Below are 70,957 nucleotides of genomic sequence, written 5' to 3'. Positions count from 1 at the left end.
TCGAGGTAGAAAACCAGAGCCTGAGGAAGAAAACCAGAGCCCGAGGAAGAAAACCAGAGCCCGAGGAACAAATCCAGGGCTCGAGGAACAAAACCAGACCCGATGAACAACACCAGGGCCCGAGGAACAAAACCAGAGCCCATGGAACTAAACTGGAGCCCGAGACATAAAAGCAGAGCCAGAGGAACAAAACCAGAGCTGGAGGAACAAAACCAGAGACCGGGGAACAAAATCAGAGCCCAAGGAACAGAACCAGAGCCCGAGGAATAAAAGGAGGCCCCGAGGAGCAAAACCAGAGGTGGAGGAAAAAAACGACAGCCCGAGGAACAAAACCAGGGCTCGAGGGAAAAAACAAGAGCCCGAGGAACAAAACGAGCGCGAGAGGAACAAAACCAGAGCCCGAGGAACAAAACCAGACCTTGAGGAAGAAAAGCAGAGCCCGAGGAAGAAAATGAGAGCCTGAGGAATAAAAGCAGAGCTGAAGGAACAAAACCAGGGCTCAAGGAACAAACAAGGGCCCTAAGAACAAAACCGGAGCCCGTGGAAAAAAAAAAAAGAGCCCGAGGAAAAAAAACAGGGCCCAAGGAAAAAAAACAGAGACCGAGGAACAAAACCAGAGCCCATGGAACTAAACAAGAGCCCGAGACACAAAAGCAGAGCCAGAGGAACAAAACCAGACCTTGAGGAACAAAACCAGAGACCGGGGAACAAAACCAGAGCCCAAGGAACAAAACCAGAGCCCGAGGAACAAAAGGAGGACCTGAGGAACAAAACCAGGGCCCGAGGAAAAAAAACAGAGCTCGAGGACCAAACGAGGGCCCTAGGAACAAAACCAGAGCCCGAGGAAAAAAAATAGAGCTCGAGGAAAAAAAACAGGGCCCGAGGAACAAAAACAGTGCCTGAGGATCAAAACCAGTGCCTGAGGAACAAAAGGAGGGCCCGAGGAATAAAACCACGGCCTAAGGAACAAAAGCAGGGCCTGAGACACAAAACCAGAGCCCGAGGAACAAAGCCAGAGCCGCAGGAAAAAAACGTAGAGCCGGAGGAACAAAACCAGGGGCCGAGGAGAAAAACCATAGACGGAGGAAAAAACCGAGACCGGAGGAACAAAACCAGGGCCCGAGGAACAAAACCAGAGCCCGAGGAACAAAACCAGAGCCCGAGGAACAAAACCAGACCCTGAGGAACAAAATCAGAGCCCGAGGAAGAATACCTTATCCCGAGGAAGAAAATCAGACCCCAAGGAACAAAACCAGAGCACGAGAAACAAAACCAGCCCTCAAGGAAGAAAAGGAGAGCCGAAGGAAGAAAACGAGAGCTCGAGGAAAAAAAGCAGAACCAGAGGAACAAAACCAGAGCTTGAGGAACAAAACCAGAGACCGGGGAACAAAACCAGAGCCCGAGGAACAAAACCGGAGCCCGAGGAACAAAAGGAGGGCCTGAGGAAAAAAACCAGAGCCTGAGGAAGAAAACCAGGGCCCGAGGAAAAAAAACAGAGCTCGAGAACCAAACGAGCGCAATAGGAACAAAACCAGAGCCCGAGGAAAAAAGCTAGAGATCGAGGAAAAAAAACAGGGCCCGAGGAACAAAAGGAGGGCCCGAGGACTAAAAGCAGAGATGGAGGAACAAAACCAGAGCCCGAGGAACAAAACCAGAACCCGAGGAACAAAACCAGAACCCGAGAAATAAAACCAGAGCAGGTGGAACAAAACCAGGGCTCGAGGAACAAACCAGATCTGGAGGAATAAAACCAGGGCCCGAGGAACAAAACCAGAGCTCGAGGAACAAAATCAGAGCCCAAGGAACAAAACCAGAACCCGAGGAAGAAAAGGAGAGCCCAGGAGAAAAACCAGACCCCGTGGAACTAAACCAGAGCCCGACGAACAAAACCAGAGCCTGAGGAAAAAAGACAGAGCCCTCGGAACAAAACCAGATCCCGAGGAAAAAAAAACAGAGCCCGAGGAAAAAAAACAGAGCCCGAGGGAAAAAACCAGTGCCTGAGGAACAAAACCACTGCCTGAAGAACAAAAGGAAGGCCCGAGGAACAAAACCAGAGCCTGGGGAACAAAACCAGTGTCCGAGGAACAAAACCAGGGCCTCAGGAACAAAACCAGAGCCCGAGGAATAAAACCAGAGCGGGTGGAACAAAACCAGGGCTCAAGGAACAAACCAGATCTGGAGGAATAAAACCGGGGCCCGAGGAACAAAACCAGAGCTCGAGGAACAAAATCAGAGCCCAAGGAACAAAACCAGAGCCCGAGGAAGAAAACCAGAGGCCGTGGAACAAAACCAGACCGGAGGAAAAAAAGGAGGGCCCAAGGAACAAAACCAGAGCCCGAGGAACAAAGCCAGAGCCGCAGGAAAAAACCGAGAGCCGGAGGAACAAAACCAGGGGCCGAGGAGAAAAACCATAGACGGAGGAAAAAACTGAGAGCCGGAGGAACAAAACCAGAGCTCGAGGAACAAAATCAGAGCCCAAGGAACAAAACCAGAGCCCGAGGAAGAAAACCAGAGGCCGTGGAACAAAACCAGACCGGAGGAAAAAAAGGAGGGCCCAAGGAACAAAACCAGAGCCCGAGGAACAAAGCCAGAGCCGCAGGAAAAAACCGAGAGCCGGAGGAACAAAACCAGGGGCCGAGGAGAAAAACCATAGACGGAGGAAAAAACTGAGAGCTGGAGGAACAAAACCAGGGCCCGAGGAACAAAACCAGAGCCCGAGGAACAAAACCAGACCTTGAGGAACAAAATCAGAGCCCGAGGAAGAATACCTTATTCCGAGAAAGAAAATCAGACCCCAAGGAACAAAACCAGAGCCCGAGAAACAAAACCAGCCCTCAAGGAAGGAAAGGAGAGCCCGAGGAAGAAAACGAGAGCTCGAGGGAAAAAAGCAGAACTGGAGGAACAAAACCAGAGCTTGAGGAACAAAACCAGAGACCGGGGAACAAAACCAGAGCCAAAGGAACAAAACCGGAGCCCGAGGAATAAAAGGAGGGCCTGAGGAACAAAACCAGAGCCTGAGGAACAAAACCAGGGCCCGAGGAAAAAAAACAGAGCTCGAGGATCAAACGAGGGCCCTAGGAACAAAACCAGAGCCCGAGGAAAAAAAATAGAGCTCGAGGAAAAAAAACAGGGCCCGAGGAGAAAAGGAGGGCCCGAGGACTAAAACCAGAGCTGGAGGAACAAAACCAGAGCCCGAGGAACAAAACCAGAACCCGAGGAACAAAACCAGAACCCGAGGAATAAAACCAGAGCGGGTGGAACATAACCAGGGCTCGAGGAACAAACCAGATCTGGAGGAAAAAAACTGGAGCCCGAGGAACAAAACCAGAGCTCGAGGAAGAAAACCAGAGGCCGTGGAACAAAACCAGACCGGAGGAAAAAAAGGAGGGCCCGAGGAACAAAACCAGAGCCCGAGGAATAAAACCAGAGCCCGAGGGAAAAAACCAGAGCCCGAGGAACAAAACGAGCGTGAGAGCAACAAAACCAGAGCCCGAGGAACAAAACCAGACCTTGAGGAACAAAACCAGAGCCCGAGGAAGAAAACCTTATCCCGAGGAAGAAAACCAGAGCCCGAGGAACAAAACCAGCCCTCAAGGAAGAAAATCAGAGCCCGAGGAAGAAAATGAGAGCCTGAGGAATAAAAGCAGAGCTAGAGGAACAAAACCAGAGCTGAAGGAAAAAAAAACAGAGCCCGAGGAACAAACGCAGCCCTCGAGGAACAAAAGCAGGGCCTGAGGAAAAAAAAGAGAGCCCGAGGAAGAAAACCAGAGCACAAGGAACAAAAGGAGGGCCCGAGGAACAAATCCAGAGCCCATGGAACAAAACTAGAGCCCGAGGAACAAAACCAGAGCCCGTGGAACAAAACCAGAGCCCGAGGAACAAAAGGAGGGCCCGAGGAATAAAAGCAGCCCTCGAGGTAGAAAACCAGAGCCCGAGGAAGAAAACCAGAGCCCGAGGAAGAAAACCAGAGCCCGAGGAACAAAACCAGAACCCGAGGAACAAAACCAGAACCCGAGGAATAAAACCAGAGCGGGTGGAACAAAACCAGGGCTCGAGGAACAAACCAGATCTGGAGGAATAAAACCGGGGCCCGAGGAACAAAACCAGAGCTCGAGGAACAAAATCAGAGCCCAAGGAACAAAACCAGAGCCCGAGGAAGAAAACCGGAGGCCGTGGAACAAAACCAGACCGGAGGAAAAAAAGGAGGGCCCGAGGAATAAAACCAGAGCCCGAGGAACAAAACCAGAGCCCGAGGGAAAAAACCAGAGTCCGAGGAACAAAACGAGCGTGAGAGGAACAAAACCAGAGACCGAGGAACAAAACCAGACCTTGAGGAACAAAACCAGAGCCCGAGGAAGAAAACCTTATCCCGAGGAAGAAAACCAGAGCCCGAGGAACAAAACCAGCCCTCAAGGAAGAAAAGCAGAGCCCGAGGAAGAAAATGAGAGCCTGAGGAATAAAAGCAGAGCTAGAGGAACAAAACCAGAGCTGGAGGAAAAAAAAACAGAGCTCGAGGACCAAAGGAGGGCCCTAGGAACAAAACCAGAGCCCGAGGAAAAAAAATAGAGCTCGAGGAAAAAAAACAGGGCCCGAGGAACAAAAGGAATGCCCGAGGACTAAAACCAGTGCTGGAGGAACAAAACCAGAACCCGAGGAACAAAACCAGAACCCGAGGAATAAAACCAGAGCGGGTGGAACAAAACCAGGGCTCGAGAAACAAACCAGATCTGGAGGAATAAAACCGGGGCCCGAGGAACAAAACCAGAGCTTGAGGAAGAAAACCAGAGGCCGTGGAACAAAACCAGACCGGAGGAAAAAAAGGAGGGCCCGAGGAACAAAACCAGAGCCCGAGGAACAAAACCGGAGCCCGAGGAACAAAACCAGAGCCCGAGGAATAAAAGCAGCCCTCGAGGAAAAAAACCAGGGCCCGAGGAAGAAAGCTAGGGCCCAGGAAGGAGAGCAGCCCTCAAGGGAGAAAACCAGAGCCCGAGGAAGAAAACCAGAGCCCGAGGAAGAAAACCAGAGCCCGACAAAAAATACTAGGGACGCAGGAAGAAAACCAGAGCCCGAGGAAAAAAAGGAGGGCCCGAAGAAAAAAACTAGACGCCGTGGAACTAAACCAGAGCCCGAGGAACAAAACCAAGGGTAGATGAAAAAAAACAGAGCGCGAGGAAAAAAACCAGATCCCGAGGAACAAAACTAGAGCCTGATGAACAAAACCAGAGCCCGAGGAATAAAACTAGGCCCCGAGGAACAAAAGCAGAGCCCGAGGAAGAAAATCAGAGCCCGAGGAAGAAAACCAGAGCCCGAGGAACTAAACCGGAGCCCGAGACACAAAAGCAGAGCCAGAGGAACAAAACTAGAGCTGGAGGAAAAAAAACAGAGCCCGAGGAACAAAACCAGAGCCCGAGGACGTAAACCAGAGTTCGAGGAAGAAAACCAGGGCCCGAGGAACAAAACCAGAGCTTGAGGAACAAACGAGGACCCTAGGAACAAAACCAGAGCCCGTGGAAAAAAACCAGAGCCCGAGGAAAAAAAACAGGGCCCGAGAAAAAAAAGGAGGGCCCGAGGAGCAAAACCAGAGCTGGAGGAACAAAACCAGAGACCGAGGAAGAAACCCAGAGCTCAAGGGACAAAAGCAGAGCCCTAGGAACAAAACCAGACCTTGAGGAACAAAACCAGACTCCGACGAAGAAAACTTATCCTGAGGAAGTAAATCAGAGCTCGAGGAACAAAACCAGAGCCTGAGGAAAAAAAAATAGAGCCTGTGGAACAAAACCAGATCCCGAGGAAAACAAAAAAACAGAGCCCGAGGAATAAAACCAGGGCCCGAGGAACAAAACCAGTGCCTGAGGAACAAAAGGAGGGCCCAAGGATCAAAACCAGAGCTGGACGAAAAAAACACGGGTCCGAGGAATAAAAAAAGAGCCCGAGGAAGAAAACCAGAGCTGGAGGAAAAAAAACAGGGCCCGAGGAAGAAAACCAGAGCTGGAGGAAGAAAACCGGGGCCCGAGGAACAAAGCCAGAGCTCGAGGAACAAAACCAGAGCTCGAGGAACAAAACGAGCGCAAGAGGAACAAAACCAGAGCCCGAGGAACAAAACCAGAGCCCGAGGAAAAAAACAAAGCCCGAGGAACAAAACCAGCCCTCGAAGAAGAAAAGGAGAGCCCGAGGAAGAAAATGAGATCCTGAGGAAAAAATGCAGAGCTGGAGGGAAAAAACACAGGCCCGAGGAACAAAACCAGAGCCCGAGGAACACACCCAGAGCTCAAGGAACAAAACCAGAGCCCGAGGAATAAAACCAGACCTTGAGGAACAAAACCAGAGCCCAAGGAAGAAAACTTATCCCGAGGAAGAAAACCAGAGCTCGAGGAACAAAACCAGACCCCGAGGAACAAAACCAGCCCTTGAGGAAGAAAAGCAGAACGCGAGGAACAAAATGAGAGCCCGAGGAACAAAAGCAGAGCTAGAGGAACAAAACCAGAGCTGGAGAAAGAAAACCAGAGCCCAAGCTAAAAATGCAGCCCTCGAGGAACAAAAGCAGGGCCCGAGGAAAAAAAACAGAGCCTGAGGAACAAAACTACGGCCCAAGCAACAAAAGCAGCCCTCGAGGAACAAAACCAGGCCCAAGGAACAAAAGGAGGGCTTGAGGAGCAAATCCAGAGCTGGAGGAACAAAACCAAAGCCCGTGGAAGAAAACCAGAGCCCGAAGAACAAAACCAGCCCTCGAAGAAAAAAGGAGAGCCCGAGGAAGAAAATGAGAGCCCGAGGAACAAAAGCAGAGCTAGAAGAACAAAACCAAAGCTGGAAGAACAAAGCCAGAACCCGAGGAACAAAAGCAGCCTTTAGGACCAAAAGCAGGGCCAGAGGAAAAAAAAACAGAGCCCGAAGAAAAAAACTAGGGCCCGAGCAACAAAAGTAGCCCTCGAGGAAGAAAACCAGAGCCCCAGGAAGGAAACCAGAGCCCGAGGAAGAAAACCAGAGGCCCAGGAACAAAAGGAGGGCCCGAGGAGCAAAACCAGACCTGGAGGAACAATACCAGGGCCCTAGGAACAAACCAGATCTGGAGGAACAAAACCAGAGTCCGAAGTACAAAACCAGAGCCCGAGGAACAAAACCAGAGCCCGAGGAACAAAACCAGAGCCTGAGGAAAAAAAACAGAGTCCAAGGAAGAAAACCAGGGCCCGAGGGAAAAAAACAGAGCCCGAGAAACAAAATCAGAGCCCGAGGAACAAAAGGAGGGCCCGAAGAGACAAACCACACCTGGAGGAACAATACCGGGGCCCGAGGAACAAAACTAGGGCCCAGGAAAATAAACTAGAGCCCGAGACACAAAACCAGAGCCCGATGAACAAAAGCAGAGGCCAAGGAACAAAACTAGGGCCTAAGGAACAAAAGGAGCCCTCAAGGAACAAAAACCAGAGCCCGAGGAAGAAAACCAGAGGCCGAGTAAGAAGACCAGAGTCTGAGGAACAAAAGGAGGGCCCGAGGAACAAATCCAGAGCCTGAGAAACCAAACCAGAGCCCGAGGAACAAAACCAGAGCCTGAAGAACAAAACGAGGGCCCGAGGAAAAAAAGCAGAGTCCGAGGAACTAAACCAGAGCTTGAGCAACAAAACCAGAGTCCGAGCAACAAAACCAGAGCTGGAGGAACAAAACAAGGTCCCATGGAACTAAACTAGAGCCCACGGAACAAAACCAGAGTCCGAAGAAGAAAACCAGGGCCCGAGGAACGAAACCAGAGCTGAAGGATCAAAACCAGCCCTCAAGGAGCAATACCAGAGCCCCAGGAACAAAACCAGAGCCCGAGGAAGAAAACCAGAGTTGCAGGAACAAAACCAGACCTTGAGGGACAAATCCAGAGCCCGAGGAAGAAAACCTGATCCTGAGGAAGAAAATCAGAGCCCGAGGAATAAAACCAGAGCCCGAGGAAAAAAAACAGATCTCGAGGAAGAAAATGAGATCCTGAGGAAGAAAATGAGAGCCTAGGGAACAAAACCAGAGTTAAAGGAACAAAACCACAGCTCGAGTAACAAAACCAGAGCCTTTGAACAAAACTAGGGCCTGAGGAAGAAATGCAGCCCACGAGGAAGAAAACCAGAGCCCGAGGAAGAAAACCAGAGGCCGAGGAAGAAAACCAAACCCCGAGGAACAAAAGGAGGGCCCGAGGAACTAAACCAGGGCCCGAGGAACAAACCCAGAGCCCGAGGAACAAACCCAGAGCCCGAGGAACAATAGCAGGGCCCGAGGAAAAAACCAGAGCCCGAGGAACTAATGCAGAGGTTGAGGAAGAAAACCAGAGCCCGAGGAAGAAAACCAAAGCCCATGGAACGAAACTGGAGCCCGAGACACAAAAGCAGAGCCAGAGGAACAAAACCAGAGCTGGAGGAACAAAACCAGAGACCGAGGAAGAAAACCAGATCCCGAGGAACAAAACCAGAGCCTGAGGAATAAAACCAGAGTCCGAGGAACAAAACCGGGGCCCGAGGAACAAAACCAGATCTCGAGGAACAAACGAGGGCCCGAGGAACAAAACCAGAGCCCGAGGAACAAAACCAGAGCCCGAGGAAAAAAAACAGGGCCCCGGGAACAAAAGTTACAAGTTCTCTTTCTACGTCTGTTTTTACCCTAAGCTGGTATCTGTGCTCCGGGTTTTGGTTCTGTATTCCTAAGATTTACGGAGGACAGAGAATCAGGTGTATTGATTAAAATTACAGCTATTCCAATGCAATGCTGACTAGAGGATTACTGCTGTCATTTATGTATTCATACAGTCCAGTTCTATATCAGCTACATTAGCATTGTTTGAACGGTCATGTTTTCCAGCCGCCTTAAAGATAGGTCTCTCCACCACAATTAGTAGGTATTATTAGCTTGTGGTTTTGCCATGTCTTTCTAATGTTGGTTCTCAATAAATCAAGTAGACGGAGGAGTTACACTGTGTCTCGAACAAAGAGTACAGCAGCCTCCCGGTACCTGCGAGGCATCTGCAGGCAAAAAACCCTGAATTTATGTGGCTCTGCATCTCAACTTTGGGCGTATTCCTGCAGTAGTTGTTGCAGTGTTTTCAGGCACCCTCTAGTAATTCTGGACACCGCAGCACTGTGCTTATAAACATGGCCTTGTTTTGGGGGTTAATTTAAACATGTCTGCTTAGCGCTGTCTTGTCAGTGCATCCTCTGTTTCGGGCACCCTCTCCTGGTTTTGTAATGCTGCCCTAAAATGAGAGGATAGATGCGGCTAGCATCAAAGGTCAAATACATACCTGTATGTATAAAGGGATAAGGAAGGAATGGCACTGCTGTTCTAGCGCTGAAAATTAACCAGGCAGATTAGCTTTCTAGTCTTTCAGCTGTGAACATTGCAGAAACAACTGGTAGAGTGGTGAATGTTTGGGAATAATGAATGTATGCTGTAATGGTGGAGAGGCCTTCAAAAATGCGTTACTCTCCTTTTAGTACGCTCTTGAAGGTAAATGTATGAAGAATCCATGCTGTGGTAATCTAAAGGATGTCCTTGTCCTTCCTCAACTTCAGGAGGTACGTGGCTGTCATTGCGAGCCTGGTGGTGTTCTAGCAGTGGCAGGGAGCGTGCGCCTTTCTATTTGTACACCAATTGCACAGCAGCCTTTGAATTGCCTCTGCTCATGGGACGCTTTGGATGATGTGTGAATTGTTTGTTAACGACATCAATGGTTGCATGGCTGATTCATGATGAGTAGCGTGCAGATACAGATCAATGAGTATGTGGAATCTCAGCAAGTTTTCAAATTTAATAAATATTTCCTAAAATATCGTAGCATTTTCAAGATTATCTTGAAGCAAATTCTGGCAACCAAGACCTTTTTTTTTTTTCACAGGTCTCCTAAATCGCACAAAGGCCTAGGACCTGCTTTCAGGTGACATTTCTACTACTGTTTTTAGTCCATATAGCATATGTAACACATTTAGTGTTTTGGCACTTTCATGGCTAAGATATCTGAACACAGTGCTTGGGCTTCCACAGAGAAACACTGTTCTAAAGACGATGCTGCTGGCATTGTTGTTATTTGTCAGATGACTGATTTTTTTCACTTAAGTAAAGGTGCACTTGGAAGTGTCTAGACTATCGCTGTTCTTTCTTAGAAACTAAAGGACTCCATCTGGTACCTATTTGTAATACTAGCGATACACAGATTGGCTAAAGTTACCTTCGTATTTTGATGGTTGATTATTTATGAACACAAAACTGTAGTACAGACTTCCTGGTTTTGATACTTATGTAGCAGAGACAAACTATCTGAGGACTTCCCCTTGCACGGTCGTGTTCTATATCTGTAAGCCTTAGAGTAATTTGTGACAAAGTAGAAATGGGATTCTGGGGGGTTTTTTTAGTTGCACTGAATGTACCAAGAGAGAACGGTTTATGTATATGAATAAATTTCCACATTCACTAGACTATCAGAACATAAAGTTTTGATGTTCAGGTTTTATAATCTGTTTTCAGTGCTTTATGTTTTTGGTACAAGTGCTGTATTTGAAGTTCTGATCACCTTTATTTCTTCTTCTAGAAGTCAAACTGAGCCAGTAAGTGGAACATCAAAAGCAGTATGTAAAAACACAATCTCACACTTTTGCTGCACGCTGCACTTAAGGTAGCCTTGGATTAATTTTCCAAACATTAACTGAATAGATTTTCCAGTAAAACATAGTATATGTTGTAAATACAATGTATTTGATTCAGCATAGTAGAAACGGAGTAATGCCATCATTTGCACAGTTCTATCTAATGTGTTTGTGCCTAGTAATGCATTGTATTTCATACTGGATATGCTAGACTATTTCCTGAACGACTTTGTGTTGTACAGATAATGTACAATCGTTTTTAGATCACGTACGTTCAAGGTTTGCACAACTGAACATGGTTTTTGAAAATGTTATCAAAAACCACTGAGAAACCATTATTGTTAAACTTGGTACTGTTTCTTACTTTTGACTTGGGGGTTCAAACAAATACCAAAACCAACATGTCCCACACGTTTTGAGGACAGTTCTGTGCAGCTAAATGCTTCCTTTTCATGTCCTTAAAGACTTGGGTATTTGTTCCTGAAACTGTATAATTGAAGCGATATTGTTTGAGTGCATAACTGAGTGCATAACTGTCTTTCATAGATTGCTGTGAATTTAAATATCGTTGCTACACAAAGTGGTATTCTAAAGTTCTACATTTGACCTTTCCGCTTTATCAGATGAAGCAGTTTAGTTTAATAATTTGTCTGCAAATGAAAATACGTAAAACCCAGTGTACAAATTTTGGCACAAGGTTAGAGCCTGGTGCATTTGTAAAGGGTAAAATCCCTGTCATTTTTCTTAACCTCCGCCTGCAGTATGTTTTTGGATCTGGGTGACTTCAGGGCTGGATGCTGCTTTAATTTCCCAAAGGCTAAGCTTTTCTTTAGGATACTGCCACTTTGAATTTACATTTGGAAAAGGGGCAGCGTTTTTCTTCAGGTTTGAAGACACTGTCGTTCTGCTGCTAAAACAGAAATAAGTAACACAAGGAAATACTTGGCTGATTAGTTTACAAACCACACTGAAAAGAAGTTTCCTGTAGTGATGCTTCCTTTTCAAATAAATATTTTTTAAAAATCCTTTTTAGCTGAAAATTGATAGCTTCCTTACCCCTTCGACTTTTAAGCAGCTGTGAGCATTTGACAAGGGTCCCTCTCTGAGATATTCTGGAGCAATAAGTTGATCTCCAGCAGGTTTGGTTAGTTTAGCTTCTTCTCCTTAACCACATAGGCACTCTTAAGCTGTCACAGGTTTGGACTTTGTTTTGAACAAATACCAACTACACTAGGTTGGAAATGGCTCTTTCAGTGACACTCGGAGGATATAGTGCAGACTGTCAGACTACAGTAGAGGTTAACTATTGCTCTGTTTTTGATTGTAGAACTTGAATGTGAGTTTAATTTTTTGTGAACAGATTGATGACTCTTCTGCATCTATTTCTCTGGCCCAGCTGACTAAGGTACATATATATTCCTAAAAAAAAGTGTTTGCTTTGTATTTTTAAATCTTATACTGTGATCTATAGCTGGAGAACTGTTGTCATGTGAACAAACCTTTAATTTAATTTTTAATAATTTAAAGTATTTCTTTTAACTTTAAAATGTGTGTATATTTTGATACTATCCTGGTAAAGAGTAGTTGCCAGTTTGGGAAGATAGAAGGGGGAGGACCTTATCAGCCGCAACGTAATGTTGCAGTATTACTCATCTTCAAGACACAAAGAAGAAGCACTTCAGAAGCTGTTTACCGTTTCTCATACTTTTCGTTCATTTTGCATTGGAAACTAACACAATTTTCACAGAAGAATTTAATTGGCTGTAAGTGACGGACATTTCAGGGGGGTTTGCAAGAGCCAAAATAGAAGCGTTTCTGGAACACGGACAACTGCATGGCTATTTTTGAATTTCTAGGCACTTCAGTTATAGATCCATGCTTTGAATGCTGCACAATTTCATACACTGTAGTATATATACAGTGGACAACACAATCTAATTTGTTTGATCGCAGACTGTGTAAATTGTGTAAATGCACCTAATTGTTTACAGGAAAATACTGATGCGTATGTGTGGCATATTAGCAAACGTGACCTTCTGAAACTGTTGTAATGCCATGTTTTGCTATGGAACTGCTTGCATTTTTTGCTCAACAACATGTAACTTTGTCTGGGAAAGCACTAGGGATTGCACTTTGTGAAAAGGCGTAGTGCTAGCCAATTAAATTACTAGTCTTTAAAGTTACAAAGATTAGAGAAGGCAGGGCCTAATGCAGAGGAGCTAGCTCTTTCTTCTGAAAATAAAGGCTGGAGTTCCTTTCCCAGAAAGAAAAATCTCTTCCCACTGGTAACTTCTTCCCTCTCTCACTGCAGAAATTAAATTGTGGACATTTGGTAAGAAAAAAAAAATAGTTTGGAAGGTAGCCACCAGGAGAAATTGGTCTCTGTTAGCGCTGTCCCTAAACATGTCCTTGGTTCTGTAAACTCAGGTGAAGTTTTACTCTAAAATGTGAAAAACTGTCCAAGTGGTGTACACATTTAAGCTTTTGAGAAAATGTAAGTATTTCAGAAAAATAGAGGAACATAAGATAAAGCAGCTCCAAACGGTTCCTTACTCTAACCTCCTCAGTGCAGACTGGCTTAGCATGGAGGCAATGTGTTGTAAAAAGTTTTCTGTTTTATTATGCATTAAATGCCATCTTGAATTTTGGTCTATTCCTAGTAATGTCTTGTGGGTTTTGGATGTGTTTTGTAAACCGCTTGGGTTCAAACAAATTAGTCAAGTATCTGTAAAGTCTTCTGTAAATGTTAATGGAAATGACTTCATAGATGTCGATCTGGATTATGTTACAGTTGAGAAAAAGCTGTGTATATGAAACAGCCCTTTAACAAAATGCTGAAACAAGTTGGTTGCTTTTGTGAATGAATGCATCTAAAACCAAAACCATGAGTGGTTGATCTGAATGATAGGTGCTTGAGGGTCCAAATCATTTACAGTCACTCCCTTAGACCCTGCTTGTATCTGTACTAGTGTGTAATAAAAACATTTGAACAAATACTACTTTAAAAAAATCAGCTGGCTTCAATAATTTGAAGATCCAGTTCTGCATAACATTTATATTACAATTTGTATGTTAAAAGGACACGGTCAACTGGAAAAAAACTGCAGGTTTTGCTTATTGTAGTTAACTTGCTTCCTATGAAGAAGTTAGTGGGGGGGAACATGAAGAGCCTAAGGTTTTGAGTGCCCAGCACTCAAAGTAGTTTAACAGGCACATAAACAGCCTGTGATGATGTAAGGACTCCCCAGAACATCTTTTGGACAACTCTGTTTCATATAAGCAGCTGTTTTCATGCAACCTCAGCTGGCGTTGTGCTGCTCTTTACAGGGTTGGGTGAGTGGTGTTCTCTTTGGCAGTGTGGGCTTAAATGTGTTTCTAATGTATGTGTCAAATAATTACCTGTTAAACAGAGTGCCAATCTGGCTGAAGCCAATGCTTCCGAAGAAGATAAAATAAAAGCTATGATGCTACAGTCTTGCCAGGAATATGATCCAATCAAGTAAGTGTTGATAATGTCAAATCTGTTCTTTGAAGATTATGGAAAGATTGTAGAGAAGTTTGTTTTAACGAGAGAGACACGTGCATACTTTTTTCTTCTTTACCCCAAACCCTTTTAGTTACATGAAGAAACCCTGGGGTCCACCTCCACCATCATCTGCTTGCTTTCGTTGTGGAAAACCTGGCGACTGTATAAAGAACTGCCCAACAAATGGGGTAAGACTGTGGGGGACTTCTGGTGTTACTTAGCTTTTCAGTTTTTTACCTTGGCAGTTACGTAACAAATCCATGAATACTCATATTAAGAATTGTTTCTCTTGGGGTGAAAGACAGAGGTTCATATGGCAATGTTGCAAAGCCCTTCAAAATCCAAGGGAAACCTGGCATTATAAATGTAAACTTTTCTTTTTTGTAGGTCATAGACATTAAGTATGTCCACAGATCTTGCTCTGTGAACTTTCATGCATATTTTTATATATTTCAATATTACTGGAAATGTTTCTGGTTTTAACTCTGTTTAATGACAGTTCACAGTTTTTAGTATTTCATGTAAAACCAAGATGTTTCTGTTGACCGCATCTATTGAATATTTGTGCTCTGAATTGCGCTTTGGAGGAGGAGCGGGTTTGTATCTCTTTTCTGAGGGGATGGTGAGCTAAGGGATATTTCACCCTTAAAGAACCTGAACTTAAGCCAAAGAATGGAATGAGTTCAAAACACTGCTCAAGCCTTTGGAACGTCCTGGCTATATTCATTTAGGAAAATAAGTATTTTAGTCGAGCAACCCTTATGCTAGGTAAAAGGAGAGGATTAAAGGCTTTTGCTGCTTAAAATAATCATTGAAATGTCATTTTAAGTGTGGGTCTTAAAAGGAGATATGTCTGCATTTCTTTTCTTAACAGGACAAAAATGTTGAGCCTGTTCCCAGAATTAAAGAGCACAGGAATTCCAAGGAGTTTCATGATGGAGGTGAAAGACCCCAATACAAATGGTGCTATGCTGACAAACACTGGAAAATACGCAATACCAACTATTAATGCGTAAGTGTGGAATTAATTGGACTGGCCAAAAAGTGAGCGAGAGAAACCGTGCGTGCATGTCTGAGTGGCTATGCAACCAAGTTGGCCAGCATCTGTAATTACGGGGCAGGAAGCACTGTCATTGTGCTTAACCATAGAATCTGGGATACTTTTGAATATTAAAATAGGGTGGTCCTGCTGTTCGTGCCCCTGGAAGTTGGTCAAACGTGTGGTATGCTAAGAATCTGTATTTCTGCAAAACATTTCAGTAGTGTTTGCAGTGGAGTCGTTCTCTCTGAAAGCTCGTTTTGCTTTTGGTTTATGTTTCAAAGGCTTCTTGCAAAATTTAACAAGTAGCTGTTGGGACTGAGATTTCCGCCCCCTCTGACTTTTATCAAATCCCATGTGTGAAACAGACTGAAGTTTTCCTGTTGCTATAAACTAAGAAAATACTGCTGTGTGCTGACAGGAGTGGCTGTTTTAAAATGCACTTGGTAGCACTTCTGTGTTTCTGTCATGGATCTCGTTTTGTAGGAAATAGACTTCTTCCATTTATAAAATGTAGTTACTCGGAGACGAACTTTACCCTGAGCCTGCAATTTACATTTACCCTCTGGCAAAGGAGAGGTGGGATTCATTTCTCTCATAGAAAATGATATAGCCAACTCTGGTGACTTACTGTGGTCTGCAACAAACAGATAGTTAGGCATTTAATCCACATTCTTCTCCACGGGAGAGTTGGTTAAAACCTTCAGAACTCAAGCCTACTAATGGTTTTTTGAGATGTCTATCAGGTTCCCGTACAAAGACAACCAGCATTACCAAGTCTTCTGGGCCCCCAAGGACAAGCAATACCCACAACTGGTAAGTAACTGTAACTTCAGAATTTCTTTAAAAAAATTACCTTCAGAGGAACTGAATGGGATTTCTTTCTTTTTCCTCTCCCCACTCCAAAAGGTCATCCAATGAGAGCCAGTCCAGTTCGCTCAGCAGGCAGACCAGGCTAGGAAGTGTAAGTATTCTACAGAAATTCAATAGATGACTCCTTGTCACCTGTTAAAAGAGGCTGTATAACGCATAACTTATACAACAGCTGATTTATAATGAAGCAAGTATGCACAGATAGTTGTGGAGAATCCAAGTGGTAACTGATTTTTAAATGGCTTCATTTGAATTGGCTTTTACAAAGGGCATCTGTGCTTCCACTAAGGTTATTTAAAATAAAACTCCGGTACATGACTGAAAACAGGACTCTGAGAAATGAACGCTTTTTGAGGAAACCATAATTACCTATAAAAATTAAAGATAATTAAAGGATCAGATGGAAAGCCACCTTTTCCATTACTGGCTGAATAGGGCTGAAGAAATTCCAATAGGAATCAGCCTCCAACATTCTTTTTTTAACAACTTAGTTGATACTGCATGAGCAAATGGTTGGAAAAGTCAACACTGTTCTTTTATGACAATTTTGAATTTCTTCAATTTAGTCATCTCACATAGCCAAGACGCTTTCTCTCAGTTGGAGAGAGAGGAGTCTGTTTTACCTATTACTGCAGCGTCAAGCTAGTCCTTCCTTTCGCTATATGTTTGTTATAGACAGATTGTAAGAGTGCATTGTGTTTATAAAATCTTAAAGGTAAATCAAAAGAAAAACCAGGATCCATCCCACAGGTTGTCTGATATCTCCAATTCAGTCAGCAAGAAAACAACAATTCAGGGACAGGACCAGGCCAAATACCTCATGATGAGGCAACAACATAGGAAGCGTATGTGGAAGAAGTTAAAAGAAGTTCCAGAGAAGATTAGTTAATATCTGTGCAGTACTTGGAAGATCAGAAGTGTGATGTATTAAGTGTATCAAGGAGTGGCAGAGGAGCAGTGGGCACTTGGCCCACGGGAGATGGGAGTCTCTTTCAAGTGTGGGCAGCCTCCATCCACAGGTGCAAAGCTGAGTATAAGGAGAGAAGACTGAATGAACTGTTGGGGGTGAGGATGTGGAAGGCAAGTATGAGGATCAGGAAATGAGCGTAGTCTCTAATGAACAGAAAGCAGGGAGAAAAATGCTTAAGTTGGCAGGATGCCATTGGCCTCCCTTATCTAGGGAGGAGTTTTACAGAGAACAACGGAGACTTAAAGAGGAGGAAGTATTTGGCTCAATGAAGTTGCCTTGTTTTTCACGTTTGTATTTCAACAGCATATCGGACTGCAGTTACACTGAAGTGCATCTGACATAAGGAAAAATGACAGTGTTTTTTCAATAGAATTTTTCGTTGCAGATAGTAAACATGCATAACTAAAACAAGACAAATGGAATTGAAAAATTTTACCAAATTCCTCAATTTGCAGTAGCATTATGTCAGCAGCTGAAAGAAGCTTTGACATAAGCGTATGGAGAGGAGAAAAAACCCAAACCAAATTTGGGAGGAAAAAAATTGGGGAGAATGACTGTTTTGAATTAACTTCATTTCTTTTTTTGTGTGTTGTGGTTTTTTTCAGGTCCGAGTCTCCTTATAGTGCTTCACCTTACTCTACAAGTTCGTCTACCTGCTCCACATCAAGATCAGGTTCTTCCCGCACTCGCTCCTGCTCTCGCTCATTTAGTCCTTCCCATTCTCGTTCCTACTCGTGATTGCTGCCGTATCCAAGAAGAGGCAAAGGGAAGAGGCGTAACTATCGTTCTAGGTCAAGGTCACACGGTTATCAGCGTTCAAGGTCAAGGTCACCCCCATACAGAAGATGCCATTCACGGTCAAGGTCTCCAGTATTTAGAGGCCAGTCTCCCACTAAACAGACTATACCTCAAGGGGAAGGAGAAAGGGAGTATTTTAACAGATACAGAGAAGTTCCACCATATGATCTGAAAGCTTACTATGGCAGATCACTTGACTTTAGAGATCCATTTGAAAAGACAAGGTACCGGGAATGGGAAAGGAACTACAGAGAATGGCATGGAAAGTTTTACAGGGGCTATGCTGTTGGTGCTCAACCTCACCCTCCAGTAAACAGAGAGAACTTTTCTCCAGGTAGGTTTGGTCCACCTGGGACCAGACAGGAGAATTCACCATATGCTCGGGGACGTAGGGAGGATTATCCTGCTTGGCAGAGCCACCAAAATCACAATATAGCTGGAAATTACCCTGAAAAACCTTCTGAAAGAGAGAGCCATGGCATCAAGGATCCTACAAAATCAAAAGAGAAGGAGGTGAAAAATCCACTGGGAGATGGCCAAGGAAATAAGCATAAAAAGAGAAGAAAAAGCGATGAGGATGAAGGATTTCCCAATGCTGAGTTGTTAGCAGGTGCGAGAAAACCAAGAGAGCCAGTTCCAGCAGAAGACGTTAAAATGGACTCCCTGTTCATGGTCCCAAGCAGAGATGATGCCACCCCTGCGAGAGATGAGCCTATGGAAGCAGATTCTATTGCTTTCAAACCGATGTCTGAAAAGGAGAAAAAAGAGAAGGATAAGCCAAAAGTAAAAATTGACAAGACAAAGCGGAAAGTAGAAGTGGCTGTTCCTCCTAAGACAGACAATATAATAAAACTAGCTAAAGCTTCCTCGAATGGAAATCTCCTCGAACGGAAGAGAGAAAGCAAGAAGAGAGAAGGGAAGAGAGAAAGCAAGGATTTAAAGAACCTGACTTGCTGCCCTGATATTGCTCATTTACATCAGTTATAGGTGTTTGTGATTAAGTTTAGGGTTAGGGTTAGGGTTAGGGCTTAGTGTTACGGTGAGGGTTAGGTTTAGGGTTAGGGTTAACATTAGGGTTAGGGCTTATCATTAGGGTTATGGTTAGGGGCAGGGGTTAGGTTTAAGGTTAGGATTAGGGTTAGGTTTAGGGTTAGGCTTAGGGTTATCGTTAGGGTTAGGGATAGGGTTGGGGTTAGGATTATGGTTTGGGTTTAGGGTTAGGGATCGGGTTAGGGTTTCATTTTAGGGTTAGGTTTAGGGTTAGGGTTAGGGCTTAGGCTTACGGTTAGGGTTAGGGTTAGTTTTAGGGTTGGGATAGGGTTTGGGTTAGGGTTTAGGGTTATGTTTAGGGTTAGGGTTTCATTTTAGGGTTAGGGTTAGGGTTAGTGTTAGGGCTTAGGGTTATGGTTAGGGTTAGGGTTAGTTTTAGGGTTAGGATAGGGTTAGCATTAAGTATTAGGATTAGGTTTAGGGTTAGGGTTGCAGTTTAGTTTTAGGGTTAGGTTTCGCGTTAGGGTTAGGGTGAGTTCTTACGGTTATGGTATTAGGTTTGTGGTAGCGTTAGGGTTAGGGCTTAGTGTTATGGTTAGGGGTTACATTGGGTTTACGCTTATGGGTTAGGATTTCAGTTTGGGTTAGGGGTAGCATTTATTTTTAGGGTTAGGGTTTAGGTTTAGAGTTAGGGAGACGGTTTAATTTTAGGATTAAGTTTCGCATTAGGTTTAGGGTGAGGTGTTATGGTTACGGTATTAGGTTTGGGGTAGTGTTAGGGTTAGGGTTAGAGTTAGGGTTAGGGTCATTAGGGTTCAGGTTGGGGTTCAGGGTTAGGGTTAGGGTTCGGGATTACGGTTAGGGGTCGGGGTTAGGATTAGCATCAGGGTTAGGGCTTAAAATTAGGATTAGGGGTTAAGGTTAGGATTATGGTTGGGGTTAAGGTTAGGGTTATGGTTTGGGTTAGGGTTAGGCCTAGGGTTATCGTTGGGGTTAGGATTATGGTTCAGGTTTAGTGTTAGGGATAGGGTTATGTTTTTGTTTTAGGGTTAGGGTTAGCGTTAGGGTTAGGGCGTAGGGTTACAGTTAGGGATAGGCTTAGCGTTAGGGTTAGGGTTTGGGGTAGGGGATAGGGTTAGGGTTTAGTTTTCGGGTTAGGGGTAGGGGTAGGGGTAGGGTTATGGTGATGTCTTAAGATTACGGTTTAAGGTTGAGTTAGCATTAGGGTTATGGTTAGAATTAGGGGTTCGGTGTTATGTGAGGGTTAGTTTTATGGTTCCGTTTAGGTTTAACGTTAGGGTTATGCCAAAGTGTGTTACGGTTTGATGTTAGGGTTAGGGTTTGGGGTTAGGGTTAGCGTTAGGATTTTGTTTTAGGGTGAGGTTTCGCCTTAGGGTTAGGGTTAGGGCTAGGGTTAGCTTTATGATTCAGGTTAGGCTTAAGGTTAGGTTACGGTTAGGGTTAAGTGTTCGGTTTAGGGTTAAGTGTTAGGCTTAGGGTTAGTGTTATGGTTACAGTTAGCGTTAGGATTAGAGTTAAGGGTTAGAGTTAGGATTCAGTGTTAGGGTTAGGGTGAGGTCTTAATGTTACGCTTAGGGTTTACAGGTAGCGTTAGGGTTAGGTTTAGGGTTAGTGTTAGCGTTAAGGTTAGGGTTAGGGTTTAGGATTGGGTTCAGGGTTAGAGATAGGGTTCGGTATTGGGGTTAGCGTTAGTATAAGGGTGAGGTCTTAGTGTTACAGTCAGGGTTTACGGGTAGCATTAGGGTTACGGTTAGAGTTGGGGTTAGGGTCATTACGTTAAGGTTAGGGTTGGGGTTCAGGGTTAGGGTGAGGGTTCGGGATTAAGGCTAGAGTTCGGGGTTAGGGTTAGCATTAGGGTTAGGGGTTAACGTTAGGGTTAGGGGTTAAGGTTAGGGTTATGGTTAGGGGTTAGATATAGGGTTAAGGTTAGGGTTATGTTTAGGGTTAGGGTTAGGCTTAGGGTTAGCATTAGTTTTACGGTTGGGTTTAGGATGGTTCGGGTGTAGGGTTAGGGATAGGGTTAGTGTTAGAGTTAGGGTTAGGTTTACGGTTAGGGTTAGCATTTGGGTTAGGGTTTGGGTTAGGGTTGGGGTTCAGGTTTAGGGTTAGGGTTTAGGGTTAGGATTGGGGTTCAGGGTTAGAGTTAGTGTTCGGTATTGGGGTTAGAGTTAGTATTAGGGTGAGGTCGTAGTGTTATGCGTAGGGTTTACGGGTAGCATTAGGGTTAGGTTTAGGGGTTAGTGTTAGGTTGGGGTTCAGGGTTAGGGTTAGGGTTCGGGATTAGGGCTAGAGTTCGGGGTTAGGGTTAGCATTAGGGTTAGGGGTTAACGTTAGGGTTAGGCGTTAAGGTTAGGGTTATGGTTAGGGGTTAGGTTTAGGGTTATGTTTAGGGTTAGGGTTAGGCTTAGGGTTAGCATTAGTTTTACGGTTGGGTTTAGGATGGTTCGGGTTTAGGGTTAGGGATAGGGTTAGGGTTAGAGTTAGGGTTAGGTTTACAGTTAGGGTTAGCATTTGGGTTAGGGTTCGGGTTAGGGTTGGGGTTCAGGTTTAGGGTTAGGTTTCGGTGTTAGGGTTAGGGTAAGGGTGAGGTCTTAGTGTTATGCATAGGGTTTACGGGTAGTGTTAGGGGTTCGAGTTAGGGTGTGGGTTTGGTGTTAGTGTTAGGATTGGGTTTCTTATTCTTCATCCTCTCTCCCTCTCTTTCTCTCTTTCGTTGTTTTAATTACAAATTATTATTATTATTTTTATTATTATTATTATTATTGTTATTATTAGTATTACTGTTTTTGTATTATTATTATTATATTATTATTATTATTATTATTATCATTACTATTATTGGTGTTATTATTGGTGTTATTATTGGTATTATTATGGTATTATTGGTATTACTATTATTACTGTTACTAGTATTACTATTATTGCTATTATTATTTTATTTCAAGTATTAAACTCTTCTTATCTCTACCCGTGAGTTTTCTTGCTTTTGCTCTTCTGATTCTCTCCCCCATCCCATTGCTGGGGGGAGGGCAAGTGAGCGGCTGTGTGGTGCTTAGTTGCCGACTGGGGTTAAACCATGACAGGGGTCCACCACAAAGATGGTTGCCATTCTGTCACATCCTCTGAGCTAAAACTGGCTCATCCTGGGACATGGTGCCCCCCACGCACGCAACCTGCAGTCCAGAAGTACCCCTGAAAAGACCTCGACGGCCTGCATTAACACACCAGCATGCACTTCAGATGTAAACACTGCCAAGTCATCTCTTATTTGCAACAGATACGGAGGACCAAATTCTGCAAATCTAGCCTTACTTCTACTGAAACTTTCCTTACAGACAGCTCATCTTCTCTTTTTGTAAACTCTAGTGAAGACCTGTTCTAGCGCAAAGGCTTGAACCCCGCCTACGGTGAAGAAGCCCCAGTTTTCTTTCCTCACTGCTGTCTTGCTTCCCAAAAATCAATCAATACCAAAAGCTCTATGTGAACATTGCATAAAAAAGCCAATTGCAAATGCTTTTACTTGCTACTAGTTTTGTCAGGGAAGGAACTAGCTTCTCCCGCTAGTTTTGCTACAGTTTCATGACCTTTAAAGACGCCACTTCTTACCTCTGCTCCGCCAATACAGCCTCACAGCTCAGCAAAATCATACTGCAGGTAGGAAACCTTCACCATACAAAGACAGGCACGCTACAGGAATACGTCACTCTCAAAGAACAGACTCTTGCAACCACTCCTCCCTTTGCTTAGCAAAGTTTAGGGCGTGTTAGAAAACAACAACAACAACAACAAAGCAGGGTTCTCTCTCACATTTTACGGAGCCCATGATATCAGCTGTTCAACATTAAGTCCAACTCCAGCCTGAACCCCAGAATAAGAAATGCCATCTTAAAATTTCTGGAAAAAGGGAGGGCTTTGAAGCGGCAAGACCAGAGAACGTTCACGAAAGCACCGTCATGGAAGTACACATCCCTTATCACAGACCAACTGCACGGTGACCTAAGTGAGTGACGTTGTCTGCTCATTTGCAGCTCAGGGTCTCTTTTTTCATTAGCGCCGAGCACGTAGGTTGGAATTGGAGCTGAGAAGAAAACCATATGCAGTCAGTCTGGTCTCGTTCAAGTTCACATTTACTAGGAATCACAGCAGGTCCCATCTGTCTCGCCAGACCCCACCACCACTTCTGTGCAGCGTCCCGAGGAGCAATAAGCGCAGAACAAGAAACCTTCCTTCAAAATAAGGCCCACAGCCTGCTCTTTCAACAGGACGCACAGAGCACCAGCTGAGAACAACCTCTGCTTTAACTATGCCTAGCTCCGCTGCCTACGTAAGGAGACCAGCTCCTAAATGATCCCTAGCCCTAAAACCACAGATCTTCCCTAGGACAATGCTAAGGAAATACCAGAGCCCAGGGACACCTGGTCACTCAGCTTCAGTTGACGGGGAGAAGGACAGTGGACTAGAAAGAGAAAAATATGATGAGAGAAAAGATAGAGGAGCTGAGAGAGAAAGAAAGGTATGGGGAAAAGGCTAGAGAGCTGGAGAAATCAAGAGAAATAGGGATGAGGAGCCCTGTAGAGAGATGGAGGAAGAAAAAGTAGGGTCAAGGAGCAGGACAGAGAGGCAGAGATGGGCGTGGGGAAGGAGAGGAAGAAGGAAGGGGGGGCTAGGGAAAGACAGGGACAGGGAGCAGGACGTCCAGATGGAGAAAGAGAAGGAAGGGCAGGGAGCAGGACAAAGGGACTGAGAAATAAAGAGAGGGTCAGATCCTGATGGAGACCAAGAAGGGGGGGAAAAGCCAGCAACGGGCTGGAGGACAGAGACAGGGGAAGAGGAAAAGAGGACCGAGAAGCAGAAAAGAGGAAGAGAGAACAAATAAAAGGGAGAGCCAGCTGGACGGGGCAGGGGAGTACAACAAGAAACGATGGGACAGGCAGCGGGACAGAGAAATAAAGAAGAAACGATGGGGACAGGAAGCAGGGCAGAGGGACAGCGAGAGGAAAAAAGGGGCAGGGAGCAGGACAGAGGTAGAAGAAGGAGCTGCAGGAACAGAGGGGGAGAGAGAAGAAAAAGAAAGGTAGGAAGAAGGATGGGGGCAGAGAGGGAAAGACAAGGAAAGGGAGTAGGACACAGATTGTCAGGGAAAGGCAAGGACAGGGAGCAGGACAGGGCGATACAGAGAGAGAAGAAAGGCACAGGGAGGCAGGACAAAGGGAAAGACAGGCAAAACCAAGGGACGGGGAGCAGGACATAGAAGGAGGTAAAAGAGCCTGGGCTGGGCAGCAGGACAGAGAGATGGAAGGAAAAAACAGCACTGGGCTGCAGGACAGAGATGGAGTGAGAAATAGCCGCGGCAGGGAGCAGGACAAAGTGAGGGCGGGGGGAACCTGAAAAGGGAGTAGGACAGAAAAATAGGGTGGGGGAGAGACAGGGAGCGGGACAGAGAAGCAGAGAGAGACTTAGAGGGCCAGGGAGCAGGGCAGAGAGATGGAGCAAGAAGGGGAACAGAGATGGGCGGCAGAACAAAGGGAAGGAGAGACAGGAACGGGGAACAGGGAGCAAGACAAAGGGACAGGAGAGGAGAAAAACAGTGACGGGTGCAGGACCGAGATGGAGGAATTTAAAAGAAGAGGCCAGAATGACAGCGAGAGAAAAAAGGAAGAGGGGGCAGGACACCACTGGAGGACAAAACCAGCTGTGATGGGCAGTGGGACAGAGAGACGAAGAAAGGAGAACTAGAGAGCAAGAGAGAGAGGAAAGAAGGCACAGCCAGCTGGACAGGGGGGTTTAGTGAGAAAGGGTGGGGCAGGGAATGGGACAGAGAGAAAGAGAGAAAAGAGAAAAAGGACAAAAGGACAGCAAGAGAAAAAAGAGGACAGGGATCTGGACAAAGATGGAGAAAGAAGCAGCAGGAAAAGAGGAAGAGACGCAGAAAGAGGGAGCCGGAGGCAGGAAGAGAGAGAGAACTAAGGGCTAGGGGCAGGATAGAGATCGCAAGAAAACCTGCGGTGGGCAGAAGAAAGGAGAGGGAGGAAAAAGGAATAGGGGCAGGGAGAAGGACAGAGTGACAGACCAGAATAACAACGAAGAGAAAGAGAGAAACAGGGACAGTGAGCAGCACAGAGGGATGGGGAAAGAAAGAGAGGTCTCAGGAGCCCTGCAGAGAGATGGAGGAAGCAGGGAGGGGATGGGTCAGGGAGCAGCAGAGAGAGACAGAAGAGAGATGAACAGGAAGACGGACAGGGACAGTGGGATACAGAATGGAAAACCGCAGTGACAGTGAGCAGGGCGGGGGGGGAGGCAGAGAGAGAGAGAAGCAGAAGGAGGGAGAAGGGAAGACAAGGACAGGGAGCGGGACATACAGGCAGAGAGAGACAAAGCAGGACAGGGAACAGGCCAGAGAGACTGTGAAAAACAGAGCGGGATGCAGACCAGGACAAAGAGACAGAGAAGAAACAACAGCAATGTGCTGCAGGGCAGAGACAGAGGAAGGCAAAAAGAGGGACAGGGAGCAGGAGGGAGGGGCAGCAAGAAAAAGACAGGGGCAGGTAGAGCGACAGGGAAAGAGGGACTTGGAGAAGAGAGGACGGGGAGCAGAACACAGCAACAGAAGAAGAGAGGTATGGGGAAGTGAAAAAAATGACACAGAGGGAAATGGGAGGGGGGGGCTGGGAGGGACTGCGATGCAGAAGAGGGGTGACACGGCCCCGAGGGGCTGGGACTCACCGCAGCTCCCGCTCTCTGCACTGCCAGGCAAATGTTACAGTTCAAGCACTTCTTTCTCTGTCCGTCTGTGCTCTCCTCCCTTCCTCTTCGGTAGCTCCACCTGCGTGCCTGTCCTCATCTCAGCTGGGCCGCAGCTGGAGCAGAGCCCGCACCTCCCAAGACCAACATGGCTGCCCAGCAGCCCCGTGCCCCAAGCCTACAGCTCCCGGCATGCCCCGGGAACAACATGGCCGCACGGCAGCCCGTGCCCCGGGCCTACAGCTCCCAGCATGCCATGGGGCGCGGCTTCCTGCTGCCTGGCCTGAGAGGCGGCTCAGGGCCACGCCAGGGCTGGGGCGCTGCTTCCTGGATCCCGTGGCAGCGATGGGCACAGGGACAGGCTGCCAGATCCCGGGGCCAGGTACGTGTGCAGGCTGTCAGGGTCACCCCTGCCTGGTTTTTCCCAGCGAAGCCCCAGGAGGTGCCGAGGCTGCAGCCCTGGGGCCGAGGCTCCAGGAGCCGGGCATTTCTGCGGGCGCTGCTCCCTGCCAGGCCCCACCGCCAGCTGCTGGCTGCCTGGGGCTTCTCCCCGTTGTCTCCAACTCTGCTTTCCGCCAGCGCCGGGGGCTCCGCAGGACATCTTGCCCACTCCCTGCCACCGTGCTGACCCACGTCTGCAGCTCGTCTGTGGTGTCCACGTCAGACAGCTCATTTGGGGGTGGCAGGTCTCTCCTGAAGCACCCTGGGAACGGGGACAGAGCAAACCCCATCCCTCCCTTCCGATCTTTGTCCCCAGGGAGACCCAGTGGAGACGGACCGTGTGCTGGAGAGCGTCCCGCAGGGAGGTGACAGCCGTTGGCAGAGAGGTGCTGAGAGCCACCTGACAGCAAAGGCGCCCGGTGGCCGCAGAGCAGCCCAGGTGAGCTGTGAGTTCCCCCGTGAGAGACCCTGCTCCCAGGGAGCACCTCCCCATAGAGCAAAGGCCGTATCCAGCCAGCTGGTGCTGGGTACGGCTACCCCAAGGGGTCTTCGCAGGGGGGACGGGGTCACCTGCCTGGTGGCTCTGACACAGACATGATGAGCTGAAGCCCTGTGGCCATGGCTGGCCGGTTCAAAGTCTCGAGTGCCTCCGCCTTTCTCCCCAGGAGTGTCCAGCCTGGGCACTTTTTCAGGGCGTGACGGATGATGTGAAGATGGATGCTGGTGCTGTCCTGGTGGATCTTCCACTTGGGCACGGTGGGCACCCCCACTTCAGAGTTGTGGTGTCTGAGATCTGGGGCCACCTGAAGAGAGAGACCTCCAGGGAGTTTGTGTTCAATGTTTTGATATCTTGGGGCTACAATGTGCTAGGGATATGGGGCGCTAGGGTTCCAGCGTGCTAGGGTTATGGGGTTTGAGGGTTATGGGAGTTTACGCGACTTAGGATTAAAGCATGTTATTGTTATGGTCAGGATCTGGGTTTGCAAGCGCTGGGTTCCTGGGGTTAGGTTGGTTTTGCCTTATGTTGTGTTCTGGGTGGTCTTTTTTTTGGAAAGTCCTTTTGTAGCTTGCTTGCGTTTTTAGGGTTTGGATAGGGGTCTTTGGGTTTTGTGTGATGTGTCTTCTGCTTGTTTTTTTGCTGTCCTTGTGGTTTGTGTTGCATTTTCTGTCTTGTAACCACCGTTTGTGGTCTAATCTGTGTGATCGGGCCGGGCAGTGTCACTTCTGCTGTGTTCCAGCTCATTTCCACTGAGTCACTAGGGAGGTGGTTAGGTATGGAGGGCTTGCAGTTTGTGGAGAATGACTGCCAGACGACCGACAGCCACTTCTGGGGTGTGGGAGGAGTTCGGGTCCATAGGTAATGACTGCCGGAGGACTAAGTGTACTTCTGAATTTGTGTGGACTCCCAGAGTAATGGTGGGATGCCACCAGCGGCACAGAAGGACAAGGGCTTCCCCAAGGGTACATGGCTTGTTGGTTATTGCTTTTGAGTAAGCAACTGAGTAATTTTGAGTAAGTCTTGTGAGGGGTAGTGGACTCAAGGGGAGACCTTGTGTTCCTCATCAGTGCCTCAGGGGTTTCCTGTCATTTTTTGTTTGTTTGCTTTTTGTTTGCTGTGCTGAATTTAAAAGGCTTATTGTAGCTCTTTGGATTTCTGTCCTTAAAGGAAGTCTCTAGGATTTCTACCCAGGAGCGAGATGTCCAGAAGGGACTGTCCTTGTACACTGATGTCAGCCTTCCGCCTAGAGCACTGTCTGGTGGTGGTGTATTTTAATGGTAAGGTAACTCAAATGCATCTTAAATACACAAGCTTTGCCGTTGTTCCTGCTATGCCTGGGGGACGATTCTCAGCAGCTCATAAACAGTGTGTTCTGCTGTGCTTTACCCGTTAGAAATAATCTGTCACCAGAAATGTCTTCCTTAGTGCCTGCACAGAGCAAGAACCTCCAGTAGCAAGGGCATGCTGACCCTTGGGCAGCTTCAAAGCGACGGATAAATGTAAATAGGTTAAAAATCCAGTCCTATGGTAGCAGTGTGTGCGTCAAAGTTCACCTGACTCTCCACGCTGACTCAGCCTGTCACAATGTTTTGCGGGTAAGGGTGGATGAAGTCAGTATAAGCAGGTGTTGTAACTGGCCAGGCAGTTCATCTAAAGAAACGAAACGTTACCTTTGCTTGGAGTGCCATGCCTTTAGATATGGGGGTGTATTGCCTTTCCTTCCCTGGTGTGAGCACAGAGAACTGAGAGGTGTTTCCATCGGGGGGAGGGAAAGCCATCCAACAGTCATCACAAGCCTCAGGGCATGTGGTCCTTGATGGAGGCGTAAGTGCTTGGGACAGTTTTACTTCTAAGCCCTAAGCCCTAAGCCTAACCCTAAAACGAAACCCTAAGCCTATCCCTAAGCCTAAACCCGAACCATAATCCTAACCCCGACCCTAACCCTAACCCTAACGATACCCTAAGCCTAACCCTAACCCTAGCCCCTAACCCTAACATTAAGATAAGGCCAGGAAGCAGGACACGGCGATAGAAAAAAGAGAAGGAGAGGGAGCAGGAGAAAGAGATGGAGAGAAAGGAAAAAATAGCAGCAGGCTATAGGACAGACAGGGAGGAATTAGAAACTACAGACAGGGAGAGAGACAGAGAAAGAGAAAGCAAAAAATAGTGATGGGCTAAAGGCAGAGAGGGAGGAGTTAAAAAATGGGGGCAGGGGACTGGTCTGTGGCCATAAACATAAATGGTCATTGGCTTCTTTGACTGAACTTTCCATGAATGCCACAAGATACACTCAAGCACCCTGAGATGTCCCCTCCCTTTGCCGGCCCTGCACCGCGGGCAGCCGAGCGCCACACGGCCAAGCCCGCTGCATCTGCCCCAGGCTGTCTTGCCCTGGCTGGCTGCTGACAGGAGGGGACACCAGGTGGTGACCGCCTGGGGGGTGACAGGAGGGACACCAGGTGGTGACAGCCTGGGGGGTGACAGGACACCAGGCGGTGATGGGCCCGGGGGGTGACAGGAGGGACACCGGGCAGTGACAGGCCTGGGGGGTGACAGGAGGGACATCAGGTGGTGACAGCCTAGGGGGGTGACAGGAGGGACACTGGGCAGGGACAGGCCTGGGGGGTGACAGGAGGGACACCAGGCAGTGACAGGCCTGGGGGGTGGCAGGACACCGGGTGGTGACAGGCCAGGGGACAGCAGGGAGACCAGCGGCCCGGGGTGGTGACAGGCCCGGGGCTGACGGGCCCCCCCTCCCCTCGGGGCCGCTTGGTGTTAGGATGAAGAGCGCGGGGCCGCCACGCCCACGTGACGCGGGCCTTTTGTCATAATGCGCAGGGTCACGTGAGGCGCGGGGGCTGGGTGCAGTGTGCCGTTGCGTGTGCACAGTGACACGCTCGCAGCGGCCCGTGCGGTTGTCGGCCAGGAAGGCCATGGCGGAGCGCCGCAGCCTCTGAGCGCCGCCGGCCCGCTCGAGCTCAGCCCGCGCTGCTTGCCCTGGCCTCCTCGGTGGAGGAGGAACCGCCGCGGGCCCTCACCTGGCACAGCGGCCGCGACGCTGTCTGCCGCGGTAGACGCCATCACGGAGCAGGCACCTCCTGGCCCCAACCACGTCGTGCGTCCACTACAAGTTCGCCTCCAAGCTGAACCATGACATGGTCACCTTCAACGGCCTCCACATCTCCCGGTGTGACCTCAAGCACCAGATCATGGGCCGCGAGGAGCTGAAGGCGGCCAGCTGCGACCTGCAGATCACCAACGCCCAGACCAAAGAAGGTGCGCGGGGGCGGCGGGCGCGGGGCCTCGGGCACCGCCCGGCTGGCGGCGTCGCAGACCACCCTGTGTCGGCCGTGGCCTGTGGGAGCCGCGCTCTGCTCTTTGTGGGTCATCCCCACGTAGCGTGAGTCAGGCTGGGGCCCATGCCGCCAGCATGCGGCAGGACCGGGAGGGCAAGCGGCGCTGGGCATTAAGTGGGGTGGGAAGCCATAATGCGATTCGGCCACCATCGGTAGCTGTGACTTGTGTTGGGGGCCTCACAGAGCTGTTCTTTTGTAGTTGCTATTCTGACAACTACCTTCAGATCTGTGTTGTAGACATGGAGCTAGGCGTAGAAGAGTACGTGGTTGATGTGTGACATACGGCGCCATCCCATACAGGGGATGCCTGCTGATAGTGCTTTAAAACAGAGAGAGATCTTTGCATTTTAAGCTTACTCAGTCCAAGTGTCTCAGGTAGTTGGTTTTTTTTGTTTGGGCCTTATGTAAAAGGTCAGAAGGCTTTCCTCCTCTTCAGAAGACTAACAGGGTGCAAGCCAAGGCAAAGCATGGAGAGCTTCAGGCACACGCTGTTCCTGAAAGGCTTTTCAAGGCTGTCTTCCTAAGTAATTTCGTTTGGGCCTCTCTGCTCTGCAAAAAGGGAATCGATCGAACGAATTCACGTCCCTTTTGTTAATTCAAACTAGATGATTAGCTTAAGAGGGGAGATACCACTTGAGTTTGAGCCAATTCTGCCCTACTTGTGAAAGCAAGCTCAAAAAAACCCCAAAATGTCTGTGATCCAAATTCTAGCACTGCCAGTTCTGTTTCCATTTAAACGTAAAGCCCTGAGCAGCTGAGAAGTGTGGTTGTTGATGGATTAAGCTCCAAGAAACAGGCAGAGGCGGCAGGCTCTCTTCTGTGTTCTGTCAGGCTTGAGCACTGGCAGCACAGGTGACTGGTTTTTAGTTAACAGCTATGAAAGCAATGGCGCAGAGTTCTCGTGCTTTAGCTAAGTGCCTGTTTGGTTGCAGGGCAAGCTAGTCAGACTTTAGAATCTGGTTTAGGCAGGTGAGACTTTGCTGTGGTTTGTTTTTCTCCAAAGATCTATGGGTTTTGTAGCCTAACGGAAGCAAAAGCAACTTTAAGCTAGGTCAGGAAAGAACCTCGTGCATTAGCAGACTCTCCTTTAGTGACCTTTGAGTCCATTTTGCTGTTGGCATTCAAACTGTTCTAAAAAAAGGAAAAAGATTTTGCTGCTTGTGTTTGATTCTCAAACCCCAAGATTTCTTGAAATATACTGTTAGTGTGTTGAGACGATGAAAGCGTGATGTTACATATAAAATTTTGCTTTTGTATCTGTAAAGGGATTCTGCGAAGTGCTACGTAATTACATATGAACATGCATTCTTACGAATTGACTGATGTTTTTCTCTGTATTTATGTTGTTTTCAGAATACACAGATGAGAATGCCCTGATTCCTAAGAACTCATCGGTAATTGTTAGAAGAATCCCTGTCGGAGGAGTTAAAGCTACCTGCAAAACTGATGTTATGTAAGTATCCATAAAGCATTGTATTCTTTGTTAGGGGTTTCAGTGTGTTAACTTTTTTTATGGATATTAGTTTACAGAGGCGTTCTTTCTTGTTAAAGCTGCTGTTAATTTTTGTTGGCATGGGGTAGATTTTAATGTGTCTGTCCGAAAGTGGACTTACATTTTTAGGCCTGCTGGGACATGGGGTTCGAACTCCAACCATGGTGACTTTTAAGATTATTCTATTGGGTTTGTTCTTGGGGTTGATTGTTCTGAGACCCAAGTTGTAGATCCTGTTTCCTCGACGTGCAGAGATTCCTTATTATATGTGTTTGCTTTTGTGGCTTTTATAGTAAAGACAGATACGCATTGTAGCGTAAACGCATACTTTGTTCCCGTCTCAGAAGAGCCTGATTCTCAGTGTTTGACTATTTCTGGTATTTGGGGGGGATATGGCAGGTATTCTTACGCCCCAAATCTGGGTTTTTTGCATACTAGCTATAGAGGAAAGACCAAGGTTTACCAGTTGGCGAACGATGCAAACAAGAAGTTCCATTCGTAAGCGATTCCTATGCGTTTCCTCAAGACAATGTCCGTTTCAGGCAAGAGAAAAAGAACAGTATCCTAAAGTGTATTGCCTTTTGTGCAAGTACGATGAAGGAATAGTTAATCCTTTCCAAACTTGAAACTCAGTAAGCAGTTTAGCACATTACCAAATGTTACTAGTTATCTTGCTACGTCTGTTTTTACCCTAAGCTGGTATCTGTGCTCCGGGTTTTGGTTCTGTATTCCTAAGATTTACGGAGGACAGAGAATCAGGTGTATTGATTAAAATTACAGCTATTCCAATGCAATGCTGACTAGAGGATTACTGCTGTCATTTATGTATTCATACAGTCCAGTTCTATATCAGCTACATTAGCATTGTTTGAACGGTCATGTTTTCCAGCCGCCTTAAAGATAGGTCTCTCCACCACAATTAGTAGATATTATTAGCTTGTGGTTTTGCCATGTCTTTCTAATGTTGGTTCTCAATAAATCAAGTAGACGGAGGAGTTACACTGTGTCTCGAACAAAGAGTACAGCAGCCTGCCGGTACCCACGAGGCATCTGCAAGCAAAAAACCCTGAATTTATGTGGCTCTGCATCTCAACTTTGGGCGTATTCCTGCAGTAGTTGTTGCAGTGTTTTCAGGCACCCTCTAGTAATTCTGGACACCGCAGCACTGTGCTTATAAACATGGCCTTGTTTTGGGGGTTAATTTAAACACGTCTGCTTAGTGCTGTCTTGTCAGTGCATCCTCTGTTTCGGGCACCCTCTCCTGGTATTGTAATGCTGCCCTAAAATGAGAGGATAGATGCGGCTAGCATCAAAGGTCAGATACATACCTGTATGTATAAGGGGATAAGGAAGGAACGGCACCGCTGTTCTAGCGCTGAAAATTAACCAGGCAGATTAGCTTTCTAGTCTTTCAGCTGTGAACATTGCAGAAACAACTGGTAGAGTGGTGGACGTTTGGGAATGATGAATGTATGCTGTAATGGTGGAGAGGCCTTCAAAAATGCGTTACTCTCCTTTTAGTACGCTCTTGAAGGTAAATGTATGAAGAATCCATGCTGTGGTAATCTAAAGGATGTCCTTGTCCTTCCTCAACTTCAGGAGGTACGTGGCTGTCATTGCGAGCCTGGTGGTGTTCTAGCAGTGGCAGGGAGCGTGCGCCTTTCTATTTGTACACCAGTTGCACAGCAGCCTTTGAATTGCCTCTGCTCATGGGACACTTTGGATGATGTGTGAATTGTTTTTTAATGACATCAATGGTTGCATGGCTGATTCATGACGAGTAGCGTGCAGATACAGATCAATGAGTATGTGGAATCTCAGCAAGTTTTCAAATTTAATAAATATTTCCTAAAATATCGTAGCATTTTCAAGATTATCTTGAAGCAAATTCTGGCAACCAAGACCTTTTTTTTTTGTCACAGGTCTCCTAAATCGCACAAAGGCCTAGGACCTGCTTTCAGGTGACATTTCTACTACTGTTTTTAGTCCATATAGCATATGTAACACATTTAGTGTTTTGGCACTTTCATGGCTAAGATATCTGAACACAGTGCTTGGGCTTCCACAGAGAAACACTGTTCTAAAGACGATGCTGCTGACATTGTTGTTATTTGTCAGATGACTGATTTTTTTCACTTAAGTACAGGTGCACTTGGAAGTGTCTAGACTATCACTGTTCTTTCTTAGAAACTAAAGGACTCCATCTGGTACCTATTTGTAATACTAGCGATACACAGATTGGCTAAAGTTACCTTCGTATTTTGATGGTTGATTATTTATGAACACAAAACTGTAGTACAGACTTCCTGGTTTTGATACTTATGTAGCAGAGACAAACTATCTGAGGACTTCCCCTTGCACGGTCGTGTTCTATATCTGTAAGCCTTAGAGTAATTTGTGACAAAGTAGAAATGGGATTCTGGGGGGTTTTTTTAGTTGCACTGAATGTACCAAGAGAGAACGGTTTATGTATATGAATAAATTTCCACATTCACTAGACTATCAGAACATAAAGTTTTGATGTTCAGGTTTTATAATCTGTTTTCAGTGCTTTATGTTTTTGGTACAAGTGCTGTATTTGAAGTTCTGATCACCTTTATTTCTTCTTCTAGAAGTCAAACTGAGCCAGTAAGTGGAACATCAAAAGCAGTATGTAAAAACACAATCTCACACTTTTGCTGCACGCTGCACTTAAGGTAGCCTTGGATTAATTTTCCAAACATTAACTTAATAGCTTTTCCAGTAAAACATAGTATATGTTGTAAATACAATGTATTTGATTCAGCATAGTAGAAACGGAGTAATGCCATCATTTGCACAGTTCTATCTAATATGAATATTGGTGTTTGTGCCTAGTAATGCATTGTATTTCATACTGGATATGCTAGACTATTTCCTGAACGACTTTGTGTTGTACAGATAATGTACAATCGTTTTTAGATCACGTACGTTCAAGGTTTGCACAACTGAACATGGTTTTTGAAAATGTTATCAAAAACCACTGAGAAACCATTATTGTTAAACTTGGTACTGTTTCTTACTTTTGACTTGGGGGTTCAAACAAATACCAAAACCAACATGTCCCACACGTTTTGAGGACAGTTCTGTGCAGCTAAATGCTTCCTTTTCATGTCCTTAAAGACTTGGGTATTTGTTCCTGAAACTGTATAATTGAAGCGATATTGTTTGAGTGCATAACTGAGTGCATAACTGTCTTTAATAGATTGCTGTGAATTTAAATATCGTTGCTACACAAAGTGGTATTCTAAAGTTCTACATTTGACCTTTCCGCTTTATCAGATGAAGCAGTTTAGTTTAATAGTTTGTCTGCAAATGAAAATACGTAAAACCCAGTGTACAAATTTTGGCACAAGGTTAGAGCCTGGTGCATTTGTAAAGGGTAAAATCCCTGTCATTTTTCTTAACCTCCGCCTGCAGTACGTTTTTGGATCTGGGTGACTTCAGGGCTGGATGCTGCTTTAATTTCCCAAAGGCTAAGCTTTTCTTTAGGATACTGCCACTTTGAATTTACATTTGGAAAAGGGGCAGCGTTTTTCTTCAGGTTTGAAGACACTGTCGTTCTGCTGCTAAAACAGAAATAAGTAACACAAGGAAATACTTGGCTGATTAGTTTACAAACCACACTGAAAAGAAGTTTCCTGTAGTGATGCTTCCTTTTCAAATAAATATTTTTTAAAAATCCTTTTTAGCTGAAAATTGATAGCTTCCTTACCCCTTCGACTTTTAAGCAGCTGTGAGCATTTGACAAGGGTCCCTCTCTGAGATATTCTGGAGCAATAAGTTGATCTCCAGCAGGTTTGGTTAGTTTAGCTTCTTCTCCTTAACCACATAGGCACTCTTAAGCTGTCACAGGTTTGGACTTTGTTTTGAACAAATACCAACTACACTAGGTTGGAAATGGCTCTTTCAGTGACACTCGGAGGATATAGTGCAGACTGTCAGACTACAGTAGAGGTTAACTATTGCTCTGTTTTTGATTGTAGAACTTGAATGTGAGTTTAATTTTTTGTGAACAGATTGATGACTCTTCTGCATCTATTTCTCTGGCCCAGCTGACTAAGGTACATATATATTCCTAAAAAAAAGTGTTTGCTTTGTATTTTTAAATCTTATACTGTGATCTATAGCTGGAGAACTGTTGTCATGTGAACAAACCTTTAATTTAATTTTTAATAATTTAAAGTATTTCTTTTAACTTTAAAATGTGTGTATATTTTGATACTATCCTGGTAAAGAGTAGTTGCCAGTTTGGGAAGATAGAAGGGGGAGGACCTTATCAGCCGCAACGTAATGTTGCAGTATTACTCATCTTCAAGACACAAAGAAGAAGCACTTCAGAAGCTGTTTACCGTTTCTCATACTTTTCGTTCATTTTGCATTGGAAACTAACACAATTTTCACAGAAGAATTTAATTGGCTGTAAGTGACGGACATTTCAGGGGGGTTTGCAAGAGCCAAAATAGAAGCGTTTCTGGAACACGGACAACTGCATGGCTATTTTTGAATTTCTAGGCACTACAGTTATAGATCCATGCTTTGAATGCTGCACAATTTCATACACTGTAGTATATATACAGTGGACAACACAATCTAATTTGTTTGATCGCAGACTGTGTAAATTGTGTAAATGCACCTAATTGTTTACAGGAAAATACTGATGCGTATGTGTGGCATATTAGCAAACGTGACCTTCTGAAACTGTTGTAATGCCATGTTTTGCTATGGAACTGCTTGCATTTTTTGCTCAACAACATGTAACTTTGTCTGGGAAAGCACTAGGGATTGCACTTTGTGAAAAGGCGTAGTGCTAGCCAATTAAATTACTAGTCTTTAAAGTTACAAAGATTAGAGAAGGCAGGGCCTAATGCAGAGGAGCTAGTTCTTTCTTCTGAAAATAAAGGCTGGAGTTCCTTTCCCAGAAAGAAAAATCTCTTCCCACTGGTAACTTCTTCCCTCTCTCACTGCAGAAATTAAATTGTGGACATTTGGTAAGAAAAAAAAAATAGTTTGGAAGGTAGCCACCAGGAGAAATTGGTCTCTGTTAGCGCTGTCCCTAAACATGTCCTTGGTTCTGTAAACTCAGGTGAAGTTTTACTCTAAAATGTGAAAAACTGTCCAAGTGGTGTACACATTTAAGCTTTTGAGAAAATGTAAGTATTTCAGAAAAATAGAGGAACATAAGATAAAGCAGCTCCAAACGGTTCCTTACTCTAACCTCCTCAGTGCAGACTGGCTTAGCATGGAGGCAATGTGTTGTAAAAAGTTTTCTGTTTTATTATGCATTAAATGCCATCTTGAATTTTGGTCTATTCCTAGTAATGTCTTGTGGGTTTTGGATGTGTTTTGTAAACCGCTTGGGTTCAAACAAATTAGTCAAGTATCTGTAAAGTCTTCTGCAAATGTTAATGGAAATGACTTCATAGATGTCGATCTGGATTATGTTACAGTTGAGAAAAAGCTGTGTATATGAAACAGCCCTTTAACAAAATGCTGAAACAAGTTGGTTGCTTTTGTGAATGAATGCATCTAAAACCAAAACCATGAGTGGTTGATCTGAATGATAGGTGCTTGAGGGTCCAAATCATTTACAGTCACTCCCTTAGACCCTGCTTGTATCTGTACTAGTGTGTAATAAAAACATTTGAACAAATACTACTTTAAAAAAATCAGCTGGCTTCAATAATTTGAAGATCCAGTTCTGCATAACATTTATATTACAATTTGTATGTTAAAAGGACACGGTCAACTGGAAAAAAACTGCAGGTTTTGCTTATTGTAGTTAACTTGCTTCCTATGAAGAAGTTAGTGGGGGGGAACATGAAGAGCCTAAGGTTTTGGGTGCCCAGGAATGCTCTTTTCAAGTAGGTTAACAGGCACATAAACATCCTGTGATGATGTAAGGACTCCCCAGAACATCTTTTGGACAACTCTGTTTCATATGAGCAGCTGTTTTCATGCAACCTCAGCTGGCGTTGTGCTGCTCTTTACGGGGTTGGGTGAGTGGTGTTCTCTTTGGCAGTGTGGGCTTAAATGTGTTTCTAATGTATGTGTCAAATAATTACCTGTTAAACAGAGTGCCAATCTGGCTGAAGCCAATGCTTCTGAAGAAGATAAAATAAAAGCTATGATGCTACAGTCTTGCCAGGAATATGATCCAATCAAGTAAGTGTTGATAATGTCAAATCTGTTCTTTGAAGATTATGGAAAAATTGTAGAGAAGTTTGTTTTAACGAGAGAGACACGTGCATACCTTTTTCTTCTTTGCCCCAAACCCTTTTAGTTACATGAAGAAACCCTGGGGTCCACCTCCACCATCATCTGCTTGCTTTCGTTGCGGAAAACCTGGCGACTGTATAAAGAACTGCCCAACAAATGGGGTAAGACTGTGGGGGACATCTGGTGTTACTTAGCTTTTCATTTTTTTACCTTGGCAGTTACGTAACAAATCCATGAATACTCATATTAAGAATTGTTTCTCTTGGGGTGAAAGACAGAGGTTCATAGGGCAATGTTGCAAAGCCCTTCAAAATCCAAGGGAAACCTGGCATTATAAATGTAAACTTTTCTTTTTTGTAGGTCATAGACATTAAGTATGTCCACAGATCTTGCTCTGTGAACTTTCATGCATATTTTTATATATTTCAATATTACTGGAAATGTTTCTGGTTTTAACTCTGTTTAATGACAGTTCACAGTTTTTAGTATTTCATGTAAAACCAAGATGTTTCTGTTGACCCCATCTATTGAATATTTGTGCTCTGAATTGCGCTTTGGAGGAGGAGCGGGTTTGTATCTCTTTTCTGAGTGGATGGTGAGCTAAGGGATATTTCACCCTTAAAGAACCTGAACTTAAGCCAAAGAATGGAATGAGTTCAAAACACTGCTCAAGCCTTTGGAACATCCTGGCTATATTCATTTAGGAAAATAAGTATTTTAGTCGAGCAACCCTTATGCTGGGTAAAAGGAGAGGATTAAAGGCTTTTGCTGCTTAAAATAATCATTGAAATGTCATTTTAAGTGTGGGTCTTAAAAGGAGATATGTCTGCATTTCTTTTCTTAACAGGACAAAAATGTTGAGCCTGTTCCCAGAATTAAAGAGCACAGGAATTCCAAGGAGTTTCATGATGGAGGTGAAAGACCCCAATACAAAGGGTGCTATGCTGACAAACACTGGAAAATACGCAATACCAACTATTAATGTGTAAGTATGGAATTAATTGGACTGGCCAAAAAGTGAGCGAGAGAAACCATGCGTGCATGTCTGAGTGGCTATGCAACCAAGTTGGCCAGCATCTGTAATTACGGGGCAGGAAGCACTGTCATTGTGCTTAACCATAGAATCTGGGATACTTTTGAATATTAAAATAGGGTGGTCCTGCTGTTCGTGCCCCTGGAAGTTGGTCAAACGTGTGGTATGCTAAGAATCTGTATTTCTGCAAAACATTTCAGTAGTGTTTGCAGTGGAGTCGTTCTCTCTGAAAGCTCGTTTTGCTTTTGGTTTATGTTTCAAAGGCTTCTTGCAAAATTTAACAAGTAGCTGTTGGACTGAGATTTCCGCCCCCTCTGACTTTTATCAAATCCCATGTGTGAAACAGACTGAAGTTTTCCTGTTGCTATAAACTAAGAAAATACTGCTGTGTGCTGACAGGAGTGGCTGTTTTAAAATGCACTTGGTAGCACTTCTGTGTTTCTGTCATGGATCTCGTTTTGTAGGAAATAGACTTCTTCCATTTATAAAATGTAGTTACTCGGAGACGAACTTTACCCTGAGCCTGCAATTTACATTTACCCTCTGGCAAAGGAGAGGTGGGATTCATTTCTCTCATAGAAAATGATATAGCCAACTCTGGTGACTTACTGTGGTCTGCAACAAACGGATAGTTAGGCATTTAATCCACATTCTTCTCCACGGGAGAGTTGGTTAAAACCTTCAGAACTCAAGCCTACTAATGGTTTTTTGAGATGTCTATCAGGTTCCCGTACAAAGACAACCAGCATTACCAAGTCTTCTGGGCCCCCAAGGACAAGCAATACCCACAACTGGTGTCCTAGTTTCGGCAGGGATAGGGTTAAATTTCTTCCTAGTGCTGTGTTTTGGATTTAGTATGAGGAGAATGGTGATAACACACTGATGTTTTCAGTTGTTGCTAAGTGCCCTCCTAGTCCAAGGACAGTTCCCGTGCCTACTGACTGAGCTAGGTACACAAGATGGGAGGGAACATAATCAGGACAGCCAGCCCAGCTGGCCAATGGGGTATTCCATGCCATGTGACGTCATGCTCAGTATATGAACGGTAGGCGTGATCCAGGAAGTACCAATCGCTACTTGGTTATCGGTCAGCGCGGGTGGTGAGCAATTGCATTGTGCATCACTCATTTTGTATATTCTATCATTATTTATTATCATTATTCTCCCTTTTCTGTTCTATTAAACTGTCTTTATCTCAACCCACGAGTGTTTCTCACTCTTACCCTTCCGATTCTCTCCCCGTCCCACTGGGGGGGCGGGGGGAGTGAGTGAGCGGCTGCATGGTATTTGGCTGCCTGCCAGGTTAAACCACGACACTGGTAAGTAACTGTAACTTCAGAATTTCCTTAAAAAAATTACCTTCAGAGGAACTGAATGGGATTTCTTTCTTTTTCCTCTCCCCACTCCAAAAGGTCATCCAATGAGAGCCAGTCCAGTTCGCTCAGCAGGTGGCAGACCAGGCTGGGAAGTGTAAGTATTCTACAGAAATTCAATAGATGACTCCTTGTCACCTGTTAAAAGAGGCTGTATAACGCATAACTTATACAACAGCTGATTTATAATGAAGCAAGTATGCACAGATAGTTGTGGAGAATCCAAGTGGTAATTAATTTTTAAATGGCTTCATTTGAATTGGCTTTTACAAAGGGCATCTGTGCTTCCACTAAGGTTATTTAAAATAAAACTCCGGTACATGACTGAAAACAGGACTCTGAGAAATGAACGCTTTTTGAGGAAACCATAATTGCCTATAAAAATTAAAGATAATTAAAGGATCAGATGGAAAGCCACCTTTTCCATTACTGGCTGAATAGGGCTGAAGAAATTGATTTCCCAATAGGAATCAGCCTCCAACATTCTTTTTTTAACAACTTAGTTGATACTGCATGAGCAAATGGTTGGAAAAGTCAACACTGTTCTTTTATGACAATTTTGAATTTCTTCAATTTAGTCATCTCACATAGCCAAGACGCTTTCTCTCAGTTGGAGACAGAGGAGTCTGTTTTACCTATTACTGCAGCGTCAAGCTAGTCCTTCCTTTCGCTATATGTTTGTTATAGACAGATTGTAAGAGTGCATTGTGTTTATAAAATCTTAAAGGTAAATCAAAAGAAAAACCAGGATCCATCCCACAGGTTGTCTGATATCTCCAATTCAGTCAGCAAGAAAACAACAATTCAGGGACAGGACCAGGCCAAATACCTCATGATGAGGCAACAACATAGGAAGCGTATGTGGAAGAAGTTAAAAGAAGTTCCAGAGAAGATTAGTTAATATCTGTGCAGTACTTGGAAGATCAGAAGTGTGATGTATTAAGTATCAAGGAGTGGCAGAGGAGCAGTGGGCACTTGGCCCACGGGAGATGGGAGTCTCTTTCAAGTGTGGGCAGCCTCCATCCACAGGTGCAAAGCTGAGTATAAGGAGAGAAGACTGAATGAACTGTTGGGGGTGAGGATGTGGAAGGCAAGTATGAGGATCAGGAAATGAGCGTAGTCTCTAATGAACAGAAAGCAGGGAGAAAAATGCTTAAGTTGGCAGGATGCCATTGGCCTCCCTTATCTAGGGAGGAGTTTTACAGAGAACAACGGAGACTTAAAGAGGAGGAAGTATTTGGCTCAATGAAGTTGCCTTGTTTTTCACGTTTGTATTTCAACAGCATATCGGACTGCAGTTACACTAAAGTGCATCTGACATAAGGAAAAATGACAGTGTTTTTTCCAATAGAATTTTTCGTTGCAGATAGTAAGCATGCATAACTAAAACAAGACAAATGGAATTGAAAAATGTTATCAAATTCCTCAATTTGCAGTAGCATTATGTCAGCAGCTGAAAGAAGCTTTGACATAAGCGTATGGAGAGGAGAAAAAACCCAAACCAAATTTGGGAGGAAAAAAATTGGGGAGAATGACTGTTTTGAATTAACTTCATTTCTTTTTCTGTGTGTTGTGGTTTTTTCCAGGTCCAAGTCTCCTTATAGTGCTTCACCTTACTCTACAAGTTCGTCTACCTGCTCCACATCAAGATCAGGTTCTTCCCGCACTCGCTCCTACTCTCGCTCATTTAGTCCTTCCCATTCTCGTTCCTACTCGCGATTGCTGCCGTATCCAAGAAGAGGCAAAGGGAAGAGGCGTAACTATCGTTCTAGGTCAAGGTCACACGGTTATCAGCGTTCAAGGTCAAGGTCACCCCCATACAGAAGATGCCATTCACGGTCAAGGTCTCCAGTATTTAGAGGCCAGTCTCCCACTAAACAGACTATACCTCAAGGGGAAGGAGGAAGGGAGTATTTTAACAGATACAGAGAAGTTCCACCATATGATCTGAAAGCTTACTATGGCAGATCTCTTGACTTTAGAGATCCATTTGAAAAGGCAAGGTACCGGGAATGGGAAAGGAACTACAGAGAATGGCATGGAAAGTTTTACAAGGGCTATGCTGTTGGCGCTCAACCTCACCCTCCAGTAAACAGAGAGAACTTTTCTCCAGGTAGGTTTGGTCCACCTGGGACCAGACAAGAGAATTCACCATATGCTCGGGGACGTAGGGAGGATTATCCTGCTTGGCAGAGCCACCAAAATCACAATATAGCTGGAAATTACCCTGAAAAACCTTCTGAAAGAGAGAGCCATGGCATCAAGGATCCTACAAAATCAAAAGAGAAGGAGGTGAAAAATCCACTGGGAGATGGCCAGGGAAATAAGCATAAAAAGAGAAGAAAAAGGGATGAGGATGAAGGATTTCCCAATACTGAGTTGTTAGCAGGTGCGAGAAAACCAAGAGAGCCAGTTTCAGCAGAAGACGTTAAAATGGACTCCCTGTTCATGGTCCCAAGCAGAGATGATGCCACCCCTGTGAGAGATGAGCCTATGGAAGGAGATTCTATTGTTTTCAAGCCGATGTCTGAAAAGGAGAAAAAAGAGAAGGATAAGCCAAAAGCAAAAATTGACAAGACAAAGCGGAAAGTAGAAGTGGCTGTTCCTCCTAAGACAGACAATATAATAAAACTAGCTAAAGCTTCCTCGAACGGAAATCTCCTCGAACGGAAGAGAGAAAGCAAGAAGAGAGAAGGGAAGAGAGAAAGCAAGGATTTAAAGAACCTGACTTGCTGCCCTGATATTGCTCATTTACATCAGTTATAGTGTTTGTGATTAAGTTTAGGGTTAGGGTTAGGGTTAGGGCTCAGTGTTACGGTGAGGGTTAGGTTTAGGGTTAGGGTTAACATTAGGGTTAGGGCTTATCATTAGGGTTATGGTTAGGGGCAGGGGTTAGGTTTAAGGTTAGGGTTAGGGTTAGGTTTAGGGTTAGGCTTAGGGTTATCGTTAGGGTTAGGGATAGGGTTGGGGTTAGGATTATGGTTTGGGTTTAGGGTTAGGGATCGGGTTAGGGTTTCATTTTACGGTTAGGTTTAGGGTTAGGGTTAGGGCTTAGGGTTACGGTTAGGGTTAGGGTTAGTTTTAGGGTTAGGGTTAGGGTTTGGGTTAGGGTTTAGGGTTAGGGTTTAGGGTTAGAGTTAGGGCTGGGGTTCGGGCTGGGGTTCAGGGTTAGGGTTAGAGTTCGGGATATGGGTTAGGGTTAGGGTTAGAATTAGGGTTAGGGCTTATCATTAGGGTTATGGTTAGGGGTTGGGGTTAGGGTTAGGGTTAGGGTTAGGTTTAGGGTTAGGCTTAGGGTTATCGTTAGGGTTAGGGAGAGGGTTGGGGTTAGGATTATGGTTTGGGTTTAGGGTTAGGGATCAGGTTAGGGATTCATTTTAGGGTTAGGGTTAGGGTTAGGGCTTAGGGTTATGGTTAGGTTTAGGGTTAGGGTTAGCGTTTGGGTTAGGGTTTAGGGTTAGGGTTTAGTTTTAAGGTTAGGGTTAGGGTAAAGGTTAGTGTTAGGTTTAAGGTTAGAGTTAGGGCTGGGGTTCAGGGTTAGGGTTAGAGTTTGGGATACGGGTTAGGGTTTGGGGTTAGGGTTAGCATTAGGGTTAGGGCTTATTAGGGTTAGGGTTAGGGTTAAGGTTAGAGTTAGGGCTGGGGTTCAGGGTTAGGGTTAGAGTTTGGAATACGGGTTAGGGTTTGGGGTTAGGGTTAGCATTAGGGTTAGGGCTTATCGTTAGGGTTAGGGTTAAGGTTAGAGTTAGGGCTGGGCTTCAGGGTTAGGGTTAGAGTTTGGGATACGGATTAGGGTTTGGGGTTAGGGTTAGGGTTAGGGTTAGGGTTATGGTTGGGTTTATGCTTATGGGTTAGGATTTCAGTTTGGGTTAGGGTTAGCATTAAGTATTAGGATTAGGTTTAGGGTTAGGGTTGCAGTTTAGTTTTAGGGTTAGGTTTCGCATTAGGGTTAGGGTGAGGTCTCACGGTTATGGTATTAGGTTTGTGATAGCGTTGGGGTTAGGGCTTAGTGTTATGATTAGGGGTTACATTGGGTTTACGCTTATGGGTTAGGATTTCAGTTTGGGTTAGGGGTAGCATTAATTTTTAGGGTTAGGGTTTAGGTTTAGAGTTGCGGTTTAATTTTAGGATTGGGTTTCGCATTAGGTTTAGGGTGAGGTGTTATGGTTACGGTATTACGTTTGGGGTAGCATTAGGGTTAGGGTTAGAGTTAGGGTTAGGGTCATTAGGGTTCAGATTGGGGTTCAGGGTTAGGGTTAGGGTTCGGGATTACGGTTAGGGGTCGGGGTTAGGATTAGCGTCAGGGTTAGGGCTTAAAATTAGGATTAGGGGTTAAGGTTAGGGTTATGGTTGGGGTTAAGGTTAGGGTTATGGTTGGGGTTAGGGTTAGGCCTAGGGTTATCGTTGGGGTTAGGATTATGGTTCCGGTTTAGTGTTAGGGATAGGATTATGGTTTCGTTTTAGGGTTAGGGTTAGCGTTAGGGTTAGGGCGTAGGGTTACAGTTAGGGATAGGCTTAGCGTTAGGGTTAGGGTTTGGGGTAGGGGATAGGGTTAGGGTTTAGTTTTACGGTTAGGGGTAGGGGTAGGTGTAGGGGTAGGGTTATGGCGATGTCTTAAGATTACGGTTTGAGGTTGAGTTAGCATTAGGGTTACGGTTAGAATTAGGGGTTCGGTGTTATGTGAGGGTTAGTTTTATGGTTCCGTTTAGGTTTAACGTTAGGGTTATGCCAAAGTGTTAGTGTTACGGTTTGATGTTAGGGTTAGGGTTATGGTTTGGGGTTAGGGTTAGCGTTAGGATTTTGTTTTAGGGTGAGGTTTCGCCTTAGGGTTAGGGTTAGGGCTAGGGTTAGCTTTATGATTCAGGTTAGGCTTAAGGTTAGGTTACGGTTAGGGTTAAGTGTTCGGTTTAGGGTTAAGTGTTAGGCTTAGGGTTAGGGTTAAGTGTTAGGTTTAGGGGTAGGGTTAGGGTTAAGGTTAGAGTTAGGGTTAGGATTAGAGTTAAGGGTTAGAGTTAGGATTCAGTGTTAGGGTTAGGGTGAGGTCTTAATGTTACGCTTAGGGTTTACAGGTAGCGTTAGGGTTAGGTTTAGGGTTAGTGTTAGCGTTAAGGTTAGGGTTAGGGTTTAAGATTGGGTTCAGGGTTAGAGATAGGGTTCGGTATTGGGGTTAGCGTTAGTATAAGGGTGAGGTCTTAGTGTTACAGTTAGGGATTACGGGTAGCATTAGGGTTACGGTTAGAGTTGGGGTTAGGGTCATTACGTTAAGGTTAGGGTTGGGGTTCAGGGTTAGGGTTAGGGTTTGGGATTAGGGTTAGGGTTCGGGGTTAGGGTTAACATTAGGGTTAGAGCTTTATGATTCAGGTTAGGCTTAAGGTTAGGTTAGGGTTAGGGTTAGGGTTAAGTGTTCAATTTAGGGTTAAGTGTTAGGGTTAGGGTTAAGGTTAGAGTTAGGCTTAGGACTGGAGTTAAGGGTTAGAGTTAGGGTCCAGTGTTAGGTTTAGGGTGAGGTCTTAATGTTACGCTTAGGGTTTCCGGGTAGCATTAGGGTTAGGTTTAGGGTTAGTGTTAGGGTTAAGTTTAGGGTTAGGGTTTAGGGTTAGGATTGGGGTTCAGGGTTAGAGCTAGGGTTCGGTATTGGGATTAGAGTTAGTATTAGGGTGAGGTCGTAGTGTTATGCGTAGGGTTTACGGGTAGCATTAGGGTTAGGTTTAGGGGTTAGGGTTAGGTTGGGGTTCAGGTTTAGGGTTAGGGTTCAGGATTAGGGCTAGAGTTCGGGGTTAGGGTTAGCATTAGGGTTAGGGGTTAACGTTAGGGTTAGGCGTTAAGGTTAGAGTTATGGTTAGGGGTTAGGTTTAGGGTTAAGGTTAGGGTTATGTTTAGGGTTAGGGTTAGGCTTAGGGTTAGCATTAGTTTTACGGTTGGGTTTAGGATGGTTCGGGTTTAGGGTTAGGGATAGGGTTAGGGTTAGAGTTAGGGTTAGGTTTACGGGTAGGGTTAGCATTTGGGTTAGGGTTCGGGTTAGGGTTGGGGTTCAGGTTTAGGGTTAGGTTTCGGTGTTAGGCTTAGGGTAAGGGTGAGGTCTTAGTGTTATGCATAGGGTTTACGGGTAGTGTTAGGGGTTCGAGTTAGGGTGAGGGTTTGGTGTTAGTGTTAGGATTGGGGTTCTTATTCTTGATCCTCTGTCCCTCTCTTTCTCTCTCTCGTTTTAATTACAAATGATTATTATTATTTATTATTATTATTATTATTATTATTGGTGTTATTATTGTTATTATTACTATTATTATTATTATTGGTGTTATTATTGTTGTTGTTGTTATTATTATTATTATTGTTATTATTGTTATTATTGGTGTTATTATTGGTAATATTATGGTATTATTGGTGTTACTATTATTACTGTTACTAGGATTACTATTATTGCTATTATTATTTTATTTCAAGTATTAAACTCTTCTTATCTCTACCCGTGAGTTTTCTTGCTTTTGCTCTTCTGATTCTCTCCCCCATCCCATTGCTGGGGGGAGGGCGAGTGAGCGGCTGTGTGGTGCTTAGTTGCCGACTGGGGTTAAACCATGACAGGGGTCCACCACAAAGATGGTTGCCATTCTGTCACATCCTCTGAGCTAAAACTGGCTCATCCTGGGACATGGTGCCCCCCACGCACGCAACCTGCAGTCCAGAAGTACCCCTGAAAAGACCTCGACGGCCTGCATTAACACACCGGCATGCACTTCAGATGTAAACACTGCCAAGTCATCTCTTATTTGCAACAGATACGGAGGACCAAATTCTGCAAATCTAGCCTTACTTCTACTGAAACTTTCCTTACAGACAGCTCATCTTCTCTTTTTGTAAACTCTAGTGAAGACCTGTTCTAGCGCAAAGGCTTGAACCCCGCCTACGGTGAAGAAGCCCCAGTTTTCTTTCCTCACTGCTGTCTTGCTTCCCAAAAATCAATCAATACCAAAAGCTCTGTGTGAACATTGCATAAAAAAGCCAATAGCAAATGCTTTTACTTGCTACTAGTTTTGTCAGGGAAGGAACTAGCTTCTCCCGCTAGTTTTGCTACAGTTTCATGACCTTTAAAGACGCCACTTCTTACCTCTGCTACGCCAATACAGCCTCACAGCTCAGCAAAATCATACTGCAGGTAGGAAACCTTCACCATACAAAGACAGGCACGCTACAGGAATACGTCACTCTCAAAGAACAGACTCTTGCAACGACTCCTCCCTTTGCTTAGCAAAGTTTAGGGCGCGTTAGAAAACAACAACAACAACAACAAAGCAGGGTTCTCTCTCACATTTTACGGAGCCCATGATATCAGCTGTTCAACATTAAGTCCAACTCCAGCCTGAACCCCAGAATAAGAAATGCCATCTTAAAATTTCTGGAAAAAGGGAGGGCTTTGAAGCGGCAAGACCAGAGAACGTTCACGAAAGCACCGTCATGGAAGTACACATCCCTTATCACAGACCAACTGCACGGTGACCTAAGTGAGTGACGTTGTCTGCTCATTTGCAGCTCAGGGTCTCTTTTTTCATTAGCGCCGAGCACGTAGGTTGGAGTTGGAGCTGAGAAGAAAACCATATGCAGTCAGTCTGGTCTCGTTCAAGTTCACATTTACTAGGAATCACAGCAGGTCCCATCTGTCTCGCCAGACCCCACCACCACTTCTGTGCAGCGTCCCGAGGAGCAATAAGCGCAGAACAAGAAACCTTCCTTCAAAATAAGGCCCACAGCCTGCTCTTTCAACAGGACGCACAGAGCACCAGCTGAGAACAACCTCTGCTTTAACTATGCCTAGCTCCGCTGCCTACGTAAGGAGACCAGCTCCTAAATGATCCCTAGCCCTAAAACCACAGATCTTCCCTAGGACAATGCTAAGGAAATACCAGAGCCCAGGGACACCTGGTCACTCAGCTTCAGTTGACGGGGAGAAGGACAGTGGACTAGAAAGAGAAAAATATGATGAGAGAAAAGATAGAGGAGCTGAGAGAGAAAGAAAGGTATGGGGAAAAGGCTAGAGAGCTGGAGAAATCAAGAGAAATAGGGATGAGGAGCCCTGCAGAGAGATGGAGGAAGCAGGGAGGGGAAGGGTCAGGGAGCAGCAGAGAGAGACAGAAGAGAGATGAACAGGAAGAAGGACAGGGACAGTGGGATACAGCATGGAAAACCGCAGTGACAGTGAGCAGGGCGGGGGGGGAGGCAGAGAGAGAGAGAAGCAGAAGGAGGGAGAAGGGAAGACAAGGACAGGGAGCGGGACATACAGGCAGAGAGAGACAAAGCAGGACAGGGAACAGGCCAGAGAGACTGTGAAAAACAGAGCGGGATGCAGACCAGGACAAAGAGACAGAGAAGAAACAACAGCAATGTGCTGCAGGGCAGAGACAGAGGAAGGCAAAAAGAGGGACAGGGAGCAGGAGGGAGGGGCAGCAAGAAAAAGACAGGGGCAGGTAGAGTGACAGGGAAAGAGGGACTTGGAGAAGAGAGGACGGGGAGCAGAACACAGCAACAGAAGAAGAGAGGTATGGGGAAGTGAAAAAAATGACACAGAGGGAAATGGGAGGGGAGGGCTGGGAGGGACTGCGATGCAGAAGAGGGGTGACACGGCCCCGAGGGGCTGGGACTCACCGCAGCTCCCGCTCTCTGCACTGCCAGGCAAATGTTACAGTTCAAGCACTTCTTTCTCTGTCCGTCTGTCCTTTCCTCCCTTCCTCTTCGGTAGCTCCACCTGCGTGCCTGTCCTCACCTCAGCTGGGCCGCAGCTGGAGCAGAGCCCGCACCTCCCAAGACCAACATGGCTGCCCAGCAGCCCCGTGCCCCAGGCCTACAGCTCCCGGCATGCCCCGGGAACCAACATGGCCGCGCGGCAGCCCGTGCCCCGGGCCTACAGCTCCCAGCATGCCATGGGGCGCGGCTTCCTGCTGCCTGGCCTGAGAGGCGGCTCAGGGCCACGCCAGGGCTGGGGCGCTGCTTCCTGGATCCCGTGGCAGCGATGGGCACAGGGACAGGCTGCCAGATCCCGGGGCCAGGTACGTGTGCGGGCTGTCAGGGTCACCCCTGCCTGGTTTTTCCCAGCGAAGCCCCAGGAGGTGCCGAGGCTGCAGCCCTGGGGCCGAGGCTCCAGGAGCCGGGCATTTCTGCGGGCGCTGCTCCCTGCCAGGCCCCACCGCCAGCTGCCGGCTGCCTGGGGCTTCTCCCCGTTGTCTCCAGCTCTGCTTTCCGCCAGCGCCGGGGGCTCCGCAGGACATCTTGCCCACTCCCCGCCACCGTGCTGACCCACGTCTGCAGCTCGTCTGTGGTGTCCACGTCAGACAGCTCATTTGGGGGTGGCAGGTCTCTCCTGAAGCACCCTGGGAACGGGGACAGAGCAAACCCCATCCCTCCCTTCCGATCTTTGTCCCCAGGGAGACCCAGTGGAGACGGACCATGCGCTGGAGAGCGTCCTGCAGGGAGGTGACAGCCGTTGGCAGAGAGGTGCTGAGAGCCCCCTGACAGCAAAGGCGTCCGGTGGCCGCAGAGCAGCCCAGGTGAGCTGTGAGTTCCCCCGTGAGAGACCCTGCTCCCAGGGAGCACCTCCCCATAGAGCAAAGGCCGTATCCAGCCAGCTGGTGCTGGGTACGGCTACCCCAAGGGGTCTTCGCAGGGGGGACAGGGTCACCTGCCTGGTGGCTCTGACACAGACATGATGAGCTGAAGCCCTGTGGCCATGGCTGGCCGGTTCAAAGTCTCCGAGTGCCTCCGCCTTTCTCCCCAGGAGTGTCCAGCCTGGGCACTTTTTCAGGGCGTGACGGATGATGTGAAGATGGATGCTGGTGCTGTCCTGGTGGATCTTCCACTTGGGCACGGTGGGCACCCCCACTTCAGAGTTGTGGTGTCTGAGATCTGGGGCCACCTGAAGAGAGAGACCTCCAGGGAGTTTGTGTTCAATGTTTTGATATCTTGGGGCTACAATGTGCTAGGGATATGGGGCGCTAGGGTTCCAGCCTGCTAGGGTTATGGGGTTTGAGGGTTATGGGAGTTTACGCGACTTAGGATTAAAGCATGTTATTGTTATGGTCAGGATCTGGGTTTGCAAGCGCTGGGTTCCTGGGGTTAGGTTGGTTTTGCCTTATGTTGTGTTCTGGGTGGTCTTTTTTTTGGAAAGTCCTTTTGTAGCTTGCTTGCGTTTTTAGGGTTTGGATAGGGGTCTTTGGTTTTTGTGTGATGTGTCTTCTGCTTGTTTTTTTGCTGTCCTTGTGGTTTGTGTTGCATTTTCTGTCTTGTAACCACCGTTTGTGGTCTAATCTGTGTGACCGGGCCGGGCAGTGTCACTTCTGTTGTGGTCCAGCTCATTTCCACTGAGTCACTAGGGAGGTGGTTAGGTATGGAGGGCTTGCAGTTTGTGGAGAATGACTGCCAGACGACCGACAGCCACTTCTGGGGTGTGGGAGGAGTTCGGGTCCATAGGTAATGACTGCCGGAGGACTAAGTGTACTTCTGAATTTGTGTGGACTCCCAGAGTAATGGTGGGATGCCACCAGCGGCACAGAAGGACAAGGGCTTCCCCAAGGGTACATGGCTTGTTGGTTATTGCTTTTGAGTAAGCAACTGAGTAATTTTGAGTAAGTCTTGTGAGGGGTAGTGGACTCAAGGGGAGACCTTGTGTTCCTCATCAGTGCCTCAGGGGTTTCCTGTCATTTTTTGTTTGTTTGCTTTTTGTTTGCTGTGCTGAATTTAAAAGGCTTATTGTAGCTCTTTGGATTTCTGTCCTTAAAGGAAGTCTCTAGGATTTCTACCCAGGAGCGAGATGTCCAGAAGGGACTGTCCTTGTACACTGATGTCAGCCTTCCGCCTAGAGCACTGTCTGGTGGTGGTGTATTTTAATGGTAAGGTAACTCAAATGCATCTTAAATATACAAGCTTTGCCGTTGTTCCTGCTATGCCTGGGGGACGATTCTCAGCAGCTCATAAACAGTGTGTTCTGCTGTGCTTTACCCGTTAGAAATAATCTGTCACCAGAAATGTCTTCCTTAGTGCCTGCACAGAGCAAGAACCTCCAGTAGCAAGGGCATGCTGACCCTTGGGCAGCTTCAAAGCGACGGATAAATGTAAATAGGTTAAAAATCCAGTCCTATGGTAGCAGTGTGTGCGTCAAAGTTCACCTGACTCTCCACGCTGACTCAGCCTGTCACAATGTTTTGCGGGTAAGGGTGGATGAAGTCAGTATAAGCAGGTGTTGTAACTGGCCAGGCAGTTCATCTAAAGAAACGAAACGTTACCTTTGCTTGGAGTGCCATGCCTTTAGATATGGGGGTGTATTGCCTTTCCTTCCCTGGTGTGAGCACAGAGAACTGAGAGGTGTTTCCATCGGGGGGAGGGAAAGCCATCCAACAGTCATCACAAGCCTCAGGGCATGTGGTCCTTGATGGAGGCGTAAGTGCTTGGGACAGTTTTACTTCTAAGCCCTAAGCCTAACCCTAAAACGAAACCCTAAGCCTATCCCTAAGCCTAAACCCGAACCATAATCCTAACCCCGACCCTAACCCTAACCCTAACGATACCCTAAGCCTAACCCTAACCCTAGCCCCTAACCCTAACATTAAGATAAGGCCAGGAAGCAGGACACGGCGATAGAAAAAAGAGAAGGAGAGGGAGCAGGAGAAAGAGATGGAGAGAAAGGAAAAAATAGCAGCAGGCTATAGGACAGACAGGGAGGAATTAGAAACTACAGACAGGGAGAGAGACAGAGAAAGAGAAAGCAAAAAATAGTGATGGGCTAAAGGCAGAGAGGGAGGAGTTAAAAAATGGGGGCAGGGGACTGGTCTGTGGCCATAAACATAAATGGTCATTGGCTTCTTTGACTGAACTTTCCATGAATGCCACAAGATACACTCAAGCACCCTGAGATGTCCCCTCCCTTTGCCGGCCCTGCACCGCGGGCAGCCGAGCGCCACACGGCCAAGCCCGCTGCATCTGCCCCAGGCTGTCTTGCCCTGGCTGGCTGCTGACAGGAGGGGACACCAGGTGGTGACCGCCTGGGGGGTGACAGGAGGGACACCAGGTGGTGACAGCCTGGGGGGTGACAGGACACCAGGCGGTGATGGGCCCGGGGGGTGACAGGAGGGACACCGGGCAGTGGCAGGCCTGGGGAGTGACAGGAGGGACATCAGGTGGTGACAGCCTAGGGGGGTGACAGGAGGGACACTGGGCAGGGACAGGCCTGGGGGGTGACAGGAGGGACACCAGGCAGTGACAGGCCTGGGGGGTGGCAGGACACCGGGTGGTGACAGGCCAGGGGACAGCAGGGAGACCAGCGGCCCGGGGTGGTGACAGGCCCGGGGCTGACGGCCCCCCCCCCCCCTCGGGGCCGCTTGGTGTTAGGATGAAGAGCGCGGGGCCGCCACGCCCACGTGACGCGGGCCTTTTGTCATAATGCGCTGGGTCACGTGAGGCGCGGGGGCTGGGTGCAGTGTGCCGTTGCGTGTGCACAGTGACACGCTCGCAGCGGCCCGTGCGGTTGTCGGCCAGGAAGGCCATGGCGGAGCGCCGCAGCCTCTGAGCGCCGCCGGCCCGCTCGAGCTCAGCCCGCGCTGCTTGCCCTGGCCTCCTCGGTGGAGGAGGAACCGCCGCGGGCCCTCACCTGGCACAGCGGCCGCGACGCTGTCTGCCGCGGTAGACGCCATCACGGAGCAGGCACCTCCTGGCCCCAACCACGTCGTGCGTCCACTACAAGTTCGCCTCCAAGCTGAACCATGACATGGTCACCTTCAACGGCCTCCACATCTCCCGGTGTGACCTCAAGCACCAGATCATGGGCCGCGAGGAGCTGAAGGCGGCCAGCTGCGACCTGCAGATCACCAACGCCCAGACCAAAGAAGGTGCGCGGGGGCGGCGGGCGCGGGGCCTCGGGCACCGCCCGGCTGGCGGCGTCGCAGACCACCCTGTGTCGGCCGTGGCCTGTGGGAGCCGCGCTCTGCTCTTTGTGGGTCATCCCCACGTAGCGTGAGTCAGGCTGGGGCCCATGCCGCCAGCATGCGGCAGGACCGGGAGGGCAAGCGGCGCTGGGCATTAAGTGGGGTGGGAAGCCATAATGCGATTCGGCCACCATCGGTAGCTGTGACTTGTGTTGGGGGCCTCACAGAGCTGTTCTTTTGTAGTTGCTATTCTGACAACTACCTTCAGATCTGTGTTGTAGACATGGAGCTAGGCGTAGAAGAGTACGTGGTTGATGTGTGACATACGGCGCCATCCCATACAGGGGATGCCTGCTGATAGTGCTTTAAAACAGAGAGAGATCTTTGCATTTTAAGCTTACTCAGTCCAAGTGTCTCAGGTAGTTGGCTTTTTTTGTTTGGGCCTTATGTAAAAGGTCAGAAGGCTTTCCTCCTCTTCAGAAGACTAACAGGGTGCAAGCCAAGGCAAAGCATGGAGAGCTTCAGGCACACGCTGTTCCTGAAAGGCTTTTCAAGGCTGTCTTCCTAAGTAATTTCGTTTGGGCCTCTCTGCTCTGCAAAAAGGGAATCGATCGAACGAATTCACGTCCCTTTTGTTAATTCAAACTATATGATTAGCTTAAGAGGGGAGATACCACTTGAGTTTGAGCCAATTCTGCCCTACTTGTGAAAGCAAGCTCAAAAAAACCCCAAAATGTCTGTGATCCAAATTCTAGCACTGCCAGTTCTGTTTCCATTTAAATGTAAAGCCCTGAGCAGCTGAGAAGTGTGGTTGTTGATGGATTAAGCTCCAAGAAACAGGCAGAGGCGGCAGGCTCTCTTCTGTGTTCTGTCAGGCTTGAGCACTGGCAGCACAGGTGACTGGTTTTTAGTTAACAGCTATGAAAGCAATGGCGCAGAGTTCTCGTGCTTTAGCTAAGTGCCTGTTTGGTTGCAGGGCAAGCTAGTCAGACTTTAGAATCTGGTTTAGGCAGGTGAGACTTTGCTGTGGTTTGTTTTTCTCCAAAGATCTATGGGTTTTGTAGCCTAATGGAAGCAAAAGCAACTTTAAGCTAGGTCAGGAAAGAACCTCGTGCATTAGCAGACTCTCCTTTAGTGACCTTTGAGTCCATTTTGCTGTTGGCATTCAAACTGTTTTAAAAAAAGGAAAAAGATTTTGCTGCTTGTGTTTGATTCTCAAACCCCAAGATTTCTTGAAATATACTGTTAGTGTGTTGAGACGATGAAAGCGTGATGTTACATATAAAATTTTGCTTTTGTATCTGTAAAGGGATTCTGCGAAGTGCTACGTAATTACATATGAACATGCATTCTTACGAATTGACTGATGTTTTTCTCTGTATTTATGTTGTTTTCAGAATACACAGATGAGAATGCCCTGATTCCTAAGAACTCATCGGTAATTGTTAGAAGAATCCCTGTCGGAGGAGTTAAAGCTACCGGCAAAACCGATGTTATGTAAGTATCCATAAAGCATTGTATTCTTTGTTAGGGGTTTCAGTGTGTTAACTTTTTTTATGGATATTAGTTTACAGAGGCGTTCTTTCTTGTTAAAGCTGCTGTTAATTTTTATTGGCATGGGGTAGATTTTAATGTGTCTGTCCGAAAGTGGACTTACATTTTTAGGCCTGCTGGGACATGGGGTTCGAACTCCAACCATGGTGACTTTTAAGATTATTCTATTGGGTTTGTTCTTGGGGTTGATTGTTCTGAGACCCAAGTTGTAGATCCTGTTTCCTCGACGTGCAGAGATTCCTTATTATATGTGTTTGCTTTTATGGCTTTTATAGTAAAGACAGATACGCATTGTAGTGTAAACGCATACTTTGTTCCCGTCTCAGAAGAGCCTGATTCTCAGTGTTTGACTATTTCTGGTATTTGGGGGGGATATGGCAGGTATTCTTACGCCCCAAATCTGGGTTTTTTGCATACTAGCTATAGAGGAAAGACCAAGGTTTACCAGTTGGCGAACGATGCAAACAAGAAGTTCCATTCGTAAGCGATTCCTATGCGTTTCCTCAAGACAATGTCCGTTTCAGGCAAGAGAAAAAGAACAGTATCCTAAAGTGTATTGCCTTTTGTGCAAGTACGATGAAGGAATAGTTAATCCTTTCCAAACTTGAAACTCAGTAAGCAGTTTAGCACATTACCAAATGTTACTAGTTATCTTGCTACGTCTGTTTTTACCCTAAGCTGGTATCTGTGCTCCGGGTTTTGGTTCTGTATTCCTAAGATTTACGGAGGACAGAGAATCAGGTGTATTGATTAAAATTACAGCTATTCCAATGCAATGCTGACTAGAGGATTACTGCTGTCATTTATGTATTCATACAGTCCAGTTCTATATCAGCTACATTAGCATTGTTTGAACGGTCATGTTTTCCAGTCGCCTTAAAGATAGGTCTCTCCACCACAATTAGTAGATATTATTAGCTTGTGGTTTTGCCATGTCTTTCTAATGTTGGTTCTCAATAAATCAAGTAGACGGAGGAGTTACACTGTGTCTCGAACAAAGAGTACAGCAGCCTCCCGGTACCCACGAGGCATCTGCAAGCAAAAAACCCTGAATTTATGTGGCTCTGCATCTCAACTTTGGGCGTATTCCTGCAGTAGTTGTTGCAGTGTTTTCAGGCACCCTCTAGTAATTCTGGACACCGCAGCACTGTGCTTATAAACATGGCCTTGTTTTGGGGGTTAATTTAAACACGTCTGCTTAGTGCTGTCTTGTCAGTGCATCCTCTGTTTCGGGCACCCTCTCCTGGTATTGTAATGCTGCCCTAAAATGAGAGGATAGATGCGGCTAGCATCAAAGGTCAGATACATACCTGTATGTATAAGGGGATAAGGAAGGAACGGCACCGCTGTTCTAGCGCTGAAAATTAACCAGGCAGATTAGCTTTCTAGTCTTTCAGCTGTGAACATTGCAGAAACAACTGGTAGAGTGGTGGACGTTTGGGAATGATGAATGTATGCTGTAATGGTGGAGAGGCCTTCAAAAATGCGTTACTCTCCTTTTAGTACGCTCTTGAAGGTAAATGTATGAAGAATCCATGCTGTGGTAATCTAAAGGATGTCCTTGTCCTTCCTCAACTTCAGGAGGTACGTGGCTGTCGTTGCGAGCCTGGTGGTGTTCTAGCAGTGGCAGGGAGCGTGCGCCTTTCTATTTGTACACCAGTTGCACAGCAGCCTTTGAATTGCCTCTGCTCATGGGACACTTTGGATGATGTGTGAATTGTTTGTTAACGACATCAATGGTTGCATGGCTGATTCATGATGAGTAGCGTGCAGATACAGATCAATGAGTATGTGGAATCTCAGCAAGTTTTCAAATTTAATAAATATTTCCTAAAATATCGTAGCATTTTCAAGATTATCTTGAAGCAAATTCTGGCAACCAAGACCTTTTTTTTTTGTCACAGGTCTCCTAAATCGCACAAAGGCCTAGGACCTGCTTTCAGGTGACATTTCTACTACTGTTTTTAGTCCATATAGCATATGTAACACATTTAGTGTTTTGGCACTTTCATGGCTAAGATATCTGAACACAGTGCTTGGGCTTCCACAGAGAAACACTGTTCTAAAGACGATGCTGCTGACATTGTTGTTATTTGTCAGATGACTGATTTTTTTCACTTAAGTACAGGTGCACTTGGAAGTGTCTAGACTATCACTGTTCTTTCTTAGAAACTAAAGGACTCCATCTGGTACCTATTTGTAATACTAGCGATACACAGATTGGCTAAAGTTACCTTCGTATTTTGATGGTTGATTATTTATGAACACAAAACTGTAGTACAGACTTCCTGGTTTTGATACTTATGTAGCAGAGACAAACTATCTGAGGACTTCCCCTTGCACGGTCGTGTTCTATATCTGTAAGCCTTAGAGTAATTTGTGACAAAGTAGAAATGGGATTCTGGGGGGTTTTTTTAGTTGCACTGAATGTACCAAGAGAGAACGGTTTATGTATATGAATAAATTTCCACATTCACTAGACTATCAGAACATAAAGTTTTGATGTTCAGGTTTTATAATCTGTTTTCAGTGCTTTATGTTTTTGGTACAAGTGCTGTATTTGAAGTTCTGATCACCTTTATTTCTTCTTCTAGAAGTCAAACTGAGCCAGTAAGTGGAACATCAAAAGCAGTATGTAAAAACACAATCTCACACTTTTGCTGCACGCTGCACTTAAGGTAGCCTTGGATTAATTTTCCAAACATTAACTTAATAGCTTTTCCAGTAAAACATAGTATATGTTGTAAATACAATGTATTTGATTCAGCATAGTAGAAACGGAGTAATGCCATCATTTGCACAGTTCTATCTAATATGAATATTGGTGTTTGTGCCTAGTAATGCATTGTATTTCATACTGGATATGCTAGACTATTTCCTGAACGACTTTGTGTTGTACAGATAATGTACAATCGTTTTTAGATCACGTAGGTTCAAGGTTTGCACAACTGAACATGGTTTTTGAAAATGTTATCAAAAACCACTGAGAAACCATTATTGTTAAACTTGGTACTGTTTCTTACTTTTGACTTGGGGGTTCAAACAAATACCAAAACCAACATGTCCCACACGTTTTGAGGACAGTTCTGTGCAGCTAAATGCTTCCTTTTCATGTCCTTAAAGACTTGGGTATTTGTTCCTGAAACTGTATAATTGAAGCGATATTGTTTGAGTGCATAACTGAGTGCATAACTGTCTTTAATAGATTGCTGTGAATTTAAATATCGTTGCTACACAAAGTGGTATTCTAAAGTTCTACATTTGACCTTTCCGCTTTATCAGATGAAGCAGTTTAGTTTAATAGTTTGTCTGCAAATGAAAATACGTAAAACCCAGTGTACAAATTTTGGCACAAGGTTAGAGCCTGGTGCATTTGTAAAGGGTAAAATCCCTGTCATTTTTCTTAACCTCCGCCTGCAGTACGTTTTTGGATCTGGGTGACTTCAGGGCTGGATGCTGCTTTAATTTCCCAAAGGCTAAGCTTTTCTTTAGGATACTGCCACTTTGAATTTACATTTGGAAAAGGGGCAGCGTTTTTCTTCAGGTTTGAAGACACTGTCGTTCTGCTGCTAAAACAGAAATAAGTAACACAAGGAAATACTTGGCTGATTAGTTTACAAACCACACTGAAAAGAAGTTTCCTGTAGTGATGCTTCCTTTTCAAATAAATATTTTTTAAAAATCCTTTTTAGCTGAAAATTGATAGCTTCCTTACCCCTTCGACTTTTAAGCAGCTGTGAGCATTTGACAAGGGTCCCTCTCTGAGATATTCTGGAGCAATAAGTTGATCTCCAGCAGGTTTGGTTAGTTTAGCTTCTTCTCCTTAACCACATAGGCACTCTTAAGCTGTCACAGGTTTGGACTTTGTTTTGAACAAATACCAACTACACTAGGTTGGAAATGGCTCTTTCAGTGACACTCGGAGGATATAGTGCAGACTGTCAGACTACAGTAGAGGTTAACTATTGCTCTGTTTTTGATTGTAGAACTTGAATGTGAGTTTAATTTTTTGTGAACAGATTGATGACTCTTCTGCATCTATTTCTCTGGCCCAGCTGACTAAGGTACATATATATTCCTAAAAAAAAGTGTTTGCTTTGTATTTTTAAATCTTATACTGTGATCTATAGCTGGAGAACTGTTGTCATGTGAACAAACCTTTAATTTAATTTTTAATAATTTAAAGTATTTCTTTTAACTTTAAAATGTGTGTATATTTTGATACTATCCTGGTAAAGAGTAGTTGCCAGTTTGGGAAGATAGAAGGGGGAGGACCTTATCAGCCGCAACGTAATGTTGCAGTATTACTCATCTTCAAGACACAAAGAAGAAGCACTTCAGAAGCTGTTTACCGTTTCTCATACTTTTCGTTCATTTTGCATTGGAAACTAACACAATTTTCACAGAAGAATTTAATTGGCTGTAAGTGACGGACATTTCAGGGGGGTTTGCAAGAGCCAAAATAGAAGCGTTTCTGGAACACGGACAACTGCATGGCTATTTTTGAATTTCTAGGCACTTCAGTTATAGATCCATGCTTTGAATGCTGCACAATTTCATACACTGTAGTATATATACAGTGGACAACACAATCTAATTTGTTTGATCGCAGACTGTGTAAATTGTGTAAATGCACCTAATTGTTTACAGGAAAATACTGATGCGTATGTGTGGCATATTAGCAAACGTGACCTTCTGAAACTGTTGTAATGCCATGTTTTGCTATGGAACTGCTTGCATTTTTTGCTCAACAACATGTAACTTTGTCTGGGAAAGCACTAGGGATTGCACTTTGTGAAAAGGCGTAGTGCTAGCCAATTAAATTACTAGTCTTTAAAGTTACAAAGATTAGAGAAGGCAGGGCCTAATGCAGAGGAGCTAGCTCTTTCTTCTGAAAATAAAGGCTGGAGTTCCTTTCCCAGAAAGAAAAATCTCTTCCCACTGGTAACTTCTTCCCTCTCTCACTGCAGAAATTAAATTGTGGACATTTGGTAAGAAAAAAAAAATAGTTTGGAAGGTAGCCACCAGGAGAAATTGGTCTCTGTTAGCGCTGTCCCTAAACATGTCCTTGGTTCTGTAAACTCAGGTGAAGTTTTACTCTAAAATGTGAAAAACTGTCCAAGTGGTGTACACATTTAAGCTTTTGAGAAAATGTAAGTATTTCAGAAAAATAGAGGAACATAAGATAAAGCAGCTCCAAACGGTTCCTTACTCTAACCTCCTCAGTGCAGACTGGCTTAGCATGGAGGCAATGTGTTGTAAAAAGTTTTCTGTTTTATTATGCATTAAATGCCATCTTGAATTTTGGTCTATTCCTAGTAATGTCTTGTGGGTTTTGGATGTGTTTTGTAAACCGCTTGGGTTCAAACAAATTAGTCAAGTATCTGTAAAGTCTTCTGCAAATGTTAATGGAAATGACTTCATAGATGTCGATCTGGATTATGTTACAGTTGAGAAAAAGCTGTGTATATGAAACAGCCCTTTAACAAAATGCTGAAACAAGTTGGTTGCTTTTGTGAATGAATGCATCTAAAACCAAAACCATGAGTGGTTGATCTGAATGATAGGTGCTTGAGGGTCCAAATCATTTACAGTCACTCCCTTAGACCCTGCTTGTATCTGTACTAGTGTGTAATAAAAACATTTGAACAAATACTACTTTAAAAAAATCAGCTGGCTTCAATAATTTGAAGATCCAGTTCTGCATAACATTTATATTACAATTTGTATGTTAAAAGGACACGGTCAACTGGAAAAAAACTGCAGGTTTTGCTTATTGTAGTTAACTTGCTTCCTATGAAGAAGTTAGTGGGGGGGAACATGAAGAGCCTAAGGTTTTGGGTGCCCAGGAATGCTCTTTTCAAGTAGGTTAACAGGCACATAAACATCCTGTGATGATGTAAGGACTCCCCAGAACATCTTTTGGACAACTCTGTTTCATATGAGCAGCTGTTTTCATGCAACCTCAGCTGGCGTTGTGCTGCTCTTTACGGGGTTGGGTGAGTGGTGTTCTCTTTGGCAGTGTGGGCTTAAATGTGTTTCTAATGTATGTGTCAAATAATTACCTGTTAAACAGAGTGCCAATCTGGCTGAAGCCAATGCTTCCGAAGAAGATAAAATAAAAGCTATGATGCTACAGTCTTGCCAGGAATATGATCCAATCAAGTAAGTGTTGATAATGTCAAATCTGTTCTTTGAAGATTATGGAAAAATTGTAGAGAAGTTTGTTTTAACGAGAGAGACACGTGCATACCTTTTTCTTCTTTGCCCCAAACCCTTTTAGTTACATGAAGAAACCCTGGGGTCCACCTCCACCATCATCTGCTTGCTTTCGTTGCGGAAAACCTGGCGACTGTATAAAGAACTGCCCAACAAATGGGGTAAGACTGTGGGGGACTTCTGGTGTTACTTAGCTTTTCATTTTTTTACCTTGGCAGTTACGTAACAAATCCATGAATACTCATATTAAGAATTGTTTCTCTTGGGGTGAAAGACAGAGGTTCATAGGGCAATGTTGCAAAGCCCTTCAAAATCCAAGGGAAACCTGGCATTATAAATGTAAACTTTTCTTTTTTGTAGGTCATAGACATTAAGTATGTCCACAGATCTTGCTCTGTGAACTTTCATGCATATTTTTATATATTTCAATATTACTGGAAATGTTTCTGGTTTTAACTCTGTTTAATGACAGTTCACAGTTTTTAGTATTTCATGTAAAACCAAGATGTTTCTGTTGACCCCATCTATTGAATATTTGTGCTCTGAATTGCGCTTTGGAGGAGGAGCGGGTTTGTATCTCTTTTCTGAGTGGATGGTGAGCTAAGGGATATTTCACCCTTAAAGAACCTGAACTTAAGCCAAAGAATGGAATGAGTTCAAAACACTGCTCAAGCCTTTGGAACATCCTGGCTATATTCATTTAGGAAAATAAGTATTTTAGTCGAGCAACCCTTATGCTGGGTAAAAGGAGAGGATTAAAGGCTTTTGCTGCTTAAAATAATCATTGAAATGTCATTTTAAGTGTGGGTCTTAAAAGGAGATATGTCTGCATTTCTTTTCTTAACAGGACAAAAATGTTGAGCCTGTTCCCAGAATTAAAGAGCACAGGAATTCCAAGGAGTTTCATGATGGAGGTGAAAGACCCCAATACAAAGGGTGCTATGCTGACAAACACTGGAAAATACGCAATACCAACTATTAATGCGTAAGTATGGAATTAATTGGACTGGCCAAAAAGTGAGCGAGAGAAACCATGCGTGCATGTCTGAGTGGCTATGCAACCAAGTTGGCCAGCATCTGTAATTACGGGGCAGGAAGCACTGTCATTGTGCTTAACCATAGAATCTGGGATACTTTTGAATATTAAAATAGGGTGGTCCTGCTGTTCGTGCCCCTGGAAGTTGGTCAAACGTGTGGTATGCTAAGAATCTGTATTTCTGCAAAACATTTCAGTAGTGTTTGCAGTGGAGTCGTTCTCTCTGAAAGCTCGTTTTGCTTTTGGTTTATGTTTCAAAGGCTTCTTGCAAAATTTAACAAGTAGCTGTTGGACTTAGATTTCCGCCCCCTCTGACTTTTATCAAATCCCATGTGTGAAACAGACTGAAGTTTTCCTGTTGCTATAAACTAAGAAAATACTGCTGTGTGCTGACAGGAGTGGCTGTTTTAAAATGCACTTGGTAGCACTTCTGTGTTTCTGTCATGGATCTCGTTTTGTAGGAAATAGACTTCTTCCATTTATAAAATGTAGTTACTCGGAGACGAACTTTACCCTGAGCCTGCAATTTACATTTACCCTCTGGCAAAGGAGAGGTGGGATTCATTTCTCTCATAGAAAATGATATAGCCAACTCTGGTGACTTACTGTGGTCTGCAACAAACGGATAGTTAGGCATTTAATCCACATTCTTCTCCACGGGAGAGTTGGTTAAAACCTTCAGAACTCAAGCCTACTAATGGTTTTTTGAGATGTCTATCAGGTTCCCGTACAAAGACAACCAGCATTACCAAGTCTTCTGGGCCCCCAAGGACAAGCAATACCCACAACTGGTGTCCTAGTTTCGGCAGGGATAGGGTTAAATTTCTTCCTAGTGCTGTGTTTTGGATTTAGTATGAGGAGAATGGTGATAACACACTGATGTTTTCAGTTGTTGCTAAGTGCCCTCCTAGTCCAAGGACAGTTCCCGTGCCTACTGACTGAGCTAGGTACACAAGATGGGAGGGAACATAATCAGGACAGCCAGCCCAGCTGGCCAATGGGGTATTCCATGCCATGTGACGTCATGCTCAGTATATGAACGGTAGGCGTGATCCAGGAAGTACCGATCGCTACTTGGTTATCGGTCAGCGCGGGTGGTGAGCAATTGCATTGTGCATCACTCATTTTGTATATTCTATCATTATTTATTATCATTATTCTCCCTTTTCTGTTCTATTAAACTGTCTTTATCTCAACCCACGAGTGCTTCTCACTCTTACCCTTCCGATTCTCTCCCCGTCCCACTGGGGGGGCGGGGGGAGTGAGTGAGCGGCTGCATGGTATTTGGCTGCCTGCCAGGTTAAACCACGACACTGGTAAGTAACTGTAACTTCAGAATTTCCTTAAAAAAATTACCTTCAGAGGAACTGAATGGGATTTCTTTCTTTTTCCTCTCCCCACTCCAAAAGGTCATCCAATGAGAGCCAGTCCAGTTCGCTCAGCAGGTGGCAGACCAGGCTGGGAAGTGTAAGTATTCTACAGAAATTCAATAGATGACTCCTTGTCACCTGTTAAAAGAGGCTGTATAACGCATAACTTATACAACAGCTGATTTATAATGAAGCAAGTATGCACAGATAGTTGTGGAGAATCCAAGTGGTAATTAATTTTTAAATGGCTTCATTTGAATTGGCTTTTACAAAGGGCATCTGTGCTTCCACTAAGGTTATTTAAAATAAAACTCCGGTACATGACTGAAAACAGGACTCTGAGAAATGAACGCTTTTTGAGGAAACCATAATTGCCTATAAAAATTAAAGATAATTAAAGGATCAGATGGAAAGCCACCTTTTCCATTACTGGCTGAATAGGGCTGAAGAAATTGATTTCCCAATAGGAATCAGCCTCCAACATTCTTTTTTTAACAACTTAGTTGATACTGCATGAGCAAATGGTTGGAAAAGTCAACACTGTTCTTTTATGACAATTTTGAATTTCTTCAATTTAGTCATCTCACATAGCCAAGACGCTTTCTCTCAGTTGGAGACAGAGGAGTCTGTTTTACCTATTACTGCAGCGTCAAGCTAGTCCTTCCTTTCGCTATATGTTTGTTATAGACAGATTGTAAGAGTGCATTGTGTTTATAAAATCTTAAAGGTAAATCAAAAGAAAAACCAGGATCCATCCCACAGGTTGTCTGATATCTCCAATTCAGTCAGCAAGAAAACAACAATTCAGGGACAGGACCAGGCCAAATACCTCATGATGAGGCAACAACATAGGAAGCGTATGTGGAAGAAGTTAAAAGAAGTTCCAGAGAAGATTAGTTAATATCTGTGCAGTACTTGGAAGATCAGAAGTGTGATGTATTAAGTATCAAGGAGTGGCAGAGGAGCAGTGGGCACTTGGCCCACGGGAGATGGGAGTCTCTTTCAAGTGTGGGCAGCCTCCATCCACAGGTGCAAAGCTGAGTATAAGGAGAGAAGACTGAATGAACTGTTGGGGGTGAGGATGTGGAAGGCAAGTATGAGGATCAGGAAATGAGCGTAGTCTCTAATGAACAGAAAGCAGGGAGAAAAATGCTTAAGTTGGCAGGATGCCATTGGCCTCCCTTATCTAGGGAGGAGTTTTACAGAGAACAACGGAGACTTAAAGAGGAGGAAGTATTTGGCTCAATGAAGTTGCCTTGTTTTTCACGTTTGTATTTCAACAGCATATCGGACTGCAGTTACACTAAAGTGCATCTGACATAAGGAAAAATGACAGTGTTTTTTCCAATAGAATTTTTCGTTGCAGATAGTAAGCATGCATAACTAAAACAAGACAAATGGAATTGAAAAATGTTATCAAATTCCTCAATTTGCAGTAGCATTATGTCAGCAGCTGAAAGAAGCTTTGACATAAGCGTATGGAGAGGAGAAAAAACCCAAACCAAATTTGGGAGGAAAAAAATTGGGGAGAATGACTGTTTTGAATTAACTTCATTTCTTTTTCTGTGTGTTGTGGTTTTTTCCAGGTCCAAGTCTCCTTATAGTGCTTCACCTTACTCTACAAGTTCGTCTACCTGCTCCACATCAAGATCAGGTTCTTCCCGCACTCGCTCCTACTCTCGCTCATTTAGTCCTTCCCATTCTCGTTCCTACTCGCGATTGCTGCCGTATCCAAGAAGAGGCAAAGGGAAGAGGCGTAACTATCGTTCTAGGTCAAGGTCACATGGTTATCAGCGTTCAAGGTCAAGGTCACCCCCATACAGAAGATGCCATTCACGGTCAAGGTCTCCAGTATTTAGAGGCCAGTCTCCCACTAAACAGACTATACCTCAAGGGGAAGGAGGAAGGGAGTATTTTAACAGATACAGAGAAGTTCCACCATATGATCTGAAAGCTTACTATGGCAGATCTCTTGACTTTAGAGATCCATTTGAAAAGGCAAGGTACCGGGAATGGGAAAGGAACTACAGAGAATGGCATGGAAAGTTTTACAAGGGCTATGCTGTTGGCGCTCAACCTCACCCTCCAGTAAACAGAGAGAACTTTTCTCCAGGTAGGTTTGGTCCACCTGGGACCAGACAAGAGAATTCACCATATGCTCGGGGACGTAGGGAGGATTATCCTGCTTGGCAGAGCCACCAAAATCACAATATAGCTGGAAATTACCCTGAAAAACCTTCTGAAAGAGAGAGCCATGGCATCAAGGATCCTACAAAATCAAAAGAGAAGGAGGTGAAAAATCCACTGGGAGATGGCCAGGGAAATAAGCATAAAAAGAGAAGAAAAAGGGATGAGGATGAAGGATTTCCCAATACTGAGTTGTTAGCAGGTGCGAGAAAACCAAGAGAGCCAGTTTCAGCAGAAGACGTTAAAATGGACTCCCTGTTCATGGTCCCAAGCAGAGATGATGCCACCCCTGTGAGAGATGAGCCTATGGAAGGAGATTCTATTGTTTTCAAGCCGATGTCTGAAAAGGAGAAAAAAGAGAAGGATAAGCCAAAAGCAAAAATTGACAAGACAAAGCGGAAAGTAGAAGTGGCTGTTCCTCCTAAGACAGACAATATAATAAAACTAGCTAAAGCTTCCTCGAACGGAAATCTCCTCGAACGGAAGAGAGAAAGCAAGAAGAGAGAAGGGAAGAGAGAAAGCAAGGATTTAAAGAACCTGACTTGCTGCCCTGATATTGCTCATTTACATCAGTTATAGTGTTTGTGATTAAGTTTAGGGTTAGGGTTAGGGTTAGGGCTCAGTGTTACGGTGAGGGTTAGGTTTAGGGTTAGGGTTAGGGTTATCGTTAGGGTTAGGGATAGGGTTGGGGTTAGGATTATGGTTAGGGTTTAGGGTTAGGGATCGGGTTAGGGTTTCATTTTACGGTTAGGTTTAGGGTTAGGGTTAGGGCTTAGGGTTACGGTTAGGGTTAGGGTTAGTTTTAGGGTTAGGGTTAGGGTTTGGGTTAGGGTTTAGGGTTAGGGTTTAGGGTTAGAGTTAGGGCTGGGGTTCGGGCTGGGGTTCAGGGTTAGGGTTAGAGTTCGGGATATGGGTTAGGGTTAGGGTTAGAATTAGGGTTAGGGCTTATCATTAGGGTTATGGTTAGGGGTTGGGGTTAGGGTTAGGGTTAGGGTTAGGTTTAGGGTTAGGCTTAGGGTTATCGTTAGGGTTAGGGAGAGGGTTGGGGTTAGGATTATGGTTTGGGTTTAGGGTTAGGGATCGGGTTAGGGTTTCATTTTACGGTTAGGTTTAGGGTTAGGGTTAGGGCTTAGGGTTACGGTTAGGGTTAGGGTTAGTTTTAGGGTTAGGGTTAGGGTTTGGGTTAGGGTTTAGGGTTAGGGTTTAGGGTTAGAGTTAGGGCTGGGGTTCGGGCTGGGGTTCAGGGTTAGGGTTAGAGTTCGGGATATGGGTTAGGGTTAGGGTTAGAATTAGGGTTAGGGCTTATCATTAGGGTTATGGTTAGGGGTTGGGGTTAGGGTTAGGGTTAGGGTTAGGTTTAGGGTTAGGCTTAGGGTTATCGTTAGGGTTAGGGAGAGGGTTGGGGTTAGGATTATGGTTTGGGTTTAGGGTTAGGGATCAGGTTAGGGATTCATTTTAGGGTTAGGGTTAGGGTTAGGGCTTAGGGTTATGGTTAGGTTTAGGGTTAGGGTTAGCGTTTGGGTTAGGGTTTAGGGTTAGGGTTTAGTTTTAAGGTTAGGGTTAGGGTAAAGGTTAGTGTTAGGTTTAAGGTTAGAGTTAGGGCTGGGGTTCAGGGTTAGGGTTAGAGTTTGGGATACGGGTTAGGGTTTGGGGTTAGGGTTAGCATTAGGGTTAGGGCTTATTAGGGTTAGGGTTAGGGTTAAGGTTAGAGTTAGGGCTGGGGTTCAGGGTTAGGGTTAGAGTTTGGAATACGGGTTAGGGTTTGGGGTTAGGGTTAGGGTTAGGGTTAGGGTTATGGTTGGGTTTATGCTTATGGGTTAGGATTTCAGTTTGGGTTAGGGTTAGCATTAAGTATTAGGATTAGGTTTAGGGTTAGGGTTGCAGTTTAGTTTTAGGGTTAGGTTTCGCATTAGGGTTAGGGTGAGGTCTCACGGTTATGGTATTAGGTTTGTGATAGCGTTAGGGTTAGGGCTTAGTGTTATGGTTAGGGGTTACATTGGGTTTACGCTTATGGGTTAGGATTTCAGTTTGGGTTAGGGGTAGCATTAATTTTTAGGGTTAGGGTTTAGGTTTAGAGTTGCGGTTTAATTTTAGGATTAGGTTTCGCATTAGGTTTAGGGTGAGGTGTTATGGTTACGGTATTAGGTTTGGGGTAGCATTAGGGTTAGGGTTAGAGTTAGGGTTAGGGTCATTAGGGTTCAGGTTGGGGTTCAGGGTTAGGGTTAGGGTTCGGGATTACGGTTAGGGGTCGGGGTTAGGATTAGCGTCAGGGTTAGGGCTTAAAATTAGGATTAGGGGTTAAGGTTAGGGTTATGGTTGGGGTTAAGGTTAGGGTTATGGTTGGGGTTAGGGTTAGGCCTAGGGTTATCATTGGGGTTAGGATTATGGTTCAGGTTTAATGTTAGGGATAGGGTTATGGTTTCGTTTTAGGGTTAGGGTTAGCGTTAGGGTTAGGGCGTAGGGTTACAGTTAGGGATAGGCTTAGCGTTAGGGTTAGGGTTTGGGGTAGGGGATAGGGTTAGGGTTTAGTTTTACGGTTAGGGGTAGGGGTAGGTGTAGGGGTAGGGTTATGGCGATGTCTTAAGATTACGGTTTGAGGTTGAGTTAGCATTAGGGTTACGGTTAGAATTAGGGGTTCGGTGTTATGTGAGGGTTAGTTTTATGGTTCCGTTTAGGTTTAACGTTAGGGTTATGCCAAAGTGTTAGTGTTACGGTTTGGTGTTAGGGTTAGGGTCACGGTTTGGGGTTAGGGTTAGCGTTAGGATTTTGTTTTAGGGTGAGGTTTCGCCTTAGGGTTAGGGTTAGGGCTAGGGTTAGCTTTATGATTCAGGTTAGGCTTAAGGTTAGGTTACGGTTAGGGTTAAGTGTTCGGTTTAGGGTTAAGTGTTAGGCTTAGGGTTAGGGTTAAGTGTTAGGTTTAGGGGTAGGGTTAGGGTTAAGGTTAGAGTTAGGGTTAGGATTAGAGTTAAGGGTTAGAGTTAGGATTCAGTGTTAGGGTTAGGGTGAGGTCTTAATGTTACGCTTAGGGTTTACAGGTAGCGTTAGGGTTAGGTTTAGGGTTAGTGTTAGCGTTAAGGTTAGGGTTAGGGTTTAAGATTGGGTTCAGGGTTAGAGATAGGGTTCGGTATTGGGGTTAGCGTTAGTATAAGGGTGAGGTCTTAGTGTTACAGTTAGGGATTACGGGTAGCATTAGGGTTACGGTTAGAGTTGGGGTTAGGGTCATTACGTTAAGGTTAGGGTTGGGGTTCAGGGTTAGGGTTTGGGATTAGGGTTAGGGTTCGGGGTTAGGGTTAACATTAGGGTTAGAGCTTTATGATTCAGGTTAGGCTTAAGGTTAGGTTAGGGTTAGGGTTAGGGTTAAGTGTTCAATTTAGGGTTAAGTGTTAGGGTTAGGGTTAAGGTTAGAGTTAGGCTTAGGACTGGAGTTAAGGGTTAGAGTTAGGGTCCAGTGTTAGGTTTAGGGTGAGGTCTTAATGTTACGCTTAGGGTTTCCGGGTAGCATTAGGGTTAGGTTTAGGGTTAGTGTTAGGGTTAAGTTTAGGGTTAGGGTTTAGGGTTAGGATTGGGGTTCAGGGTTAGAGTTAGGGTTCGGTATTGGGATTAGAGTTAGTATTAGGGTGAGGTCGTAGTGTTATGCGTAGGGTTTACGGGTAGCATTAGGGTTAGGTTTAGGGGTTAGGGTTAGGTTGGGGTTCAGGTTTAGGGTTAGGGGTCAGGATTAGGGCTAGAGTTCGGGGTTAGGGTTAGCATTAGGGTTAGGGGTTAACGTTAGGGTTAGGCGTTAAGGTTAGAGTTATGGTTAGGGGTTAGGTTTAGGGTTAAGGTTAGGGTTATGTTTAGGGTTAGGGTTAGGCTTAGGGTTAGCATTAGTTTTACGGTTGGGTTTAGGATGGTTCGGGTTTAGGGTTAGGGATAGGGTTAGGGTTAGAGTTAGGGTTAGGTTTACGGGTAGGGTTAGCATTTGGGTTAGGGTTCGGGTTAGGGTTGGGGTTCAGGTTTAGGGTTAGGTTTCGGTGTTAGGCTTAGGGTAAGGGTGAGGTCTTAGTGTTATGCATAGGGTTTACGGGTAGTGTTAGGGGTTCGAGTTAGGGTGAGGGTTTGGTGTTAGTGTTAGGATTGGGGTTCTTATTCTTGATCCTCTCTCCCTCTCTTTCTCTCTCTCGTTTTAATTACAAATTATTATTATTATTTATTATTATTATTATTATTATTGGTGTTATTATTGTTATTATTACTATTATTATTATTATTGGTGTTATTGTTGTTGTTGTTATTATTATTATTATTGTTATTATTGTTATTATTGGTGTTATTATTGGTAATATTATGGTATTATTGGTGTTACTATTATTACTGTTACTAGGATTACTATTATTGCTATTATTATTTTATTTCAAGTATTAAACTCTTCTTATCTCTACCCGTGAGTTTTCTTGCTTTTGCTCTTCTGATTCTCTCCCCCATCCCATTGCTGGGGGGAGGGCGAGTGAGCGGCTGTGTGGTGCTTAGTTGCCGACTGGGGTTAAACCATGACAGGGGTCCACCACAAAGATGGTTGCCATTCTGTCACATCCTCTGAGCTAAAACTGGCTCATCCTGGGACATGGTGCCCCCCACGCACGCAACCTGCAGTCCAGAAGTACCCCTGAAAAGACCTCGACGGCCTGCATTAACACACCGGCATGCACTTCAGATGTAAACACTGCCAAGTCATCTCTTATTTGCAACAGATACGGAGGACCAAATTCTGCAAATCTAGCCTTACTTCTACTGAAACTTTCCTTACAGACAGCTCATCTTCTCTTTTTGTAAACTCTAGTGAAGACCTGTTCTAGCGCAAAGGCTTGAACCCCGCCTACGGTGAAGAAGCCCCAGTTTTCTTTCCTCACTGCTGTCTTGCTTCCCAAAAATCAATCAATACCAAAAGCTCTGTGTGAACATTGCATAAAAAAGCCAATAGCAAATGCTTTTACTTGCTACTAGTTTTGTCAGGGAAGGAACTAGCTTCTCCCGCTAGTTTTGCTACAGTTTCATGACCTTTAAAGACGCCACTTCTTACCTCTGCTACGCCAATACAGCCTCACAGCTCAGCAAAATCATACTGCAGGTAGGAAACCTTCACCATACAAAGACAGGCACGCTACAGGAATACGTCACTCTCAAAGAACAGACTCTTGCAACCACTCCTCCCTTTGCTTAGCAAAGTTTAGGGCGCGTTAGAAAACAACAACAACAACAACAAAGCAGGGTTCTCTCTCACATTTTACGGAGCCCATGATATCAGCTGTTCAACATTAAGTCCAACTCCAGCCTGAACCCCAGAATAAGAAATGCCATCTTAAAATTTCTGGAAAAAGGGAGGGCTTTGAAGCGGCAAGACCAGAGAACGTTCACGAAAGCACCGTCATGGAAGTACACATCCCTTATCACAGACCAACTGCACGGTGACCTAAGTGAGTGACGTTGTCTGCTCATTTGCAGCTCAGGGTCTCTTTTTTCATTAGCGTCGAGCACGTAGGTTGGAATTGGAGCTGAGAAGAAAACCATATGCAGTCAGTCTGGTCTCGTTCAAGTTCACATTTACTAGGAATCACAGCAGGTCCCATCTGTCTCTCCAGACCCCACCACCACTTCTGTGCAGCGTCCCGAGGAGCAATAAGCGCAGAACAAGAAACCTTCCTTCAAAATAAGGCCCA

The 70,957-nt window shown here is 45.2% G+C and overlaps 2 protein-coding genes across 2 annotated transcripts; both read left to right on the top strand.

Annotated features, from left to right (window-relative positions):
* Positions 1-17,617: 17,617 nt before the first annotated feature.
* On the top strand, positions 17,618-18,797 carry LOC142076960 (E3 ubiquitin-protein ligase RBBP6-like; the record flags this gene model as incomplete). Its single annotated transcript, XM_075139177.1, is given in 1 exon segment — positions 17,618-18,797. A coding segment is annotated over 1 exon segment (1,180 nt), but the record flags the coding sequence as incomplete, so codon positions are not given.
* Positions 18,798-40,038: 21,241 nt separating this feature from the next.
* Positions 40,039-65,720, top strand: LOC142076959 (uncharacterized; the record flags this gene model as incomplete). Its single annotated transcript, XM_075139176.1, has 3 exons — positions 40,039-40,090; positions 41,580-42,641; positions 64,661-65,720. Coding segments are annotated over exons 1-3 (2,172 nt in total), but the record flags the coding sequence as incomplete, so codon positions are not given.
* Positions 65,721-70,957: the final 5,237 nt, after the last annotated feature.

This window comes from Calonectris borealis, unplaced genomic scaffold (assembly GCF_964195595.1).
Source record: "Calonectris borealis unplaced genomic scaffold, bCalBor7.hap1.2 HAP1_SCAFFOLD_127, whole genome shotgun sequence".
NCBI lineage: Eukaryota > Metazoa > Chordata > Aves > Procellariiformes > Procellariidae > Calonectris > Calonectris borealis.
Note: the sequence above shows the minus strand (reverse complement) of the source record. Positions and strands in the feature narration are given on the sequence as shown.